At 40.6% G+C, this 54,978-nt stretch overlaps 1 protein-coding gene across 4 annotated transcripts; it reads left to right on the plus strand.

The window, feature by feature from the left end:
* Nucleotides 1-203: 203 nt before the first annotated feature.
* On the plus strand, nucleotides 204-53,244 carry pik3cd (phosphatidylinositol-4,5-bisphosphate 3-kinase, catalytic subunit delta). Of its 4 annotated transcripts, none has more exons than XM_035740622.2 (23): nucleotides 204-316; nucleotides 4,138-4,312; nucleotides 5,661-5,889; nucleotides 6,327-6,559; nucleotides 7,304-7,483; nucleotides 8,129-8,284; nucleotides 8,872-8,961; nucleotides 10,243-10,464; nucleotides 22,791-22,887; nucleotides 24,569-24,699; nucleotides 24,921-24,971; nucleotides 25,282-25,449; nucleotides 26,237-26,358; nucleotides 27,196-27,339; nucleotides 30,182-30,281; nucleotides 33,429-33,607; nucleotides 33,869-33,978; nucleotides 34,512-34,590; nucleotides 37,641-37,808; nucleotides 41,187-41,313; nucleotides 48,238-48,383; nucleotides 49,289-49,421; nucleotides 49,925-53,244. In XM_035740622.2, the coding sequence occupies exons 2-23, from the start codon at nucleotides 4,172-4,174 to the stop codon at nucleotides 50,060-50,062; spliced, it is 3,144 nt and encodes a 1,047-aa protein (XP_035596515.1). In that variant the 5' UTR covers nucleotides 204-316; nucleotides 4,138-4,171; the 3' UTR covers nucleotides 50,063-53,244. The 4 variants fall into 4 exon arrangements, with proteins under 4 accessions (XP_035596515.1, XP_035596514.1, XP_035596517.1 ...); XM_035740621.2 differs by lacking the exon at nucleotides 204-316 and adding an exon at nucleotides 2,608-3,070; XM_035740624.2 differs by lacking the exon at nucleotides 204-316 and adding an exon at nucleotides 2,608-3,070 and having other exon boundaries at nucleotides 8,875-8,961.
* The last annotated feature ends 1,734 nt before the right edge of the window (nucleotides 53,245-54,978 follow it).

Raw genomic sequence — 54,978 nt, forward strand, 5'->3', positions numbered from 1 at the left:
GATATTATGACTCATACTGAGGTACTCTATAGACCCCTTTTGCACCAACTTTTACAATTTGATTGGATTTTGTCATGCATTGTCTTGCACTATGGTGACTAGTCAGTGATGGTGGATGGGTAAGGGCTATGGGGTCTGTAACTTTATATTGCCTGCAGTTTCTCTTCTGGACACTAACTTCCTGTTTTCACCAGCTGGTTGTAAGTGCACTCTTGTTACACATTGGTGTGTTTTTAGACTCTGATCCAAGTCCTCCCGCTGTTCACATTGATTGTAAAATGCTATACCTAAGCCCCTCAATCTAATGGTTTCCAAGGTAAGATAATATAGCACCCCTATTAAGGTGTGTGCATTTTGGATTCACTTATATATTTTTGGAATTCTTAGTACTGTTCATGTTTTCGTCTAATATTTGTTTATTCTAATTTGGTATCTTATTTCATTATGCTATATTGTCAGAAATGTTTTAATTTACACCATATCATCCTACATGTTTATATACGTTAAACTTCAATCTTTTCTTGACAGTGGTCTTGGGAATGTCTAAATAAGGAAGAGATTCTTATGGGCATTTCAGATCACGCAGTTCACTGACTTGAGTCTGACGGTTTCCATTTTCTACAATAGTACTATTGTTGGAGCCAAATTCCCTTACTTTCTGTCTCATGATAAATGTTTGTTTTGCCTAATTAGAATCATGAAATGTTGACTAATCAAATATAAATATGAATATTGAATTATGGAGTATGGTTGATGAAATCATGATATTGGTTTTCTATTATGGTTATCATGGGAAAGCAATATGGAGCCACACCTGGGCACACCCCTTTTTCCCATGTTCCCCTTCACTATACACTGAGTGTACAAAACATTAAGAACACCTTCCTAATATTGAGTTGCACCCCCTCATTTTGCCCTCAATTCATTGGGGCATGGACTCTACATAGTGTTGAAAGCATTCCACATGGATGCTGGACCATGTTGACTCCAATGCTTCCCACAGTTGTCAAGTTGGCTGGATGTCCTGTTGAGCATGAAAAACCCAGCAGCTTTGCAGTTCTTGACACACACCAGTGAGCCTGGCAACTACTACAATACCCTGTTCAGAGGCATCTAAATCTTTTGTCTTGCCCATTCACTCTCTGAATGGCACACATAAACAATCCATGTCTCAAGGCTTACAAAATCTTCTTTAACCTGTTTCCTCCACATCATCTACACTGATTGAAGTGGATTTAATAAGGGATCATAGCTTTCACCTGGTCAGTCTGTGTCATGGAAAGAGCAGGTCTTTTATAATGTTTTGTACACTCAGTGTACGTATTTAGTGGTTTGGCATTATGGCTCAGCTAGGGCTCAGGTATGGCGGTACCATACAGTTTTGAACTAAGTACGCTGCTACTATACCCTTTTGTTTTCCTTTGAATCCGATCTCTTTTTGCTTTGATCATGGATAGATTCTAACCTTTGAAATGACCTGTGTTTGGAAACGGGGAGCCTTTTTAGCTTGTATTTACAGTAGCGGAGAGTTGAAATCCTTTTTTATGGTTGCTTTGGAAGCACTTCTGATCGCAGAATCACATACCTGTAGCCTCAAGGCAAGTTTTGAATTGTATTACGAATGGCCTTTTAACTATTCTGGTTTAAGTTTCGCTTTCCATGGGAATGGAGTCATTGTATGCTAAGTCAGTGTGGATTTAGTGGTAGTTTGTGTGTGTGCATGCGTGTATCTGGGGTTTAGTAGGCCCCTGGTGAATGTTGCTTATTCATCATTTTACTGTTTCTACTATTTCTGTGTATCTTGTGGGTTTTCCTTCACTGAAAGCAGGAAACTGTTGGCTCTGTTAACGGTTAGAGAGAGAAGTTTACTGGAATTGTACCACATGATGAAAAATGGATATCCGTGTTTTTCTGAATGGCTAAAGTCATTGAACCCTTTCCTAATTTTGTGCCGAACTGATCTAGTTGGTGGTTTAGTTGTAACATGAATGGTAAGTGCACAGTGCACATCTATTTGGCAGTTTCACCCTAGAACAACTGATCTTCATTGAATAGAGACATAAGGCATTTAGATGCTGGGTATCCTCTTTAGGAAGTAATTATTGCGTTTTTTCCCCTTGTCCTTATTTGGAATTTTGAAAATCGATTGTGTTGGTTGCTTGGGGACTGCATGATGTTGGATCTGATCTGTATCAGCTTTGTCTAGTGTGAGGAGACAATGTACTGTATACGGTTTGTTGATGGGAAACTACACTCAGGCTACAATCCCTGTTTGATTAAGCCTACACCACACTGAATCAATCTACATTTTGGTATGAATTGTAGCAAATTTTACTTTATCAGTGGCCAATCTTTAAGGAAGCATTTTGTGAGGAGGGTTGTGGTATATGGAGTCCGTTAAAACAGATTTGTGTTTAGAGAAGGCTTGAGTTTAATCTGACATGGCTTTTTATGTGGATGAATGCATTATTTATTGATTGATAGATGTTTAACACATTTTGGTTTGAAGTCGTTGCCTCACAGTTGTGTTGCAAATGCTTTGTCCTGATAGGCTATGCAGGAATATTATTTCACACACACACTTCCTAGTCTAAACAAACTTTGTAGACGTTCCCTTGGCGTGTTCGGCGATGATGAGGCAAAGCGCATTGTCGTGCAGTGAGCGCACTTCGCTGTTCCTTTAGAATAGACTGACTACGCACTGAAGGAGCTCCTCTTGCCTAGGAGCCTTTCAGATATAAAGCAAATTGCGAAAATTATCTTGTGTCTTGTGTGGGAGAACAGTGATACGACGGAGAACCATAAGAATCATTTTTGGGGCACGCTATTTAGCAATGGATGAAAAGCATTGCCAGCGCTGGTAGAAGATGAAGAGATGAGCAACTGGCTTGTAGCAGATAAAGTGACTGAACCATAATACAGTAGCTATGTTGACTTATCTTTTGTGTGAAACATACATTTGTTTTATGTATTGCACAGTCTGACAACGTTTTTGGGGCATGGGACCTTATTTTAATTTTCGTTATTAGACCATTTTGATGCACGACCATTTGAACTCCTGTAGTTACAGGTATTTTGCTCTTCAATCTTGCTGATGTTTTGTGCTATAGGCTAGTATTTTACTCAATGTCCATTGTTGTAGGGGTACATTACTTTCACAGTTAGCCTACGTATAGTTCTACGTAAAAGAACGGATAAAATGTTTAACAGAATGTCAGCCTCTGTCTTGGCTGTACGTAAGCACTGCAGGCTGCACTCAAGTAGGTTTAATCATTTCATTAGCACAGAATTGATACATTTTTTGAATAGATACACAATTCAGAAATTGAAAAACACATTCAAATTATGTTTTTGAAATGTCTCCATAACCCCCAATGTTCTGCTAGTTTGGTATAATCATTTACTGCCATTGTGAGTCTTTCTATGCCCCACTGGTGACTGGCACTATTCGATTCTGAGACAGGGCTGAATGCTTGAAGGGATCTGGTTCATCGTAGTAGGCCTTCACCAATACTTAATATTCAGTAGGCTACCATGTCTTTAAAATAAACATAATATTTTTCATATTCTAATAATAATTGTATTTTTTAATCATATTTCCAGCCATGAAGCTGTTGCCCCCCATTTTAAATGCCTAGAAACATAAGCCTTCCTGTGATATCAAACGTGAGATACAATGTATAAAGTTGGCCTACACATAAGCCTACAAGTGAGCCTACAAAGCTAGCAGCATGTCTACTAAGACCATAACAGGGTTGGAGTCAATTCTATTACATTTCACGAAGTAAACAGAAATTCCAGCCGACCATTCAGACATCATAGCAGACGCAGCACACAACGGGTTATCCACGTAACGGGTCAATTATATTTATGTTCAGTCTATTCAGGAAGTGAAGAAAGTCAAATGTTCATTGCTTTGCAATTGGAATTCAATTTTACTTCCATATTAGACGGAATTTAAATGGAATTGACCCTAACCCTTGCTATGGTGTTAGTAGACATGCTGCTAACTTCGTAGGCTCACAAGTATACCTATGGTAGCTACATACATAACACGTTATATTGAGCATTAATTAAGGTTGCTGCGTTGTCTTTGTGTCCTGAATGGCCGGCTGGGTTTCCTTTCCCGTGATACAGCAGTGGAGCTGACAGTAAATGAGAGACCGTCACGATGCCCCCGGGGGAGTATGGGATGCTGGGCGAGTGGGAGAAGGAGGGGGACCATGACATCATGATGGACTTCCTGCTGCCCACCGGGATCTTCCTGAAATTCCCTGTGTCTCGCAATGACACCATCGGGGCCATCAAAAAAGTAAGTCCTCGTTTCCCGGTCTGTGGCTGCATGACCCACGTTTAGCTGACTGTGTAAATGTGCACATGTATCAAGAGATACCTGTATGTTGTCATATTTTTCGGTACCTTACAGATATTGTTAATTTGCTTGAACATGGAAACAAATCATATGGAATCGATAAAAATTACACGTGCAAATGACAAGAAATCGATAAAAATGCTTGTGCAAAAGGTTTGGGTCATACAGTATATTCTCATATATTGAAATTGTTCTATGTTTGTTCTCTGTTCCAAGGCAGCACCCTGTATTGCATTTACTGTTGATTGACTTGAGTATTATTCTGTGGAGAGTCCGATGGAGTTGAGCCAGCTCAGTGCAGTAAAACAGGTCTGATTCCTTTAGTACCAAAATGGAACTGGTATTTTAGTGCCAAATTGTACTTAATACCGCATTCTCAATGAATCTCAAAGAAACAGTCAAGGAAATATTTAGTAAATATTGGGTGACTTTGAGATTCTACTTGTAATGAAAAGCGGTATATAAAATAAATATATTTACTATTATTAATATTATGGTTAGTCTTATTTTGAAGTAAAACCAGGTATAGCCAGGTCATTATAATAAAACGTTGTTCTCAATAACCTACCTCTTTAGATAAATGTTGGATTAATAAATTAACTTCACTACCTATTGAATTGTAGCTTGTTATGGAAGGGCATGTTTGAATGTGATGGTACAGCAGTAGAGAGAGTTAATGTCTCATCTCTCTAATACAAATCTGTCTGACAATTTGCTGTAGCAGTCAAAAATGCCCTCAAATCTATTGCATTTGCCTGTTTCTATGCCAACAGTCTTGCCTCTTCATACTGTTTGATTTATATGTGTTAAATAAAGCTACTGTTGGCAGCTTTCTTCAGAGATTTTGCTTCCCTTTGAGTGGTTTTATTTACAGGCATTTAGACTTCCCCCTGTAAATTACTCAATTGGGTGATCACTTGTTTTGTAATTTTGATTAATTTAAGATGGAGATTTAAAAACCCTGGCGGCGTGACCACTTTTGTTGTTTGAATCCCCGATTGCCCCTTTAAAACATGCAATACTTCATTTATAACACCTGATTTGAATGCAGTACCAGTAGTGTTGTAGATGTTCCTGTTCATTTTAAATGGTGTTGTTTCTTGCTCTAGTGTGTGCAGTCAGCTTCCTCTTTCTCATGGTGTGATCAGTTGATTTGTGTGTTTGGGTATGGTCAGCTACTCTGTGTATTTTCCAGTCAGAATGTGACTGGGTGTGTAAATGGTCAGTATTGCTCATATTGGTTATGAACCCTGTGTGTGCGTGTGCTTGTGTGTGTTTGTTTGTATAGATGGTGTGGAGGAACGCTAGCAGCGAGCCCCTGTATGGAGCGCTGAGCGACGCGGACGCTTACGTGTTCACCTGCATCAACTCGACGGCAGAGCGTGAGGAGCTAGAAGACGAGACCCGTCGTCTGTGTGATGTCCGGCTCTTCATGTCTGTCCTGAGGCTGGTGGCCCGGGAGGGTGACCGTGTGGAGAAGCTCACCAACACCCAGATCAGCCTGCTGATTGGCAAAGGTCTACATCACCTCTTTCCCTAAGTAGTCATAGGTTAAGTAGTGTGTATTTTCTCTCCACAATCTAGTCCACACAGCCACGAGAGAATAGCAATTATGAAATCTACGTTTGAAGGCCAGTCTTCGATGTATGAACTAATGAAAATTACTTTTCTGGTCTATGAGTGCCGTGAGTGTGGGTCATCGAGATAAATGATTTACTACGTTAGCTACGAATGCTTTGGGAAACCCACCTAGGCCTGTTAGATCTTGGGTAGAGGTAGCATAAAGTTTGTGGAAAACATCTTAGGACTAGCTTTTTGAAAATGACACTTAACAAACATAGATGTGAATTGGCATAATTGGTTATTAGCTCATTGTCACTGAATCACCAAATGCACTGTATCCTGCTCGTTTCCAACACCAGACCTTGTGTCCACTCCTGTTCATGTCTCTCAGGTCTGCACGAATTTGACTCCCAGAAGAACCATGAAGTGAATGAGTTCCGGGTAAAGATGCGGTCCTTCTGTGAAGAGAAGGCCCAGGACCGCCAGCGGTTGCCATGGTACCAGTGGATGGAGTACAGCTTCTCGTGTGATCTAGAGCCATGTGTTTCCCTGGCAGAGCCTGGGGGCATCAAGACAAAAGGCACTAAGAAGATCTTTGTCAATGTCAAGTTTGAGGCCAGCGATGTAAGTGCCTTGTTCCTCTGGCCTTTTTTACTCTTATTCTCAATGTTTGTCCTAGTAAATCAATCAGTTACTTTTTGTGAATTTGGGAAGGGACATGGGATATTGTGATTGGATTGGGATGTGAATATTCACCTTCTGTCAGCAATGATATCTTTGACTGGAAAATTCAGAATTTCTACCAATGCATAGACCAAGTTAAGATCTGGAGGATGACTTTAGGTATAAAAAAATATAAAAAACGTACACACTTTGGAAATTCCCTTCCCCTCCCACACACCACAAACACCACTCACTGTTACTTTACAAGTCTTCAAAACAACAGTTCGGAATCACTATGAATGTAGAAAGAAAAAAGAAACAGTTGAAACAGAAAATCATTAAGATGTGACATTTTTGCACAAAAACGGCCATAGTGACGATGGAAAGAAGACAGTTTGACATTATAGCTACGACATGATATACTTACCAAGCCTACTGTCTAAAGTATTATTTTATAGAGTAGCCTTCATACCAAACGTAACTACAAAATGTACTGTAAAAACAGCACTCATAAAGGACTTAGCTTGAAAAGAAAGCTTTTAGTTTTCTTTTTTTATCAAGCTACTGCCTTTTCAAACTGCCTATCATCTGAAGCTATGGAAGACCATCGTTCAAGAATTACCAGATCAATATTTTTTCAAGTGACGTTGAAATTCTGATTGTAATGAAAACCGTTATATAAAATGAATCTATTATTTTCTGTAGGAAAGCTTTATGCTTCAGCAGGAGCCCCAGGACCTGCCGGTGATCTTAATGCGGAGTGCCCTAAAGAAGAAGGCCACTGTGTTTCGCTCAGTGCGACAGGAGAAGCCAGAGGACTACACTTTACAGGTCAATGGGAGATGGGAATTCATATACGGGAAATACCCCCTGTGCCAGTTCAAAGTGAGTAAACACAATAATACAAGCTTACTTCACTTTGAGTTTACCCATTTTCTCCATTGATGTTAACTGTTTATTCAATATGTTGTGCCTGGTATGTTAAGTCTGAGTTGGTCTGTATTTGTTTCTTATTTTGTCTACATGTTGCCTCTGTCTGCTCTGTGAATGTGATCTATTTTGTCTGTGTATGCTAGGTATGTAATGAGAGCCTTTGGCTCTCTGGTCTCTAGTGGAATGACTCAATGTTTCGGTGGCAGGAGACTCCGTTGTTGGTTTTGAAACTCCTGCTACCTTCAGACCAACGATGACTCATATCACTAGCAGCCCTCAGAAGGGAACTGCATTGCACATAATTCAGCTGCATTATTAAGCTTCAGTAAATAACAGCCTCCAGTTCTTGAACATGAGTTCACCAGTGAATATCTGGACAGAGTAGGGTGGAGTCACCCCTAGATGCTGGCCTGGCATTTTGCCCAACAATTGAATTAGGATGGAGGGAGGGGTAGCTGATCCTAGATCTGTACCTCAGGGAAACTTCGCCCCGGAGTAATCTGGACCCTGGGAAATATGTGTGGGTGATCTGTGTGGTTGACATCCAACCCTTCTTCTTACTCTCTTCCCTTCTTCCTTTCTCTACTCCTTCCTCAGTACATCTTCTCCTGTTTGAGAGGGGGTCAAACCCCCCACCTGACCATGGTTCATCACTCCACCGTTGTCAAATACCAGGAGGAGCAGGGCTGCCTGGGCAGCCAGCTGTCCAAGAGTCGCTCCTTGTCTAAGCCCCCCCCTCTACCCGTGAAGAAGGTGAGTGGTCAGCCACTTGGGACCACAGTCATTTTTTATTAACAGAATGTCAACCTTTTTTGTACCTCTTACAGTTGTTCCTCAGCCAGTGTTATGGACTTTGACATGCCCAAAACATGCTGGGGGGGGGGTCTCCCTGAAATCATTAACTTTTTACACTTTTACGTGCATGAACTTTGCTGATTTGAACTCGCTGAGTTTTCTTGTTGTTAGTGGTTTTTACTGTCTGCTTTAGTTGTATGATCTTCAGTGTAGCTTTGAAATGGTAGCACCTATCTCTCCCAATTATCACACACAATGCTGCTAAATGACAATACATTTGTGTGTGTAGTTTTGTATTGGTTAAAACTCTACTTCCCATAATTGATACCAACACAGAAAAGATGAACCAGGTTAGCCTTGTATCAGCTTCAGCTTTTGGAAGCTTTAGTTCCTCTTCTCTTCTCATGTTTTGTTGTTGTTGTTGAAGGTAAAACAAATTCACATTTTGGGCCTTGCATGTCACGCTGACATGAATAATTCACACAAAGCAGGAAACAATTTCAATGTTAATCTAAGCACATGTCCTATTTCTTTCTTACTATCAGCAGAACACGTCGTCTTTGTGGTCCATTGAGGAGCCTTTCCACATTCACTTGCTACAAGGCTACCGAGTCAACGCAGATGAAGGAATGAAGGTTGGTGTGGTTTCATGTGGGCTTTCGCGCTCTGACTGTTGCTCAATGAAGTGCAGCTTCGAGTTGTTTACCAATATCTCACTTTAGGGTGTACAAAGGAGAGGTGAAATGTAAACGATGGGGGTCATATGACCCTTACCGCACATTTCCCATAATTCATCAGAGGCAGTTGGTTAAAACTCTACAAAACAGGAAGTGGGGAGGGCCTATCTGGCTTTCACGTTACACTCTGGTGCCTAGATTCTTAGAAAAGGACAGGCTTTGCGCTCTCGCTCGCCACTTTAACTTTTTTTGTTGATAGGAGAGATGGTTGTCGTTACTATTGCAGATAGGGAATGTTGATGTCTCTGACCTATCTTGAAATTTGTTGAGGTTCTCCTCTCTCTAATTACTCTACATAGAATTGTGATACTGTACTGTTGATATTGCATTGAATAACTGGGCAATATTATGTAGAAATGGACAATGCTGCAAATGATTTAATATACATGTCACATGTCATTATAGAAAGGTTGTTTAACTTGGATCCTGTGAATTGGATGTAAAAGAACAACCAAGAAAAACACATGGGGAATTGGCTTAATGTTTTGTCTGTGTGTGTTTGATTCAGCTTTTTTCTTACTGTTACTGTTTAGATTGGTTGTTGTGTAAGTGCACTTCCGGACTCTTACCTCAGAGCCGAGCATGACTCACAGTAAATTATTTGTCCTGTCACATTGTTGGCAGGCAGAAATTTGCCAAGATACCCTAGGGGGAAATATCCACTCATACACTGTGCGTCCCAAATTGCACCCTATTCTCTATGTAGTACACTACTTTTGACCAGAACTCAATGGGACCTGGTCAAATGTAGTGCCATATGTAGAGAATAGGGTGTCATTTGGGTCATACGCACACAGTACTTTTCTAATCTGGCTACAACCCAGCCTGGTTTGAATATATCCAGGGTAGGCAATACACTGAAGCCTTGAGGAATTGACTGCTTGATATTGAATTAATCACATTGGAAAAATAGACTCCACTGTTCATTCATGATTTTTCATTTACTGTAGCCATTTATTGTTCTTATGAAGGCAGTATGCATTGCTCATGAAAGAACAGATTCAGACACCGTACCATACCTTACCAAAAGCAATTTTATTTGCTTTGTGGAAAACAAAAAACAGATCAGTGAACACAAGGATGTCCAACTCAGTCTCTCATGTGGGTTCTTATTATTTGTGTGTGCGTGTGCGTGTACGTGTGTGTGCATGCGTTTATGCACGTGTTTGTGTCTCCCAGCTGGTCGTCCAGGCAGGTCTGTTCCACGGCAGTGAGCTGCTGTGTAAGGTAGTGACCAGCGGTGAGGTTAACGTGTGCTCCGAGCCCTTGTGGGACCAGAAGCTGGTGTTTGACATCAGCGTGAGCGACCTGCCTCGTATGAGCCGCCTGTGCTTTGCTCTCTACGCCGTCATCGAGAAGGCCAAGAAGCCCCGCTCCACCAAAAAGAAGAACAAGAAAGCTGTAAGTCTGCAGCTGTAAGAGCTGTTACACCTTGATCACAACGACAGTGTCATTGCTCAAAATAGTACGCAGCATCATCTGGATATGTGTGCAACAAAAGTTAACCATTCACCTTCTGTTACCATTTCTATCAACAAGCCGTCTACGCATACAGTTTGACGCATATGTTCGACAAATCCAATGTATGCACCACACAGAACGCACTCCAACTGCCTCTGCAACGCAATGCAGCAAGGCAAATGCAGCATTCCATTGGAAATTAATATGCTTCTGGTGTGCCAAAATGCAATGTCGATGTATAAGAGCTCAAGTTTAAAAATATATATTTTGAATGAATTTGACAAGACAGGAGAGAGTTAAAAAAGAGAGTTAAAAATGTAGATGAGGATACAGTAAGTGGCATAACGGGGGTTTCGTACCACTGCTGCCAGGGGTATATGTGGTCTGGGGGAGGCAGCTCTTAAAGCAGAGTTTTGTTTCGGCACTGTAGCTGTTAAAGTGATGGTCTAGAGCTGTTGTATAATTTCAGTCCCCGAAAATGTCTATTTTGTAAGTGCGTAACCCTTTACTCTTGTACCTGTATACGTTTTGAAAATTGCAGGATTTGGGCACTGATAAGTGCCTAAATTGGAACTCAGTGACTGTACACTAACATAATATAAATGAAGTCAGAGCTCAGGCTCTGTGCTTCACATCGCTTTATGGGTTTTGACTGACAGACGTTCTGTTCTGGAGCACCGCACGCGACAAGAAGTTGCCCCCATCCCTCCTGCAACTTTTGCACATTTTTGTTCGCTGAGTGAGGGAAATGCCGTAAACTAGGGGGACTATGTATTTTGAAAGATGAAAAGCTGATAATTATAATAAATATCGCTATGATGTCATACATGCAAGCCAAACACCCATTAGTCTGAATGTGCACTTCAATTTTCCATATCATAAAACTCATGTCATGTACAGTGTCAATGTTTATGATCACTATGTTCGATGTACAGTTACAAGATGACATGGTGTTATACCCTGGATTGTTCTGAACAGAATGAGCCTGTTTGTCTACTGTGAAGAAAATGTGCCATGGAACACGCACCTGAATACACGCATACAAACTCCTTACTATGCGCACTGAAATTAGGATGTGTTTCTCTGAATTGCGCTGTGGAAGACTAAGACTGTAAGATCATATTTTATATAGTGCCTTCAGAAAGTATTCAAACCCCTTGACTATCCACATTTTATTGTGTTACAGCCTGAATTCAACATTTCTTACATTTTGATTTTGTGTCACTGTCCTACACACAATACCCCATCATGTCAAAGTGGAATTTTTACAAATGAATTAAAAATGAAAAGCATTGAGTCAAAAAGTATTCAACACCTTTGTTATGACAAGCCTAAATATGTTCAGGAATAAAAATGTGTTTAACAAGTCACATAATAAGTTGCATGGACTCATGCTGTGTGCAATAATAGTGTTTAACATGATTTTTGAATCACTACCTCATCTCTGTACCCCACACATACAATGATCTGTAAGGTCCCTCAGCCGAGCAGTGAATTTCAAACGACAAAGACCAGGGAGGTTTTCCAATGCTCGCAAAGAAGGGCACATATTGGTAGAAAAAAATAGACATTGAATATCCCTTTGAGCATTGTGAAGTTATGAATTACAATTTGGATGGTTTATTAATGCGCTCAGTCATTACAAAGATAACGGCGTCCTTCCCAACTCAGTTGCCGGAGAGGAAGGAAACCGCTCAAGGATTTTACCATGAGGTCAATGGTGACTTTAAAACAGTTACAGAGTTTAATGGCTGTGATAGCAGAAATCTGAGGATGGATCAACAACATTGTAGTTACTCTACAATACTAACTTAGATGACAAAGTGAAAAGAAGGAAGCCTGTACAGAATACAAATATTCCAAAACATCCATCTTGTTTGCGATAAGGCACTAAAGTAAAACTGCAAAAAATGTGGCAAATTAATTTTATGTCCTGAATACAAAGCCTTATGTTTGGGGCAAATCCAACACATAACTGAGTACCACTCTTCATATTTTCAAGCATGGTGGTGGCTGCATCATGTTTTGATGGCAGTCTAACAAGGAGCAACAATCAATTTGTTGATTTTTAAAAGAATAATGGGCAAATGTTGTACAATCCAGATGTGCAAAGCTCTTAGTCTTACCCATAAAGACTCACAGCTGTAATAACTACCAGAGGTGATACTAACATCTATTGACTCGGGGTGTGAAAACGTATGTAAATTACATATTTCTGTATTTCTTTTTCAATACATTTGCAAACATTTCTAAAAACATGTTTTCACTTTGTCATTATGGGGTATTGTGTGTAGATGGGTGAGAATTTTTTTTATTCAATCGATTTTGAATTCAGGCTGTAACACAACAAAATATGGAATAAGTCAAAGGATATGAATACTTTCTGAAGGCACTGTAATTTAGCTTGTCATATTGGCAGTAGAGCAAGCTTTGAAATGATGCCCACCTGAACCAGATTGCAATTTATAATGGATTGTTTAAACAACAACAGCAATTGTGTGAGTGCGAGGATGCAGGGTTGTGTTCAAAACAATTACAAGTGTGCTTGCTCTAGTTCCTCAACGGCACAGCTAGTAGAGCTCAAAAAGCACCTTATAGTTGAAAAGTCTTCTTTGAGTCGTAAGTGCATTGAAATGGCTTATGCTTATGCATATACTTTTCATATTTCTTCTGTAAGAAATATTTCACCCTATCCATACAGGCCAATTCCCACGAGTGTTAAGGGTTAAGATCCCGGACTGCACCTTTAAGAAAACTGACTGAGAATTCAGTATAATGGGGGGGGGGGACACGACAGTTTTAGTTGAAGAACATATGTCACTGTACATGAAATCCCTATCTGAATTCGGAGGAAATGTTGGCACGTAAAACTGCTTTACAGTGAGCTCCAAAAGTATTGGGACAGTGACACATCTTTTGTTGTTTTGGCTCTGTACTCTAGCACTTTGGATTTGAAATTATACAATGAGTAAAAGTTAGAGGCATAAATATTATACTCCCCCAAAAATGCTACCCTCCCCTGTTATTGTAATGGTGAGAGGTTGGCATGTCTTGGGGTATGATATTTGTACGTCTAACTTGGGGGGGTACCTGCTATTTTTGCAGCTACAACCATGTTGCTATTTCAACGTGCTCTGACACACTTTGTGTTTCTGTGGTTGCATGGGTGTTTGTGTGGGTGAGTGTCAGTGTGTGTATTTGTTTGCCTGAACAAAACATGTTTCTTTGTGTGTGTGTGTGTGTGTGTGTGTGTGTGTGTGTGTGTGTGTGTGTGTGTGTGTGTGTGTGTGTGTGTGTGTGTGTGTGTGTGTGTGTGTGTGTGTGTGTGTGTGTGTGTGTGTGTGTGTGTGTGTAGGAGGCGGTGTATGTTTTGCTGTTGTCGGATTGTGCAAGCATTTTATTCGCTTCTACTCTTATCTGCTACACTATCACTCCAAGGAAGGAAGAGTAGAGCGTCAATTTCAAGGAATTATAAATGAAGTTTCTAAGCCAACCCACAGATATTTGTTGTATGTACCTCTTCTCTTAGGTACTTCCACTTTCATTGCAAAGACAACTTCCTTAAAGTGGAACTGACAGTGTGTTAACTACTTTACAGATATAAAACAATGAAACAATCATATCAGTACAAAAATACCAAACTTTCTAAGAGATTTTAAAACTAGATTATATTTGACTGAAAATTCCATCACGTACAGTAAGGCATTGTTGGCAGAATAGATGGATGCAGTTCAATGCATGGTTAATATAATTCATCAATACATTTCTTGGTAATCCAAAATATATTGTTATCAGGTGGTAAATCACAGCTTGTCATCTCTTGGTACATTGTTTGCTGCCTCCACCCATTCGGGATTCACTGTTTCAGTTTCAATGACTCAATATTTTGGACAAGCATGCATTGGCAGGCAAGCTGCAGAAGGACGAGCAGGCTACTATTCCTCATTGTTTATCAGTGCAATTCTGACGGCCAACTAGCTTAAAAAGTTTGAGAGCGTTTAACTAATATTCCCTCATTAGATTTCAGCTAATATAGCTCTGGCTAGCATGTAGTTGTTCATCTTGTTGTTGATGTGAGAGGATACATTTTCATGGTTGTTTGGTCAATAGGACTGTAAAATTCCCAAATGTACAGTTACACGAAGTTGACTCTTCCTTTAAACAGCTTGGAAAGTTCCAGAAAATTATGTCATGGCTTCAGAAGCTTCTGATAGGCTAATTAACATCATAAGTCAAAATTATGTCATGGCTTTAGAAGCTTCTGATAGGCTAATTAACATCATAAGTCAAAATTATGTCATGGCTTTAGAAGCTTCTGATAGGCTAATTAACATCATAAGTCAAAATTATGTCATGGCTTTAGAAGCTTCTGATAGGCTAATTAACATCATAAGTCAGTTGGAGGTGTACCTGTGGATGTATTTCAAGGCCTACCTTCAAACTCACTGCCTCTTTGCTTGACATCATAGGAAAATCAAGAAAATCAAGAAAAAATAAAAGACCTCAGAAAAACAATTGTAGACCTCCACAAGTCTGGTTCATCCTTGGGAGCAATTTCCGAATGCCTGAAGGTACCACGTTCATCTGTACAAACAATAGTACGCAAGTATAAACACCATGGATCCACGCAGCCGTCATACCGCTCAGGAAGGAGACTCATTCTGTCTCCTACAGATGAACATACTTTGGTGCGAAAAGTGCAAATCAATCCCAGAACAACAGCAAAGGACCTTGTGAAGATGCTGTAGGAAACGGGTACAAAGTATCTATATCCACAGTAAAACGAGTCCTATATCGACATAACCTGAAAGGCCGCTCAGCAAGGAAGAAGCCACTGCTCCAAAACCGCCATAAAAAAAGCCAGACTATGGTTTGCAACTGCACATGGGGACAAAGATCGTACTTTTTGGAGAAATGTCCTCTGGTTTGATGAAACAAAATTAGAACTGTTTGGCCACAATGACCATCGTTATGTTTGGAGGAAATAAGGTTAGCGTTGCAAGCCGAAGAACACCAGCACGGGGGTGGCAGCATCATGTTGTGGGGGTGCTTTGCTACAGGAGGAACTGGTGCACTTCACAAAATAGATGGCATCATGAGGAAAGAAAATTATGTGGATATATTGAAGCAACATCTCAAGACATCAGTCAGGAAGTTAAAGCTTGGTCGCAAATTAGTCTTCCAAATGGACGATGACCCCAAGCATACTTCCAAAGTTGTGGAAAAATGGCTTAAGGACAACAAAGTCAAGGTTTTGGAGTGGCCATCACAAAGCCCTGACCTCAATCCCATAGAAAATGCGTGGGAAGAACTGAAAAAGCGTGTGTGAGCAAGGAGGCCTACAAACCTGACTCAGTTACAACCACTCTGTCAGGAGGAATGGGCCAAAATTCACCCAACTTATTGTTTGTTGGAAGCTTGTGGAAAGCTACGCAAAACGTTTGACCCAAGTTAAACAATTTAAAGGCAATGCTACCAAATAGTAATTGAGTGTATGCAAACTTCTGACCCACTGGGAATGTGATGAAAGAAATAAAAGCTTAAATAAATAATTCTCTCTACTATTATTCTGACATTTCACATTCTTAAAATAAAGTGGTGATTCTAACTGGCCTAAAACAGGGAATTACGACTAGGATTAAATGTCAGGAATTGTGAAAATGAGTTTAAATGTATTTGTCTAAGGGTGGATGTAAACTTACGACTTCAACTGTAAGTATTTGTGAGTCGTTTCAGGAAACAAGGTGTATGTCGCACGTCACTACTTCATAGGAGCGTTTTTTGGCAGAAATGCCTGCTGGAACATGTGACCTTTCATGTGTCTTTATAGCAAACGTGTATGCCATCTGTAAATACAAATAAAGTTGTTAAATTATGAGCCTAGTTGGTTTAGCCACGGAAACTAAGCAATGTGCCATGGAGCACACTTCTGTCTATAATATGAGCTGGTCAGTATGTGTAGGTAATCCTTTATAACGCAGCTTTTTTGAAAGATATCACATAGTAGAACTACATAAGTGTTGCTCTCCACTTTCTGGAGGATCGAGTTTTTAAATCAGTGGAATTAGAGTATGGTAGCTCAGGAGATTAGCTAAGGAAAATTCTGGCGTTTGATTGCAAATATGCAGACGGAGTAGAAAAGAGAACACACAAAAGGCTGTTCTATAAAACACCTGTCTCTGGATTACATTTTCAAACTAAGGGCAACCATGGCACCCGTAACAGAGAGGGAGAAGCGTCCATCCATGTATGAGGAAGAGAGTCTAGCTAGCTACATTTTCAGATATTACATGTTTCTAATTTTGTCAGAAAGTAATTTATTTCAAGTTAAAGTGTACTGATGCTAACGTTGCGTGTGATTTGTGTAGTAATATTATCCGTATCTCAGAGCCATTTGCATTGCTTGTTATAGCCTAATGTTAGCTAGCTAATTTTGATCCTGGTTGGTTGGTTAGCTACCTGCAGATTCATGCAGGGTAGTAATGTTATAAATTGGGATTATGGTTAATTGTTTAGCTTGCTAGCTGTCTAAACAAAAGACTCCACTATGCAAGTAACTACTTCACTGCGACAAGTGTCAATAGACAGTAAATTCGCTCTGGCTATCTATTCCGATTTCAGAGCACTCTCGTCTGAGTGTGCCAGAGCGCAGAATAACTGATGAATTTACGAATGCTCAACCCCCATTGAATATGGCCGGTGTCAGTAAACTTAGGCAAAAAAACGTCATTAAAGTGTTGCCATTCAGCACAGTTGCAGTCACCAACGATCTGGATAACATAAAAACAGCCTAACCAGCTCTGCTAAGGCGAGTAAAATGGTCAGTGAGCTGTTCTCTCATTTGGGACTGGAAGTACTGCTGCTGTTAGTTCAGAATGCTCGGATTAACCCTACTTTTAGGCCAGAGCGTCCAGTGTGCGCTCTGAACGCTCCGAGAGCGAGACGCTCTGAATGTACTAAAGGCCAATCTTTCTAGTAGGCTTTCCAGTAGGTACCAAAACATTCAAGGGCCATTTTCTCATAAGTAAGGTTATAAGTTCATCAACTTTCAAAGCAGAATTACATTCCCATTGTTCCTCAGCTGTAGTGTATGATACAGTGAGGGAAAAAAGTATTTGATCCCCTGCTAATTTTGTACGTTTGCCCACTGACAAAGAAATGATCCGTCTATAATTGTAATGGTAGGTTTATTTGAACAATGAGAGACAGAATAACAACAAAAAAATCCAGAAAACTCACGTCAAAAATGTTATAAATTGATTTGCATTTTAATGAGGGAAATAAGTATTTGACCCCCTCTCAATCAGAAAGATTTCTGTCTCCCATGTTTCTTTTATTCAGGTAACGAGCTGAGATTAGGAGCACACTCTTAAAGGGAGTGCTCCTAATCTCAGTTTGTTACCTGTATAAAAGACACCTGGCCACAAAAGCAATCAATCAATCAGATTCCAAACTCTCCACCATGGCCAAGACCAAAGAGCTCTCCAAGGATGTCAGGGACAAGATTGTAGACCTACACAAGGCTGGAATGGGCTACAAGACCATCGCTAAGCAGCTTGGTGAGAAGGTGACAACAGTTGGTGCGATTATTCGCAAATGGAAGAAACACAAAAGAACTGTCAATCTCCCTCGGCCTAGGGCTCCATGCAAGATCTCACCTCGTGGAGTTGCAATGATCATGAGAACAGTGAGGAATCAGCCCAAAACTACACGGGAGGATCTTGTCAATGATCTCAAGGCAGCTGGGACCATAGTTACCAAGAAAACAATTGGTAACACACTACACCGTGAAGGACTGAAATCCTGCAGCGCCCGCAAGATCCCCCTGCTCAAGAAAGCACATTTACATGCCTGTCTGAAGTTTGCCAATGAACATCTGAATGATTCAGAGGACAACTTGGGGAAAGTGTTGTGGTCAGATGAGACCAACATGGAGCTCTTTGACATCAACTCAACTCGCCCTGTTTGGAGGAGGAGGAATGCTGCCTATGACCCCAAGAACACCATCCTCACCTACAACCAGCACAGGTGTAACACATGCTTTGGGGGTGTTTTTCTGCTAAGGGGACAGGACAACTTCACCGCATCAAAGGGTTGATGGACGGGGCCATGTACCGTCAAATCTTGGGTGAGAACCTCCTTCCCTCAGCCAGGGCATTAAAAATGGGTTGTGGATGGGTATTCCAGCATGACAATGACCCAAAACACATGGCCAAGGCAACAAAGGAGTGGCTCAAGAAGAAGCACAATAAGGTTCTGGAGTGGCCTAGCCAGTCTCCAGACCTTAATCCCACAGAAAATATGTGGAGGGAACTGAAGGTTCGAGTTGCCAAACGTCAGCCTCAACCTTAATGACTTGGAGAAGATCTGCAAAGAGGAGTGGGACAAAAACCCTCCTGAGATGTGTGCAAACCTGGTGGCCAACTACAAGAAACGTCTGTCTTCTGTGATTGTCAACAAGGGTTTTGCCACCAAGTACTAAGTCATGTTTTGCAGAGGGGCCAAATACTTATTTCCCTCATTAAAATGCAAATCAATTTATAACATTTTTGACATTCGTTTTTCTGGATATTTTTGTTGTTATTCTGTCTCTCACTGTTCAAATAAACCTACCATTAAAATTATAGACTGATCATTTCTTTGTCTGTGGGCAAATGTACAAAATCAGCAGGGATCAAATACGTTTTTCCCTCACTGTATACCAGTTTCTAGCTTTAAGTATCTACTTTTAACCGATGTAAAAAAAAAAAAACATAATTTCAAATTTTGCGACATAAGACCGAATCGAGTCAGTCGGTCACATTTGCAAAAATCCATTCAGGTGTATTTTGTGGCATATGGCGAATGCGTGCTAATGATGTAAAATCGTGCTGAACTTGCTTACTGCCTGTAAACACACTGTCCAGTTGAAAGTGAATGATGGCAGGCTTATAGGCATATTTTCATAAAGAGCTACTGTAGCTCTGATTGGCTATGGCGTAGACTCCGGTCCTAGGCCAGGCAGATGTTTTTATTTACTGCAGTTTCTATTAATAGTCCAAATGCACGGCCGGGTTCCCACTCTATATTGCTGTATTATTTTCACAAATGCCTTACTTTACGTCATTCTCAAACATTCTATGAATTGATGAAAACGTGAAAATTACCATGTCTAAGTGCTCACTTGTCAGAAAATGTAAAAATGTATTTCTTCCTAGGGGTATATATGAACAGATGTTAGTCAAATGTAATGTTGCTAAAAGGCTGTCAGTTCCAATTTAAATGGCTATTACACTGTTTCACATTACATTTAGAGCTGTGGATACTTTAAATGGAGGTGTATGTTACGTTCACCAGCAAGAAAACCAAAAATGTCACTCAAACAGAAGGGGGAACTAACGAAGAGTCACTGATCAACAACTAAAGCGAAAACAGGTGGGGTTTTAGGAGGGATTCTGAAAGACACTCATGGGGGCATCCAATGAAAGTTGGCTAGCGAGAACAACTGGAACCTAAAAGACACCCACCATGAGTGCCCATTAAATTTGCCCAAGAAGAGGCAAACGGGTTAAGCGGGCATTGTGTCAAGAAGCAGTGCAACTTGGTTGGGTTGTATTTCGGAGAACGCACGGCTCTCGACCTTCGCCTCTCCCAAGTCCGTACGGGATTTGCAGCGATGAGACAAGACTGTAACTACCAATTGGATACCATGAAATTGGGGAGAAAAAAACACACCCAACAAGCAAACCAAAAAAGTGGAGCAAAATTAAATCAGGGAAATCAGATAAAGGAATGTTTTTCTATAAATGAAATAGGGAACGCCAACTAAAGGTGTTGACCCTCCACATCTCTCAAGACAACTGGAGCACTGGGCCAGCCACTCTGAAATACAGGATTTGCAGCGATGAGACAAGACTGTAACTACCAATTGGATACCACGAAATTGGGGAGAAAAAAACACACCCCACAAGCAAACCAAAAAGAGCTCAATTAAATCACCTTCCCAATAACAAGACTGCAACCAGCACAGGTGTAGCACAGGTGTTATGACCAATGAGGTGACACCAATCAGTGCCCCTATGTGCTAATGAGCTATACACGCTAAAGTCCAACCTCAAAACATAAATGGAAAAACCAAAGCATGTAACAATGTATATCTGCTTAGAAACATTACCCAAATGTTTGTTCACTTATCTTTTCATCCTTCCGACCCCATTGTCAGTTTATTTGAAAATGTACCTACTAAGCAGTTTGCATGTGTCATATGGCTGTTATAAGGACATACAGAAAAAAGTAATGTCTGTGTTCTGTGTAGTTTTTTTTGTTTCGATCAAGTCAAGGATATCTCTTATGTTCCCCTTTTCTGCGAAATGCCATAATAGTTTCACTTCTGGACATGAACACACAGTTAACACCACCTCTTTGAATCCCCATGCCATTGGTTACTATGGACTTGTTTGCCATTGCTTCCAGGAAGTGGAACGTGTATGTAGTTGTTGTGTATAATACTGTACACTGAGGCCTGGGCTCAATTTCCCCTTCTTAACGTGGCTCTTGTCACAGTCCTGGGTGTATTCATTAGTGCACACCGTAGAAAAAACCTTTCGCAATTGAAAATGTTTTGCTACAAAAACAAGGCTACTCCCTCCCCGTTTTGCCCTGTTGCTTCCTAGTGAATACACCCTGGTTTAAAAGAGGCATGGTGCGAGGCCACATGTGTGCTGTGGGGAGCTAGGCCTCAGCGACTCCACTTCTGCTTTCTGGGCCACTTCTCCCTTCCGTCACCCAGAGGAGAAGTCCTCTCAGCAGGCCAGACAGCGGGCCTACATCCCTTATAGCACCCTATTTCCTGAATAATGCATACTTTTGATCAGGGTCCATAGGGCCATGTTCAAATGTAGTGCACTGTGCCAGTTGGAACACACAACAGGAAGCGAGAAGTTATTTTGGCTAGCCATGGCCACTCACATCGGCTTATTTTAATTTAGCTTGTTTTTTTAGCAAGTTCACAGCAAGTGCACTATATTGGTTTTCCCGCCTTAGCTTGAGAAGCGCTTTCCCCTGACCATTTACCACAAGTCATTCTCATTAAACCTTGTGCCAGGAAGGGAGATTTGGACATTTATGATTCATTACAATCATTCAATACTTACAATACAATGACAACTCAATTAACCTTTATTTTATAACTCTAATATCAAGTGTTTAACAGTTTCTGAGGTGAATTGAAATCCTTGTAATGGCCAATTAGATATTGTGTCTTGTATTGTTTTATGTATAATGTATATTGAAATGCATTTCAAGCTATTTAATGTAACCATAGAGGCCTACAACACAAATGGCTTGCGAGACATAATGATATCAGTTATTATACGAACGAAGACCTGTTCGTTAACCACAGTGGAAACTCTTTCGCAAAGTGACTGTGCTTTTTGGTGGTGCAAGAATAAGTCTGTTGTTCATTGCACCATTGCCATTCTCAGTCATTCTTTTCAAGACTGGAGGCTCCATTTAATCAATCTGGAAGTTTCCAGTTTATGGCAACACATCATTCCTCCCATGCAGCCAGGTATCCAGTTTGAATTGAATATCAAGTTGTATTTATTTTTATTTCACAACGTGTGTTATTGATTGAAAGAATCCAAACTTCAACTTAGTGACCCTGTGGGCCACATACTGATTTTGATTGAATGAAGCCCAAGATGTACTTACACACATTTGGGTTCTTCTAAACAGATGTAAACGAAAACAGGTTAGAAAGTTTGAATTTGTAAATAGTGTGCTAATGACGATCAACCTTGGTCGTGTTCAGTAGGGCACACCGTAGCAAAACGTTTCGCGACGAGAAAAACAATATTGTTCTTATTGGACTAGTTATGGTAGTACCTCCCGTTCCACTTTTTTTTCCTCCTTTACTGAACATGACCATGGTGTTTCTCCCATAGAATTAGAATGGACGTTCCCATTCAAGTCATGATGCTATAATGGATGGACTGGGGCCATTTTGAGGGTCCCAATTGGAGCAAAGCGAGGTTGAAGATATCCAGGTTAAGACAACATCCAACGTCATTCACATGCGGAAGCATTAAAAAATAAACAGATTCATGGTCCCATAGTTTTCGAATTCTTCCGCATGAATGCAAAGAGTTATGGGATATTAGAATCCTTAATGTCTTAAATTTTGTTATCCTTAACCTAGGCGCAAAGCAGAAAGTCAAAGCATGGAAGTTCGGCATTCAATCTGTGCTTTATTAACAGTCACCTCATTATGTGGTTTCTTCCACCAGGACTGTCCACTAGCCTGGGTAAACACCATGGTGTTTGACTATAAGGATCAGCTGAAGACTGGGGAGTTCCTTCTCTCCACCTGGCCTTCAGTCCCTGGTACAGTAGAAACACACACACACACACACGCACACACGCGCACACACACACACACACACACACACACACACACACACACACACACACACACACACACACACACACACACACACACACACACACAAACTAGTTGTTTTATGAACTGCAAAATGTACACCATTGTTCCGATACAATTTTAATCATTGTACTATTTACCTACAGTTGTTTAAAATGTCATTAAATGGGTAGTAATAATACATGTAAAAAGCAGCAACAACATTTTTTACATGTGAATTACAACAAATTTGCTACTTTTTTAAATATATATATATATATATATGGGATAAGGAGTGACATTTAAATGCTGCAAAAATAAAGATTTAAAAATATTTTTTTACGTCTTAAAAAAAATGTAGTTACTGATATACTAAAAAAGGAGTGAGGCTGGTCAAAATCTGTTTCACATTTACACTTTACCACTACATTTACTGAAAATATGCATGTAAGGGTTTTATAGTGCCATCGACTGGTTATGTTTGACGTAGCCACTATTCCTTTGCAAAGTGGTTGTGATGATTTTGGAAATATCAAATGTGCTTCGGAGTGGACGTTTCTTGTAGTGTCCTTAAGCCGCTCAATCAGTATCATGTTGATGAATCAAATAACAGTTAAATCGTTTTTAGTTTTGTTGGGTTTGGGGTGGGGTGGGGACAAATTTGACATTTTCTTGGTCATCTGTTGATTACATTTTTTGCTTTTCGCAAACTCATTAGCGACAGGGATTGTTAAAATATCGTCATACTTTTGAGTGAATCAGATTTTTGGTTCATGAAATGTTTCAATGTTTGTTCAAACATACAAAAGGGAAGAAAATCAGATATGTTGGAGGTCATATGTCCTTTAGGCAAATTTTTTGCCATATGCTGAGAAACACTTTTGTACAGACTTTCGAAGCTCTACGTCAAACAAATTGGTGGGGCTGCGCTTTTGACATTGAAGTGCTCATCATATCATCACCTATGGGCCATTCAGTTTGGGATTTGGCCCCATAATAACTCCATTTGTGTTATATGTGTGTTCTATTTATTTTACAATCTGGCCTTTAGATATTTGCCCCATGCAATGACAAAAAATACAAGGCTTCCAACCACTAAGGCTTGGAGCATTAAATAGGAAATCAGCAGTTGGTACATCCATTTAGCAGTTGTTACATCCATTTAGCAGTTGGTACATCCATTTAGCAGTTGTTACATCCATTTAGCAGTTGGTACATCCATTTAGCAGTTGGTACATCCATTTAGCAGTTGTTACATCCATTTAGCAGTTGGTACATCCATTTAGCAGTTGGTACATCCATTTAGCAGTTGTTACATCCATTTAGCAGTTGGTACATCCATTTAGCAGTTGTTACATCCATTTAGCAGTTGGTACATCCATTTAGCAGTTGTTACATCCTAATTATTGATATGTTCCTAGAATCCCAATTATTTTGTAAACAAAGTAAATGCAATGTTATTATCATGGATGGACAGTCATTGCATTCATAGCTCTGTCTGTGAATTTGAGAATGGTTACATTTCTCCAGCCCCATCCCACAGTGGTGGGGAGAATGCTGTATTGTTTCTACTGCTGATTGCAGCTTTAACACATTGATTTAGCTAATAGCTGAATATGTTTATTTCGGTTTAATTTGGCCTCCCAGATGATAAAGGCGATCTCTTGAATCCAATGGGCACAGTGGAGAAAAATCCCAACGTTGATAGTGCAGCAGGACTCCTCATTCACTTCCCCAATATCCGACCTCACCCTCTCTACTACCCCCATTTCGACAAGGTACACCTTATATTGCACACACGTTTCAATAGTTGACGTTGTACATTTGTAGCCAACCTCGTACATTTGTAACCATTACACTTGTAACCATCTTGTACTGTACATGTAAAAAAAATCTATATTAGATCTCACTATAGATTTTATGAAATTAGACATTAGAAATTGTATTTTTAGAACTATATTAAGATATCTACACATTTGTATGCTCCTCCTATTTTCAGTTGAGGGACCTAGAAAAAAATGGAGGGAAGGTTATAGCCACCAAGGTAGAGGTAAGGGACTCTCTATTGTTTGTTTGAAATGTATAAGATTACATTAAAGTAATCATTTGAAAACCACATTCAACTTTTAAAACGCATAAAACATTTATTATTTGTATTATCTTATTGTATGTTTGAACTTTGAATTCATTATCAATACCATTACGTATAAATTATGTTTCTCACAATTACCAGTGTTTTTTCCAATTACTTTTACATCAAAGTATAGATTCATTGCTAAGAAATTACCATTCTACTACCTACAGATCTACAGTATGTTCACTCAACCCCTTCCCTGTTGTCTTTGTATTGTGCTGCCCAGCATATGAAGCTAAAGGAAATAGTAGACAATAAGAACTACACAGAGTTCTTTGAGGATGAGAAAGAGCTTCTGTGGAAGCTACGCGGTGTGGTGCGGGAGCGCTACCCAGAGAGTCTGTCCAAACTTCTCCTCATCACAAAATGGAATAAGCACGAGGATGTAGCACAGGTAGGACACTTTCATCTCGCAAAGACAACTGAGGTGTGAGTTAATGCAATGCAAGTGAAATTATCATCTGCATCTTGACTTAAAAGGTAACTTGGGCCAACACGAGCCAGAACAGCATCACTGCACCTTGGCATAGATTATACAACTCTTGCAGGAATAGGACACCATTCTTCCACCATTTATTGATGGTGGTGGAAAATGCTGTCTCAGGCGCCGCTTGAGAATCTCCCATATGTGCTCAATTGATTTGAGAACTAGTGACTGAGACAGCCGTGGCATATTGTTTTCATGCTCATCAAACCATTCAGTGACCACTCGTGCCCTGTGGTTTGGGGCATTGTCATCCTATTGGGGCGTAGCCATGGTTACCAAAATAATAGCCTGCCCAGCATTCTTTTTACATGAAGGGATGTTAAGCATGAAGGGATGTTAATTACTTCATTAACTCAAGAACCACACCTGTGTTGAACAACCTGCTTTCAATATACTTTGTATCCCTCATCTACTAAAGTGTTTCCATTATTTTGGCAGTTACCAGTATGTTGTAACTTTTCTTTAAAAAATTCCATGAGAGGAACTTTGGTTGAACCAGAGATTTAGTTACCTTGCGATACATATGCAGTGCATCTGTTTTTGCAATTATTAAATATGTAATAATTTTCCATTATCATGTTAAAATTGATTCATGTCTTCAGTATGCATTAGCAATGCTCATGTATGCTGAAAATTAATTTAAAGTTCCAGTAGGTTCAATGTCAAAAAACCTGACCTGTGCCATTGTGTCCAGATGGTGACATTTCTGCAGAAATGGCCGGACCTCCCTGCTCTCCATGCCCTGGAGCTGCTGGACTACAGTTTCCCTGACCCAATGGTCCGCTCCTTCACCATCAGATGCCTAAGGAAGCTGAGGTATTGTAACCTTAGGCATAGTTTCCCAGACACAGATTAAAGATGCACTATGCAGAAATTGCTCTGCCATTTCCTGGTTTAAAAAAAATGTGAATAGGTTGCCTAATTTCAGTTTATGTGACAAAACAAACATAGTGAAGAGAATCTAAACTGCTGTGAAATATATTTTCCATAACCAAAAATTATTGTATTTTCATCTGTTTGAAGCTGGTGTACAAATCCACCAGTAAAATACACAAAAACTAAACGTAAGAAGTATAGAAATACCACACACAGAACAGATCTACCGCTTCTTACATTTGCTTTTAATGAGAATGACAGATCTATAACATACATTTTTATGTGAATTTGGTCGGGTCCCACAAAAAGTTACATATTGCAGCTTAAAGCCTAGTCCATGACTAAAAAGCATGTTCATTGGAGAATTCTCATTGAAAGTGCTTTTTATTCCAGGACTAAGCTCAATCCATGTTTGGGAAACCAGCCCTAGGTGACTAGAGAGCTATCCTTTGGCGTTCGCCATGGCCTCTTTTCTGCTTTTCATTTTGATAGGTACTCAAGCTCCAGAAAAAAAGTGACATGATTATATAGGGATGTATAGGTTTTTTTCTCCTGAAATATAAACAAGTGGTACAAATCAAAAATCAAAACAAGTGGTACCTCTTTAACGATGGTGAGAAAACAATGTTAAGAATTGGTTTTTAGAAGTGTCAACAAGTTCCAACCTTACTGGATGCCCGTCAATGACTTGGTTGCTCAGCTGGCAAAAAATGATTGTTTTCACAACATTGTGAAAATGTTGCTGTAAATGACTCTGTTTATTCTCCCTCCCAACAGAGATGAGGAGCTGCTCCAGTACTTGCTGCAGTTGGTTCAGGTTCTGAAGTATGAGTCTTACCTGGACTGTGACCTTGCTACTTTTCTACTAGAGAGAGCCCTCTCCAACAAGAGGATAGGTCACTTCCTCTTCTGGCATCTCAGGTGAGTGAGTGAGTGAGTGAGAGAACAACATATCCTAAAAACAGGACAGATCAATGTAAAATGGACAGTATGCAATGTAATCAGGCTACTCACAACTGCTGTCTATGAGTTAAATCCTGTGGGCTAAACTGTTATGATCAGTGGTTTCAAGTTTGTATCTGTCTATTTTTGACGAGCTGATCATAGCGAAAAAGAAAGCACCTCTGCATTTCCCGCTGTGTAAACACATTGCAAATAAAGTTGGCTTGCTGATATTCAGACCTTAAATAGCCAAATTGATTAGTCACAGGAAGTGTCAACCCCATTTTATTTTCATGTCACTAAGACACGTGATGCCCAACTTCCATCAACACGTCTCCAATGCCACTAGCATTAACAACCTTCCCTCGTCTGACATTCGGCAAATCAGATCATAACTCCATACTCCTGCTTCCTGTTTACATGCAGAAACTCAAACAGGAAGTACCCGTGAATCACTCTGTTGAGAAATGGTCACCAGAATCACAGATTATGCTACAGGACTGCTTTGCTAGCGCTGATTGGAATTTGTTTAGATACTCTGCCGTTAACATAGACGAGCTAACCACCTCCGTCACTGGCTTCATTAGAAAATGCATCGGCGACGTTGTCCCCACGGTGAGGGTTCGCTGCTTCCCCAATCAAAAGCCCTGGATTAACACGGAGGTTGGCGCTAAACTAAAAGACAGGGCTACCGCACACAGAGCTATAGTAGACAACCATGAGGCTACGGCCGAGGACAGGAATAAGTATGATAAGTCCCGCAATGACCTCCGCAGAGTCATCTAACGAGCAAAGGACAATATAGGAGTAAGTTGGAATCATATTACATAGCGAATGTGACAGGGGCTACAGTCCATAACGGTTTACAAAGGAACCCAGCCGTGATCTGCCCAACAATGCTTCTCTACCAGACGAACTCAATGCATTTATACATGATAACAACAACATCGTGCCAGGTGGGAGTGTCGTCACAGACTCAGAGGATTGGGTGATCTCACTCTCCAAGGCCGACGTGAAAAAGGTCTTTAATCATGTCAAGGCTGTGGGGCCCGACTGTATAGCAAGCAGGGTGCGTTCTCAGAGCATGCGCAGAATAACTGGCATGCATATTCACTGTAGTTTTCAACCTCTCATCGTCCCAGTCTGTAATCTCCACATGTTTTGAGATGACCAACATCATTCCTGTCCCCAAGAACATGTCATATTGACTACAACCCTGGAGCATTCACTTCTGTAATCATGAAGTGCTTTGAATGGTTGGTTATGGCACACATTAACTTCACCATCCCAGACACACCACTCCAATTTGCATACCGCCCCAAAAGATCCATAGATGATGCAATCTCAATTGCTCTCCACAGTGCCCTCACCCACCTAGATAAAAATACCTATGTGAGAATGCTGTTCATTGACTACAGCTCAGCGTTCAACACTATTGTCCCCTCCAAGCTCGTCACCAAGCTAAGGAGGACTCTGGGTCTGAACACATCCCTCTGCAACTAGATCCTGGACTTTCTGACGGGCCGACCCCAGGTGGTGAAGGTGGCAACATTACCTCCGCCACGCTGACCCTCAACACTGGGGCCCCACAGGGGTGTGTGCTTAGTGGCTCCAACACCATCATCAAGTTGGCTGACACTATGATGTTGGTAGGCCTGATCACCAGCGGTCCTACAGGGAGGAGGTCAGTGACTTGGCAGTATAGTGCCAGAGCAACAAACTCTCCCTCAACGTCAGTAAGACCAAGGAGCTGATGGTGGACTACAGGAAACGAAGGGGCGAGCACGCTCCCATCCACATTAACGAGGCTGCAGTGGAGCAGGTCGAGAACTTCAAGTTCCTCAGTGTCCAAATCACTAAAGACTTAAAATGGTCCTAACACACATGCACATCGTGAAGAAGGAGCGATAGCGCCTCTTCCCCTTCAGGAGGTTGAAAAAGTTTGTCATGGGTCCCTCAAATCCTCTAAACTTTATACAGCTGTAACATTGAGAGCATCTTGACTGGCTGCATCACTGCCTGGTATGGCAATAGTACCACACACACTCACACTGCTCACTCACACATAATATGCACATACATTTATGCACACGCACTCACATACAAGCTGCTGCTACTGTTTATCTTATATCCTGTTGCCAAGTCACCTTACACCTATACATATCTACGTCCATCACTCCAGTATCCATGCACATTGTAAATATAGTATTGGAATTGACCCTTTATATAGTATGCTTGCTTACTTACTTATTGTGTTCTTCATATTTATTTTTATCTCTCGTGTTTTTTAGTATTACATTGTTATTGATTATTGCATTGTAGGGTTTTGAGTTTGCAAGAAGGCATTTCACTGTACTTGTGCATGTGACAATACAACTTTAAACTTGAATCAGGACTAATAAAGCCAATGGCCTGTTTTACAAACGGTGGTCCGACATGGTAGGCTACACCCCAGTAAGCACCAACCGACACCAACGTCTTTTGGACGTCTTTTTTTGGTATTTTACAAACGGTAGGCCTACCACATAGATGGGCATTCATAAAATGAAATATCACTCGACACTGTAGGCTATACCTCAGTAAGCACGGACCGACACAGATGCCTTTTAGATGTCTATGTTTGGTTCAGATTTGGTCCAGTCTGGACCAGCCTTGGGGAGGTAGGATTTTTTTGTTGTTGTCTCGTCTACAACGGCCCGGACCAGCCGTGTGTGTGCACACCTGGCTGTGTGCACGATTGTGGAACAAGCACTTATAACTTTGTATATGAATTGAACACTGTTGGTAGAAGTTGTGACAGAAGCCTTTGTCCTCACTCCAGGTCAGAAATGCACGTATCCTCGGTCAGTCTGCGTTTCGGCCTGATTCTAGAGGCTTACTGCAGGGGCAACATCTATCACATCAAGAGCTTATGTAAACAGGTGAGCACACCTTGAGACTATATACTTGTTAATTCTTAGACATCTGGCCATGATATTTGACCATGTCTTTTGTACAATGGCCAGATTCCTTAGAAATAGCATGTGTAGAGGACTAGGGGAGACTGGGGACAATTGTAACATGTTTTGTATTTGACTTTATTGCTCAGAGACCACTCGAACTAGGCCACTAATGTTTTTATATGAGAAACGTACATCTGTCCGCTAATCATTCATACCATTTATAGGTCTGTATATAAGATGGTCTGATCCCAATATTGATTTTAATCCGAAAAGTCCGGATGTTACATTTGCCGCTGTGTCAACAGTAGGTGGGGTTAAATGTAACACCTAAAAAATAAACAAAATAAATTTACTTAACTTTGATAAAATTAATGTTTATGAATTATCATATTATAGACCTACTGTATGTAATAATTTTGCAAGAAATATAAGTATTTCTATGTACGTAACCAACATTTACAGTAACAGTGTGCATGGCCATTCGGTAGCTCTCAAAACATCTGAAATGTCTGATGGTGTCCAGAATATATCTGTTTACAACTTATTTGGCACTGTACAGGACCCCAAGGCTATTTAAAGTTAGTAATTGTATAGTTAATGTATAATTAATACAACCTTAAAGTTTTTAAAAAATTACAAAATAAAAAAATAAAAAATGTTGCTGCTTGGCTCAGGATCATTTTAACACTGTGTTACAATTACCCCCAACCCAGCAGCCATGACAAAACCTCATGTGCCTAGAAATAGACAACACATGTCAATCATGCCAATGTTTAGCCAACACATAGTGATGAAAATGTTGCTATTTTGAATTCTTGGACATTAATGCTCAGGACAGCATAAGAACAATACAACCGGTTGGGAAAAAAACTACATTCACCCCTAAAAAACAAACATTTGCTCATGATAGTGACATCTTTTTTTATTTTTTACATTTTACCCCCTTTTTCTCCCCAATTTCGTGGTATCCAATTGTTAGTAGTTACTATCTTGTCTCATCCCTACAACTCCCATACGGGCTCGGGAGAGACGAAGGTCGAAAGCCATGCGTCCCCCGAAACACAACCCAACCAAGCCGCACTGCTTCTTAACACAGCGCGCATCCAACCCGGAAGCCAGCCACACCAATGTGTCGGAGGAAACACCGTGCACCTGGTGACCTGGTTAGCGTGCACTGCGCCTGGCCCGCCACATGAGTCGCTAGTGCGTGATGAGACAAGGATATCCCTACCGGCCAAACCCTCCCCATGGACCTCCCGATCGCGGCCGGCTGCGACAGAGCGAACCCAGAGTCTCTGGTGGCACAGTTAGCACTGCTATGCAGTGCCATAGACCACTGTGCCACCCGGGAGGCCCAATAGTGAGATATTTTGCTGAAACTTTTCAAGCAATAACCTAAATGGGCATGTACGGTGTGAGTTTAATCTCTATCTTGTTTATGTTTGTAGAAAGTCAAGATGTTACAATTGCCCCTTGATACAATTGCATGGGATCCCCTACTGGTTTTCTTCCCATATGAAATGACCAACCAGTAGGTGCAAAAATGAAACAATACAGTTTTGAGTCGAGAACACAAAGAATGTGGTTAGCAAGTTTTGAGAATGACACAAATGTTTATTTCCACAAAGTTTGCTGCTTCAGTGGCTTTAGATGTTTTTGAAGTATAACTGAAGTATAATTACAAACATTTCATAAGTGTCAAAGGCTTTTATTGACAATTACATGAAGTTGATGCAAAGAGTCAATGTTTGCAGTGTTGACCCTTCTTTTTCAAGACCTCTGCAATCCGCCCTGATGGCAGCCCATTCTTGCATAATCAATGCTTGGAGATTGTCAGAATTTGTGGGGTTTTATTTGTCCACCCGTCTCTTGAGGATTGACCACACACTCTCAATGGGATTAATGTCTGGGGAGTTTCCTGGCCATGGACCCACAATATCGAAGTTTTGTTCTCCGAGCTACATTGTTATCACTTTTGCCTCATGGCAAGGTGCCACATCATGCTGGAAAAGGCATTGTTCGTCACCAAACTGTTCCTGGATGGTTGGGAGAAGTTGCTCTCGGAAGATGTATTGGTACCATTCTTTATTCATGGCTGTGTTCTTAGGCAAAATTGTGAGTGTGCCCACTCCCTTGGCTGATAAGCAACCCCTCACATGAATGGTCTCACGATGCTTTACTGTTGGCATGACACAGGACTGATGGTAGCGCTCACCATGTCTTCTTCAGACAAGCTTTTTTCAGGATGCCCCAAACAATCGGAAAGGGGATTCATCAGAGAAAATGACTTTACCCCAGTCCTCAGCAGTCCAATCACTGTACCTTTTGCAGAATATCAGTATGTCCCTGATGTTTTTCCTGGAGAGAAGTGGCTTCTTGCTGCCCTTCTTGACACCAGGCCATCCTCCAAAAGTCTTCGCTTCACTGTGCGTGCGTGCAGATGCACTCACACCTGCCTGCTGCCATTCCTAAGCAAGCTCTGTATTGGTGGTGCCCAGATTCCGCAGCTGAATCAACTTTAGGATGCGGTCCTAGCGCTTGCTGGACTTTCTTGTGCGCCCTGAAGCCTTCTTCACAACAATTGAACCGCTCTCCTTGACGTTCTTGATGATCCGATAAATGGTTGATTTACGTGCAATCTTACTGGCATATCCTTGCCTTTGAAGCTCTTTTTGTGCAAAGCAATGATGACGGCACGTGTTTCCTTGCAGGTAACCATGGTTGACAGAGGAAGAACAATGATTCCAAGCAACACCTCCTTTTGAAGCTTCCAGTCTGTTATTCGAACTCAATCAGCATGACAGAGTGATCTCCTTCCTTGTCCTCGTCAACTCTCACACCTGTTTTAACGAGAGAATCACTGACATGATGTCAGCTGGTCCTTTTGTGGGCTGAAATGCAGTGGAATTTTTTTTTGAGATTCGGTTCATTTGCATGGCAAAGAGGGACTTGGTAATTAATTGCAATTCATCTGATCACTCTGGAGTATATGCAAATTGCCATCATACAAATTGAGGCAGCAGACATTGTGAAAATTAATATTTGTGTCATTCTCAAAACTTTTTGCCATGACTGTACTATCCCAAAACTTTATCAATATTCCATCCTCCTTGTCTCTCGGTGCAGAACGAGGCTCTGAACAAGATGAAGGCTCTGAATGACTTTGTGAAGTCGGGCTGGCAGAAGACATCGCGCCAGCAGATGACAGACGACATGAAGCTGTGTATCAAACAGGAGGCCTACATGGAGGCCCTCTCATGTCTGCTGTCCCCGCTCAATCCCAGCATCATACTCTCAGAGATTTGGTGGGTACCTGACACACACAGATGCAGGCACGCACTCACAGACGCACACAAAGTTGCAGACCGACAGACACCCAGGAATGCACACACACATGGAAGCATCATGCACCTCCATGTTTAAGGACACTGATAGCCACATTCAGCATCTTTTAATTAATGATGTGTTAAAAATAATGTGTTGTGTATTTTATTCCCTACAAATGGGTAAAATTATATTATATAGGGTTCTTCTCCCAGTGTCAACAAATTTGCTTGATGTTGCAGTGCGGACAGATGCAAGTTCATGGACTCCAAGATGAAGCCCCTGTGGCTCATGTACAAGAACAAATGGGTGCAGGGGGACGCTGTGGGCATAATCTTCAAGAACGGAGATGGTGAGAAATCCAAATAACACGGGATTCCACATGATACATCATTTTTTTTAGGTTATATTTTGTATTTGCATTTTTTGGGGGGCACTGTAATGGTGACCGGTGGTGTTGGTTCTGTATGTCGCCTTAACTATTGTTATATTATATATACTGTATGTGTATGACTGTCCTCTTCGTGGGAGTGTGTTAGTCAACCGATTATTGGAGGACCAAAAAATACACACTTGTTCATAGATTAATCATTTGCGGTGTTATCCCCCACTCCATGGCCCATCGATTTGTGTGTATTGAGTTATGTCGCATTTATATTGGTCCAATGCGGGAATATTAGATACTGTCACTTGTAAATTAAAGTTATGTACTATTTCTCTTCAGACCGACCTTTAATCATGCTAATTTTGCGCAAATTCCATCGGGAGCATTGATCATAGTGGCCTAAATTGTATGTCTGGCCACCATGAGAAAATTCTGTGGAGTCTGCATCTGGGATATTCATCCCATGTACCTTTAGCCTGACATAACTTCTATCCTTTCAGATCTCCGACAAGACATGTTGACCCTCCAAATGATCCAGCTGATGGAAATCCTTTGGAAGAAAGAGGGACTAGATCTAAGGTATGTGTTAGCAGCAGGGGTTGGAACCAAAATTATTTTCCAATCGTTTCGTTCTGAACAAAACCATTATTTGTTTTGTTCCATTTCACTGTTCCGACCTGCAAAATAAAGTTCTAAACTGGTTCGAACCAAAAAACTGTTCTTTATCGTTCCTTTTTGTTCCTTTTTAAACCTCTAAAATCCTTTTTTATATATACACTGCTCAAAAAAATAAAGGGAACACTAAAATAACACATCCTAGATCTGAATGAATGAAATATTCTTATTAAATACTTTTTTCTTTACATAGTTGAATGTGCTGACAACAAAATCACACAAAAATTATCAATGGAAATCAAATTTATCAACCCATGGAGGTCTGGATTTGGAGTCACACTCAAAATTAAAGTGGAAAACCACACTACAGGGTGATCCAACTTTGATGTAATGTCCTTAAAACAAGTCAAAATGAGGCTCAGTAGTGTATGTGGCCTCCACGTACCTGTATGACCCCCTACAACGCCTGGGCATGCTCCTGATGAGGTGGCGGATGGTCTCCTGAGGGATCTCCTCCCAGACCTGGACTAAAGCATCCGCCAACTCCTGGACAGTCTGCGGTGCAATGTGGCGTTGGTGGATGGAGCGAGACATGATGTCCCAGATGTGCTCAATTGGATTCAGGTCTGGGGAACGGGCGGGCCAGTCCATAGCATCAATGCCTTCCTCTTGCAGGAACTGCTGACACACTCCAGCCACATGAGGTCTAGCATTGTCTTGCATTAGGAGGAACCCAGGGCCAACCGCACCAGCATATGGTCTCACAAGGGGTCTGAGGATCTCATCTCGGTACCTAATGGCAGTCAGGCTACATCTGGCGAGCACATGGAGGGCTGTGCGGCCCCCCAAAGAAATGCCACCCCACACCATGACTGACCCACCGCCAAACCAGTCATGCTGGAGGATGTTGCAGGCAGCAGAACGTTCTCCACAGCGTCTCCAGACTCTGTCACGTCTGCCACATGCTCAGTGTGAACCTGCTTTCATCTGTGAAGAGCACAGGGCACCAGTGGTGAATTTGCCAATCTTGGTGTTCTCTGGCAAATGCCAAACGTCCTGCACGCTGTTGGGCTGTAAGCACAACCCCCACCTGTGGACATCGGGGCCTCATACCACCCTCATGGAGTCTGTTTCTGACTGTTTGAGCAGACACGTGCACATTTGTGGCCTGCTGGAGGTCATTTTGCAGGGCTCTGGCAGTGCTCCTCCTGCATCCTCCTTGCACAAAGGCGGAGGGAGCGGTCCTGCTGCTGTGTTGCCCTCCTACGGTCTCCTCAACGTCTCCTGATGTACTGGCCTATCTCCTGGTAGCGCCTCCATGCTCTGGACACTACGTTGACAGACACAGCAAGCCTTCTTGCCACAGCTCCCATTGATGTGCCATCCTGGATGAGCTGCACTACCTGAGCCACTTGTGTGGGTTGTAGACTCCGTCTCATGCTACCACTAGAGTGAAAGCACCGCGAGCATTCAAAATTGACCAAAACATCAGCCAGGAAGCATAGGAACTGAGAAGTGGTCTGTGGTCCCCACCTGCAGAACCACTCCTTTATTGGGGGTGTCTTGCTAACTGCCTATAATTTCCACCTTTTGTCTATTCCATTTGCACAACAGCATGTGAAATTTATTGTCAATCAGTGTTGCTTCTGTAACAGTATAACTTTAGACCGTCCCCTCGCCCATACCCGGGCGCGAACCAGGGACCCTCTGCACACATCAACAACAGTCACCCACGAAGCATCATTACCCATCGCTCCACAAAAGCCGAGCAAGGGGAACCACTACTTCAAGGTCTCAGAGCAAGTGACGCAGAGCAAGGGGAACCACTTGAAACACTATTTAGCACAACATTGTGTTGTTTAAGTGTTCCCTTTATTTTTTTGAGCAGTGTATTATTATTATTATTATTTTAACATTTAGCTCAACATTAAATTACTTTGTGGATAGAAAAGCTTGCTATGGAGAGGGAAAGCTATAGCTCAGTGAATTATTTACCTTTGTGATGGAAAGACAAGCAAGAGTGAGTGGAGGAGGCGGCTTGGCTTGAAGCACTGGGCATCTTGTGATAACATGCATTATCTAAATTAGGCCCACAGAATTATACCTACAGAGGAGTGGCTTTTATGCAGGAACTTTTAATGACTTCATGGTTTATCGTTGGAGCTAGCTAGCTTGTGTGTGCAGAGCAGCACCAGAATTAAAAACACATCTTACCTTTTTGTAGTTAATAAAGCCAATGTGAAATGTGATAATTATAGTATCCCTAACTAGCATTGAAAAAGTTAATCCATTCTTCTCTAATAAAAAATCTCTCCCTATTTTCTGAATCATGCTTGTAATGTAAGTAGACTACAGCTTTGCTTCGGAAGGTGACGGGCAGGTAGCCTACACACATTCACTGGCAAAGATTTTCACCTGGCAGACAGACACTGGAAAAAGTTTCTGATTGACAGAGGAGAGGGCTTTGCATTGGTGCTTTATTGCGTTTGTTGTGGGACTGGAAAAAAATCCTGTAATGTAAAATAATGTTATTAACCGGTTCCCATGCTTTTAAAATAACGGTTCTGTTCCAGAACAGTATAGACCACTTTCGTTCATGGTTCTGATTTTGTTCCTTGAAAAACTGGATTATTTTTCTGTTTTTGGTTCTTTCATGAACTGGTATCAACCCCTGCTTAGCAGTGGACCTAGTTGTGGGTTCAGAGGTGGGTTCAGTGAACCACACTTACAGGATGAGTAACCTTGCTTGAGACCCATTGAATACCTGCATTAGCCCCGTAAGCTAATACCTAGGGTTTTGCTTGTGGTGCGCAGGAATCCTGGATTTGAATTCAGTAGGTGACATTGCAGTCAAACGGTCCTACAGACACACTGGGAACAGGTCCGGGGAAAATTGATATGATGGTTTTGTAACAATGTACTTAGGGCATACAGTTATACGTTATTAATTGGTATGAGCATATAATAGGCCTTATAATGTTTTATGAATTAACTTTTTCTACTGTCTCTGTAAGGATGATCCCCTACGGCTGCCTCTCCACCGGGAACAAGACAGGCCTCATTGAGGTGGTGAAAAACTCAGACACCATCGCCAACATCCAGCGCAACAACAGCAACAGTGCCGCGACTGCTGCCTTCAACAAAGACGCCCTGCTCAACTGGCTTAAATCCAAGAACCCAGAGTAAGTGTGACAGAGACACTGGTCTAGCAGTCATGTCTACGGTGACGGCATGGGTTTGTATGGAGCCTACTGCCCTTTGACACAACCTCTCTCTATGTTTTCCCACTGTCATCCACTGTCTCTATCTGTTCAATATACATTGAGTATACAAAACATTAAGAACACCTGCTCTCTCATTACAGACTGACCAGGTGAATCCAGGTGAAAGCTATGATCCCTTATTGATGTCACTTGTTACATCCACTTTAATCAGTGTAAATTAAGGGTAGGAGACAGGTTAAAGAAGGACTTTTAAGCCTTCCTACAATTGAGACATGAATTGTGTACCATTCAGAGGGTGAATGGGCAAGACAAAAGATTTAAGTGCCTTTGAACGGGGTATGGTAGTAGGTGCCAGGCGCACCGGTTTGTGTCAAGAACTGCAAAGCTGCTGGGTTTTTCACGCTCAACTGTTTCCCGTGTGTATCAAGAATTTGCCACCACCCAAAAGGGTATCCAGCCAACTTGACACAACTGTGGGAAGCTTGGAGGCAACATGGGCCAGCATCCCTGTAGAACGCTTTTAACACCTTTTAGTATCCATGCCCCGATGAATTGAGGCTGTTCTGAGGACAAAATATATACACTGAGTATACAAAACATTTGGAACACCTGCAATTTCCATTATATAGACTGACCAGGTGAAAGTGAAGCTTTTAGGGGGGCTTATTAGGAAGGTCTTCCTTATGTTTGGTATACTTAGTGTAATCTGAAAATATCTTCAACTACACTACCAGTCAAAAGTTTTAGAACAGCTACTTATTCAAGGGTTTTTCTTTATTTTTAATATGTTCTACATTGTAGAATAATAGTGAAGACATCAAAACTATGAAATAACACATATGGAATCATGTACTAACCAAAAAAGTGTTCATCTATTTTATATTTGAAATTATTCAAATAGCCACCCTTTGCCTTGATGACAGCTTTGCACACTCTTGGCATTATCTCAACCAGCTTAATGAGGCAGTCACCTGGAATGCATTTCAAATAACAGGTGTGCCTTGTTAAAAGTTCATTTGTGGAATGTCTTTCCTTCTTAATATGTTTGAGCCAATCAGTTGTGTTGTGACAAGGTATGCAGAAGATAGCCCTATTTGGTAAAAGACCAAGTCCATATTATGACAAAAACAGCTCAAATAAGCAAAGAGAAACGACAGTCTATCATTTTTTAAGACATGAAGGTCAGTCAATATGGAACATTTCAAGAACTTTGAAAGTGTCTTCATGTGCAGTTGCAAAAACTGTGATGAAAGTGGCTCTCATGAGGACCGCCACAGGAATGGAAGACCCAGAGTTACCTATGTTGCAGAGGATAAGTTCATTAGATTTAACAGCCTCAGAAATTGCATCCCAAATAAATGCTTCACAGAATTCAAGTAACAGACACATAACAACATCAACTGTTCAGAGGAGACTGTGTGAATCAGGCCTTCATGGTCCAATTGCTGCAAAGAAACCACTACTGAAGGACACCAATAAGAATAATAGACTTGCTTGGACCAAGAAACACGAGCAGTGGACATTTTTCCTTTGGTCGGGAGTCCAAATTGGAGATTTTTTGTTCCAACCGCCGTGTCTTTGTGAGACGCGGTGTGGATGAACGGATGATCTCTGCATGTGTATTTCCCACCGTAAAGCATGGAGGAGGTGTTATGGTGTGGGGGTGCTTTGCTGGTGACACTGTCTGTGATTTATTTACAACTCAAAGCACACTTAACAAGCATGGCTACCACAGCATTCTGCAAGATACGCCATCCAATCTGGTTTGGGTTTAGTGGGACTATCATTGACCCAACACACCTCCAGGCTGTGTAAGGGCTATTTAACCAAGAAGGACCGTGATGGAGTGCTGCATCAGATGACCTGGCCTCCACAACCCCCCTGACCTCAACCAAATTGAGATGGTTTGAGATGACTTGGACCGCAGAGTGAAGGAAAAGTGCTCAGCCTATGTGGGAATTCCTTCAAGACTTTTGGAAAAGCATTCCAGGTGAAGCTGGTTAAGAGAATGCAAAGAGTGTGCAAAGCTGTCATCAAGGCAATGGGTGGCTATTTGAAGAATCTCAAATATAAAATATTATATATTATAACACTTTTTTGGTTCCATATGTGTTATTTCATAGTTTCATTATTCTACAATGTAGAAAATAGTAAAAATTTAAGAAAAACCCTTGAATGATTAGGTGTTCTAAAACGTTTGACCGGTAGTGTATATCTTCGAAGAAACGAATTACAGATAGGGTAGCTCTCAAACATGCTAAACTGAACCTATGATTTGACCTTAGAGGTGAATTGCACCAGATCTGAGCTTATTAACTGTTTAAACATCTAAATCCAAGACAATCATACTGGCTAGTTGTGACAGCGTTTTTGCAGTTGCCTTTGATGCTGACTGGCGGGACCTCAATCCTTATCTCTCATAGACAGGCGCACGTAACATAGGATGGTATCGTAGCGTCTGTCAACAGGCTGTGGGAGGCGACGACTAACAAGGAACTTTTTTCCTAGTGCGCAGATGTTTGTCACTTATCATTTAGACCAATCACGATTTCGCAGGTGAATTCACGTGTATTCATCTTTTGAATTTCGGAAGGCAAGGGGACATTTGGCCAATTCTTTGGCTCACAGTTTCCATTTAGTGTCTTGTCTCATACATTTCCCCCAAGAAGCTAATCGAGCATCTGATGCAATTACGCAAAAAAATTACATTTCTGGCTTTGCAAGATTAATCTGGAGGCAAAAGAAACGCACACCTGTTTAGGCGAGGTGCTGGCTAGCGGAGTAGAACACTTGGAAAAGAAAAGGAGAGACGCACACTCTAGGAGCTCAGATGCAAAAATGTAATAACCTAATAACCAATGTTTCGACAGACAAGCTAAACCTTTAAATAATGTATAAACTATTGGCGTTATATAAGTAATGTTGGGTGGGTGCAGTACAAGGGCTGTCAAAACAGCTCCACATCATACATAAGTTGCAAAGTGTTAAAGCCTCTTGGTTAGAATGGAATGGGGAATAGCTGTAATAGTTTAACATAGTGAACCCAATAGATGTCTAGACAGGACTGTGTAACATGGCTGTCAATCATCTGTCACCCTCCGAATCTTCTCTGCAAATATTTAATAGAGCTGTGACAAAAACCTGCCTCATGCCTCAACTATATTGAGAGAAAGAGGGTCAAGTGTGTGCGTGCGTACCCCACTGTTTCCACTTGACTTGGGAATGTGAGAGAAAGGTAAAGAGATATAACATTCAATGGAGGAAGGGATAAAAGAAAGTGCGGAGAGAGCAAACTGATCCCATGTGGTCTCTCCTCTCTCTCATCTATTTTGTCAGCAGGGATAAACTTGACCAGGCCATTGAGGAGTTCACACTATCATGTGCTGGTTACTGTGTAGCCACTTACGTGTTGGGTATTGGAGATCGCCACAACGACAATATCATGATCAAGGAGACTGGGCAGGTGAGATGCACAGGATTTCCTTTTTTTCTATGTGTAGAAACTGATAATTTGTATAAGTCTGATTAGAGTGGGTATTCCTGGTAGGAATAGAACTCATTGTTTATACCTAAGAAACAAAAATGTTTAGCTTTTTTATCTTACACAATTAATTAATCATTCATAAAGTAAACTGATGAACACTTATTCTTAGACAGACGATGGAAATGCCAGTAAGTCAAAATAATCACACTTGACCTCTCAAAAACTATGATACTGACTCTACTACATGTGATTGGTGGATGGATCGATAGATGACAAAAGTATGTGGGCTCGTCAAACATCTCATTCCAATATCATGGGCATTAATATGGAGTTGGTCCGCCCTTTGCTGCTATAACAGCCTCTACCTCTTCTTGAAAGGCTTTCCACTACATGTTGGAACATTGCTGCGAGGACTTGCTTCCATTCAGCCACGAGCATTAGTGAGGTTGGGCACTAATGTTGGCCGATTAGGCCTGGCTCGCAGTCGGACTTCCAATTCGTCCCAAAGGTGTTCGATGGGGTTGAGGTCCGGGGCTCTGTGCAGGCCAGTCAAGTTGTTAAACACTGATCTCGAAAAAACATTTCTGTATGGACCTCGCTTTGTGTACAGGGGCATTGTCATGCTGAAACATGAAAGGTCCATCCCCAAACTGTTGCCACAAAGTTGGAAGCACAGAGTCGTCTATAACATGCTGTAGCATTAAGATTTCCCTTCACATGAACTAAGGGGCCTAGCCCGAACCATGAAAAATAAACCCAGACCATTATTCCACCAAACTTTACTGTTGGCACTATGCATTGGGGCCTTCTCTATGCATTGGGCCTTCTCCTGGCATCCTCTAAACCCAGATTCGTCCGTCGGACTGCCAGATGGTGACGCGCGATTCATCACTCCAGAGAACCTGTTTCAACTGCTCCAAAGTCCAATGGCGGCGGGCTTTACATCACTCCAGCCGATGCTTGGCCATGGAGACCCATTTCATTAAGCTCCCGACGAACAGTTATTGTGCTGACATTGCTTCCAGAGAAAGTTTGGAACTCTGTAGTGAGTGTTGCAAACGAAGACAGACGATTTTTACGTGCTAAGTGCTTCAGCACTCCGCGGTCCCTTTCTGTGAGCTTGTGTAGCCTACCACTTTGCGACTGAGCCGTTGTTGTTCCTATATGTTTATACTTCACAATAACAGCATTTACAGTTGACGAGGGCAGCATCGCAAGGGAAGACATTTGAAGAACAAACTCGTTGGAAAGGTGGCATCCTATGACGGTGCCACGTTGAAAGTCACTGAGCTCTTCAGTAAGGCCATTCTACTGCCAATGTTTGTCTATGGAGATTGCATGGCGGTGTGCTTGATTTTATACACCTGTCTGCAATGGGTGTGGCTGAAATAGCCAGATCCACTCATTTGAAGGGGTGTCCATATACTTTTGGATGGATAGATACATATGCGTAGTAGTTAGTTCTACCACAAAGTGACACGTCTTACTACACACAGAAATGCTAATTGTCTTGAAAACACAACCCTAGGCAACAGCAGTGACAATGGTCTGGGATCAATGACAGACTTTCTTAGTAACTTCAAAAAGGGAATCAATCACGAGGCAGACATGCCAGAATGTCGTCATTTAAAACCAGTGGTGGAAAAAGTACTAAAATGTCATACTTGAGTAAAAGTAAAGATACCTTAACAGAAAATGACTCAAGTGACTGTTACCCAGTAAAATACTACTTGAGTAAAAGTCCCAATGTATCTGGTTTTAAATGTACTCAAGTACAGTGGTAGTAAAGGTACTCAATTGTCCTACTTGCGTAAAGTACAAAGTAAAAGTAAATGCTATACATCAAATTCCTTATATTAAGCAAACCAGACAGCACGATTATTTTTTTTTTTTAAATGGACAGACAGGCACACTCCAACACAAAGTGTTATATTGATAGATGCCCTAATACTGTCCTGGTTGAGCATTATAAATGTAAAAAAGTACTTTTAGGTGTCAGGGAAAATGTATGGAGTAAAAGGTGCATTATTCTCTTAAGGAATATAGTGGAGTAAAAGTAAAAGATGTCTAAAATATAAATAGTAAAGTACAGATACCCCCAAAAAATGACTGAAGTAGTACTTTCAAGCATTTTTACTTACAGTTGAAGTCGGAAGTTTACATACACCTTAGCCAAATACATTTAAACTCAGTTTTTCCACAATTTCTGACATTTAATCCTAGTAAAAATGCCCTGTTTTAGATCAGTTACGATCACCACTTTATTTTAAGAATGTGAAATGTCAGTATAATAGTAAAGAGAATGATTTATTTCAGCTTTTATTTCTTTCATCACATTCCCAGTAGTCAGAAATGTAAATACACTCAATTAGTATTTGGTAGCATTGCCTTTAAATTGTTTAACTTGGGTCAGACGTTTCGCGTAGCCTTCCACAACCTTCCCACAATAAGTTGGGTGAATTTTGGCCCATTCCTCCTGACAGAGCTGGTGTAACTGAGTAAGGTTTGTAGGCCTCCTTGCTCGCACACGCTTTTTCAATTCTGGCCCACAAATTTTCTATAGGATTGAGGTCAGTGCTTTGTGATGACCACTCCAATACCTTGACTTCGTTGTCCTTAAGCCATTTTGCCACAACTTTGGAAGTATGCTTGGGGTCATTGTCCATTTGGAAGACCCATGTGCGATCAAGCTTGAACTTCCTGACTGATGTCTTGAGATGTTGCTTCAATATATCCACATAATTTTCCTACCTCATGATGCCATCTATTTTGTGAAGTGCACCAGTCCCTCCTGCAGCAAAGCACCCCACAACATGATGCTGCGACCTCCATGCTTGTGTTCTTCGGCTTACAAGCCTCCCCCTTTTTCCTCCAAACATAACGATGGTCATTATGGCCAAGCAGTTATATTTTTGTTTCATCAGACCAGAGGACATTTCTCCCAAAAAGTATGATCTTTGTCCCCATGTGCAGTTGCAGATCGTAGTCTGGCTTTTTTATGCCGTGCTTGGAGCAGTGACTTCTTCCTTGCTGAGCGGCCTTTCAGGTTATGTCGATATAGGACTTGTTTTACTGTGGATACTGTTGATTTTACTGTTTCCTCCAGCATCTTCACAAGGTCCTTTGCTGTTGTTCTGGGATTGAGTTGCATTTTTCGCACCAAAGTATGTTCATCTGTAGGAGACAGAATGCGTCTTCTTCCTGAGTGGTATGACGGCTGCGTGGGTCCATGGTGTTTATACTTGCGTACTATTGTTTGTACAGATGAACGTGGTACCTTCAGGCATTTGGAAATTGCTCCCAAGGATGAACCAGACATGTGGAGGTCTACAATTTTTTTAATCTAAGGTCTTGGCTGATTTCTTTTGATTTTCCCATGATGTCAAGCAAAGAGGCACTGAATGTAGGCATTGAAATACATCCACAGGTACACCTCCAATTGACTCAAATTATGTCAATTAGCCTATCAGAAGCTTCTAAAGCCATGACATAATTTTCTGGAATTTTCCAAATTGTTTAAAGGCACTGTCAACTTAGTGTATATAAACTTCTGGCCCACTGGAATTGTGATACAGTGAATTATAAGTGAAATAATCTGTCTGTAAACAATTGTTGGAAAAATGACTTGTGTCATGCACAAAGTAGATGTCCTAACCGACTTGCCAAAACTATAGTTTGTTAACAAGAAATGTGTGGAGTGGTTGGGAAAAAAAGTTAATGACTCCAACCTAAGTGTATGTAAACTTCCGACTTCAACTGTAAGTACTTCACACAACTGTTAAAAACAAAGTTTGAAAGCAAAACCTTTGCAGTGGTTTTAGTGAAGACAGATGATGCAAACTAGCCACTTTATAACAATTTATATAATTCATAATAATCTGTAAAGCATTTAAAAAATCTAATGAAATGTTATTTGTCACATGCACCAAAGACAACAGGTTTTTGTTAAATGCTTACTTACAAGCACTTAACCAACAACGCAGTTCAAGAAATAGAGTTAAGAAAATATTTACTAAATAAGCTAAAGTAAAAAATTCAATAAAAAAGTAACACAATAAAATAATTATACCAAGGCTATATATATATACTGGTACTGAGTCAATGTGCAGGGGTACAGGTTAGTCGTGTTAATTTGTACATGTAGTTAGGGAAAGTGACAATGCATAGATAATAAATAGAAAGTAGCATCAGTGTAAAATCAAAGGGTGGTAGGGGGTGTCAATGTAAATAGTCCAGGTGGCCATTTTGTTAATTGTTAAGCAGCCTTATAGTTTGGGGGTAGAAGCTGTTAAGGAGCCTAGACTTGCCGCTGTGGTACCGCTTGCTGTGCGGTAACAAAGAGAACAGTCTCTGGCTTGGGTGACTGGAGTCTTTGACAATCCTCTGACACCGCCTAGTGTAGAGGTCCTGGATGGCAGGAAGCTTGGCCCCAGTGATGTACTGGGCCCTACGCACTACCCTCTGTAGCACCTTACGTTTGGATGCCGAGCAGTTGCCATACCAGGCGGTGATGCAACCGATCAGGATGCTCTCAATGGTGCAGCTGTCGACCTTTTTGAGGATCTGGAGACCTACGCCAAGGGCTGTTGCGGTGACCACATTACCGTCACACCAGCGGTCACGAGTCATGAAGGCAGTCAAACTCCACATGACCGTTTAGTCACAGTAATTAGACTTCTCCAAGCTCTGATGGTGCTGCTGGTCATTAGTAGTCTACCAAACTTGCTTAACTGCCTGTCACTCAGCACTCTATTGTCCCTCTAATCACTCTGACATCAATGCAAATGTATATGAAAATCTAATCAAACACGTCATGAGAGCCCATTACGCAACATTTCTATAGGCAATGCAATTGCGGGAGAAAACAGAGTGATGGCCGCTAATAAAAAGACTAGAATCCCATCAGCTTTCTATAGGCTAGGCCTACTATATTTATTTCTCAACTTTCCTAATATTAAGCACATTGCTTATATTTACAACAGGAGTATAGCCTACCTGGCTGGCATGAAAATAAACCACGGGGAAAATTGTTCTCCATTCGCTATTTAAGTGCATAGATGACGGATTTTTCCCCCACTGCCCCTGTTTCGATACAGGTGCATGATAATGGTCCATTCTAAATCAAAACAAATTTCACACGTATATTATTTAGTATATGTAAAGACAAGATGAAATCAAGAATAGTCTGATTGGTGACAATATTAGCCTATCAATTGTGAATGATATATTATCACTTGTGAATGATGCCCTGCATAAGAAACTATGTCTTTTTAAAAAACTTTTTGGAATTATTGTCGCACACCTCACGTGGCCTAGCCCATAGGCCAATGTGTTTTAATGAGATTTGTATCACAACTAAAGTGGCCAATACTTCTTAAAATTAAGCACATTAATTTGTTTTATATGCCTAACTGGCATAGATAAGCAGCGCTGAGTTTCCAGTTTGGGGAAGATCATTTTCACCATAAAAATGCACCTTTATAATATTAGCATTACATGAATAATTGCATTTGCAGTGACTTTTGACAATGGTGTTTTCCGCTAATGGAACATTCACACTTATAGCTGACTACCATGTGCGCATTGCTGCGCTTGTAATTTGAAGAAATAGCCAAATAGTTTATCAACATTTTAAGTTCAACTTTCTGATCTGTTGCATCATCCACATTGCATAAAAAAACGTTTTTTTTATGCTAGTGGTTGTATTAATTTGGGATCTATCGCATCCCACAACTGTCCCAGAATGTTTGGAATATTTATTTATTGCACAGAATAGAATAGTTAGACTTTTGTGCTATGGGGATAGTAGATTGACATAGGACCGTGCTTTTGCTGTTCGTTAGGCAGCCATCTTGTTGGCTGATGAAAAGTAAATGTGGACAGTTCTTCCAATATCTTCTCTATGCACCTCGGAATTGAATTAGCACGTGCGGAGTTGGGCAATATGTCTCTTTACTTGTAGCATGTGAGAAAGATCTGATCACATGATGGAGTGCACACTCTCAACCAGCTTTACCCTGAATGCCTTTTCAACAGTCTTGAAGGAGTTCCTACATATGCTGAGCACTTGTTGGCTGCTTTTCCTTCACTCTGCGGTCCAACTCATTCCAAACCATCTCACTGGTACTTTCTGCTTTAGTTTTTGCTTGTAAGCAGGAATCAGGATAAAATTATGGTCAGATTTGCCAAATGGATGGCAAGTGAGAGCTTTGTATGCTTCTCTGTGTGTGGAGTAAATGTGGTCGAGAGTTTTTTTCCCTCTGGTTGCACAAGTTGGTAGAAATTCGGCAAAACGGATTTAAGTTTAAAGTCCCCGACCACTAGGATTGCCGCTTCTGGATGAGAATGTTCTTATTTTCTTATGGCCTTATTCAGCTCGTTGAGTGCGGTCTAGTGCCAGCATCCGTTTGTGGTGGTAAATAGACGTTTACAAAAAATATGGTAGATAGTGTGGTCTATAGTTTATCATGAGGTACTCTACCTCAGGCGAGCAATACCTCGAGACCTACTTAATATTAGAAATCGCGCACCAAATGTTATTGACAAATAGACACACACCAGACGTAGGTGTTCTGTCAATGCACAGACAACCCAGCCAACTGAATATTATCTGCGTCGTCGTTCAGCCACGACTCGGTGAAACAAGATATTACATTTTTTAATGTCCCGTTGGTAGGATAGTCTCAAGTGGAGATCATCCAGTTTATTTTCCATTTAATGGCTTGTTCATGAGTTATTCAATACTTGTGTTACCAACATATTTAATCTGATCCATTTTTAAGACCTCACTTGCCTGCAGCTACAATGGAAATCTCGAATAATGATGTTTCATAATAATGTTTGGATGGTGTGGAAAACGTCTGTTAATCTCCTGCTTGTCTTCACTCTTTTTTTCTCTTTTAGCTGTTCCACATTGACTTTGGGCACTTTCTGGGAAACTTCAAGAGCAAATTTGGGATCAACAGGGAACGTGTGCCTTTTATTCTGACGTACGACTTTGTCCACGTCATCCAACAAGGGAGGACCAACAACAGTGAGAAGTTTGAAAGGTAAAACATGAAATCTATCAATCTGTAACGGCTCTCTTCTATCTCCTCCTCTGACGAAGAGGTAGAACAAGGATCGGACCAAAATGCAGCGTGATGATGATTCATGATAAGGAAAAACTATACATACAGAAACTACAAAAATAACGAAATTAAATAACGAAAACCGAAACAGCCCTATCTGGTGCAAACACAAAGACAGGAACAATCACCCACGAAACACTCACAGAATATGGCTGCCTAAATATGGCTCCCAATCAGAGACAATGATAATCACCTGACTCTGATTGAGAACCGCCTCAGGCAGCCATAGACTACGTAGACACCCCACAAAACCCCAAGACAAAAAACACACCACAATAACCCATGTCACACCCTGGCCTGACCAAATAAATAAAGAAAACACAAAATACTAAGACCAAGGCGTGACACAATCCCCTATCATGTGTTCAATTCCCGCTGGGGCCAACCATACGAAAAATGTATGCACGCATGACAGTAAGGCTCTTTGGATAAAACAGTATGCTAAATGGCATATTTTGTGTTATATAGTATTATATAGTATATATTTTTCATATCCAACACTGTATTGTCTCTGTTAATATAGAGTTGTACCAAGATAAAAAATAAAACAGAAAGATACATAATGATGTTTTACGAATCTGTCACCGTATTCATATAATTCCATTTGTGGTTTTGTTTTTACTCCAAATCAGAGACTATAGGGGGCACATCCGATCATCTTAATGTATTTGTCAATCTCATATTATTGGTGATTTGTTAGCACCCAACTGTGAATCATTTTACTTATACCTGTACGTACTTATATAACCATGCATACTTATTTTACGGTGATCCTGAAGCTCCATTATAATGGTGTGGTACATCTCGTATTGTGCCACCAACAGGTTCAGAGAGTGCTGTGAGCAGGCCTATAAGATCTTGTGTCGCAATGGGACACTGTTTGTTAACCTGTTTGCCATGATGAAAGCAGCCGGACTGCCTGAGCTGAGCTCCTTCAAGGACATCCAGTACCTAAAGGTGAGAGGGGCGCCTCCTTTTATTGCCGGATATGTTGAACGGAGCATTATGTATACTGTAGTACATCACTCCTACACACACAATGATTTATGCTATTTTACACTTGTTAGTTCCTCTAGTTTTAACCACAGTAGTCAGATAACGTCTATGCAAGGTCCTACACCTGAGATCAGTGTCCTTTTCAAAATATGGTTGATTGATGATTTGGTGATGGTTACAAGGATACGTCTGCAGCTACTAATAATGGTGATGATGTTGATGACTAGTGCGATTGATGATAATGGTGATGATGATGTTGGTTGCAAGGACCTCAATGATGGTGATTATGATCATGTTGATGGTGGTGGTGGCAGGGACCTTGCTAACAATGATGATGATAATCTAATGATCATGATATTAATATTGATGATGATTACCAATATAGTAATGTGAGTTGTTTTAAATGGTAAAGGCACATCCGTCATCCTTCTGATATTTTTGTTCTTGTCTCACCCTTTTCTAAGGACTCATTGGCTTTGGGGAAATCGGAGGAAGAAGCGCTGAAGAATTTCAAAGTCAAATTTAACGAAGCTCTGAGAGAGAGCTGGAAGACCAAGGTGAACTGGATGATGCACTCTCTTGCCAAAGATAGCAGACTTTGAATAAAAGCCACTGCCCGGAGAAGCGTTCTGAACCTTAATACCCCAGATTTGTCGATCTGATCAGGGTTTTCAGCTTATGGAGCCAAAAGGAATGAAAATGCACTGAAGTCTTTGTCGTAAAATAAGAGCATTTGGCAATGTTTTACAGATGTTTACACCTGACTGGCAGTCATGGTTATGGTTTATGAACTGATGCAAAACTGCAAGTACTTGTTGAAAGTCACATTTCTTTGGGAGTAATTGCCATTGTTACTATATCATACAGACGGTACAGGGTTGAAAATAATTTGCACGTGGGCACGCCCCGTGTCAACCAGACCTATCACCACATGAATAGCGCCCTGAAAATGACAATCTCAAACCAAATTGGGAGCAAACAACATAATAATGATGCCTAATGAAACAATGTATGAACATTTTGTCAGGAGAGTAGTAAGAGAGAGGAGTTCAATGATATGTGAAATACTGTAATAGGAGATTGATTAAATGACTTGATAAGTTGTTTGCATTGATTATAGTTAAATGACCTGGCCAGAGAGAGGTACGTAGGACCTCAAGTGTTTCATGCGGTTTACATTCATTCTTTGATTTTTTATTTTTTTTAACTTTTGAATTAGATTATTTTCATTGAAATATACTGTATCCTCTGTTGTACAGTGAGCTCCAAAAGTATTGATACGTTGTTTTGCTGTTTTGGCTCTGTACTCCAGCACTTTGGATTTGAAATTACACAATGACTACGAGGTTAAAGCACATACTGTCAGCTTTAAATTGGGGGTATCTTCATCCATATCGGGTGAACCATTTAGAAATTACAGCACTTTTGTAAATAGTCCCCCCATTTTAGGGGACCCAAAAGTATTGGGACAAATTAACTTATTTTATTTTTATTTTTTTTATTTCACCATTATTTAACCAGATAGGCTAGTTGAGAACAAGTTCTCATTTGCAACTGCGACCTGGCCAAGATAAAGCATAGCAGTGTGAACAGACAACACAGAGTTACACATGGAGTAAACAATTAACAAGTCAATAACACAGTAGAAAAAAAAGGGGGAGTCTATATACAATGTGTGCAAAAGGCATGAGGAGGTAGGCGAATAATTCCAATTTTGCAGATTATGTGTATTTAAGTAATAAAAAGTCAAGTAGTCGGTCCCATATTCGTAGCGCGCTGTGACTACAAATTGGTTGGATGCATTTGCTGTTTGTTTTTGTTGTGTTTCAGATTATTTTGTGGCCCTATTAGAAATAAATGGGGAATAATGTATTTGGGGGTATGATACTTGTGCATCTGTAAATTTCTCACTCATCATTATTCATGATTCATTCAGAATTATCCGTAATCATGGTAGCAATCCACATTAATGTAAAAGTGTTTAGAAACATATTCTATTCTTATTTACAATAAAAGTGAGTCCAAAATTACTCTACATTATTTACCATCAATTTCTATTGGGCACAAAATAATCTGAAACACAACCAAAACAAACAGCAAGGGCCTCCAACAAATGTGCAGAGTCACAAGCTTGATGTTGTCATTGTGTGCTATGAATATGGGACCAAATACTTAACTTTTTACTACTTAAATACACAAGTGAATTTGTCCCAATACTTTTTGTCCCTTACAATTGGGGGACTATGTACAGAAAGTACTGTAATTTCTAAACAGTTAACCCAATATGGATGAAAATACCCTCAAATTAAAGCTGACAGTCTGCACTTTAACCGCATAGTCATTGTATCATTTCAAATCTAAAATGCTGGAGGACAGTTTGCACTTTAACCTCATAGTCATTGTATAATTTCAAATCCAAAGTGCTGGATGACAGTCTGCACTTTAACCATATAGTCATTGTATAATTTCAAATCCAAAGTGCTGGAGTACAGAGACAAAAACTAAACAATTTGTCACTGTCCCAATACTTTCGGTGCTCACTGTATTTAAAATCTTGAAAGTGTGTTAAAGGTTTTTGTACAAAGAATCAAGCTTTCTTTGTAAAGGTACTTTTTAGGTTTTGCCATAATGTTATGGAATACGGTCTTATTTGTCTATTGTGTATGGATGAGATTTTGCCATCTGGGATGTTTTATACCTTGTGGAATGAGATACCCCAGTCTGTTGTTTGTAACAGAGATGGAGTCAAGAGTATATTTCCTTCAACAACATTGCATTCCAGCCCTGCTCCTACATAAGTAAAGCAAGACGTTTTGCCAGCCAGGATTTTGAGTCACTGCTACTTGGCCATTTAACTCAGGAGTTGATATTCATACGGTCTTGTCAGAGACTATTACACGAGACCCAGACCCATACACTGGTGCCAGGACTCAAGCCCAAAACTTGGACAGTGATCCCCAGACCAAGTGATCTTGTGTGGTTCTTCAGACCAAGACCACAAGTTTGAGTCTATAATAAATTTGTAATAAGCCATAGCTCTTTATCTCAAGTGTCGCTCTTCAATGTCTCTATGTGGTGTCATTATACATAAGCTACCTGCTACATGCTGTAAAATGATGTAGGGTCGATTCTCATGATAGGTCAGTTGAATTGATCTACAATACCTTGAAGAAAATGCAGGGACAGTTCTGTATGTTTTAGCTTTCAGATATGCACTGTATGTTGTCCCCAGTGGCAGTCCTGACCTATGTGCCTATCTATGCCTTTTACTTTCATGCTTGAGAAAATTATTCTAGAAAATAATACTGTACATACCTAGCGGGCTTTATCTCTCTCATCTCAAAATGCTGTGTCAATGCTGTGTAGAGTGACTGATGTTCTGTGAAAACAAACCATGATATTACTGTATTAATGTACATTTGTCGTTGAATTATGCATTCTGTATCTATTCTCTCCTGATCAGAGTATACTGTGGACAGAATCCACTAATGATTGTTTTAACCATATGATGATGTGTGTGTGTGTGGGGAGGAAGCGTTGCTATTGAACACTGGTACCTATATTTAATTGATTTATCTTGTATGTCCATTATTGTCTGTTGTTGCAGATTGCAAACAAGGGTCAATTGTAAAACATAGGGCATTGCTGTGTGGAACACTGAAAAGCATGAATTGAAGAAGAGCTTTTATATGCATTCCATTGCTTAACCTGCTCAGTAATATCTGCACTGAATGTTAATATAGCCAGGTAAATTGATATTTTAATAAATTACTATGTTTTAGTATTTTTTTCATTAGTCCACAATCCCATCTCTTGTATTTTCATGTCAGCAGTCAACTTTTTCACTTTCAGTACAGAATAAAAACTGTGATTATGCGTTTATCTTGAAAACTTGACTGCTGACATGCCCCATTTGTGGGGGGGGGGTAGTAAAAAACAAGATTTTAAATATATTTTCACACTGAGGTTGGAATAATACTGGGAAAATTATGAAAATGCCCTTCTAGTTTGAAAAGACCACCTGAAATGTCAGCCTGTTATGGTGGGATGGCTTTTTGGCCTGCCTGGTGACATCACCAGGTTAATTAGTCCAAATGTCTCTGCCAATAACATCTAGTTTTCTGTTTTTACCACCCCATTCCCAGACAGTCCTAACAAAATTCTTGCTTGAGCAATTGCACTTTGCTAAGAAGCAATTTTTGTTTATTTTTTACTACTTTAATTGAAAACAATCACAGTAAGGTATTTAATTGTTACCCAGAAAGGATTTGATATTGAGATAAAAAAAGACGTCTGCATTGGACCTTTAACAGTGGAATAATGAAGAAATAACCAATAGTTTTTGAGTAAGGTGATCATTTAAGTCAGGGCTCTCCAGCCCTGTGCCTGGAGAGCTACCGTCCTATAGTTTTTTTCTCCAACCCTAATCTACCGCAACGGGTTGGATTGAATACCTACAGGAGTGTCGCTCTCCAGGAACAGGGTTGGAGAGAACTGCTTTAAGGGTGTTCCAGAATATCCATATTTCCAGAATAGTCATATATTTTTAAAGGCCAGTGTGGAGCAAGATGTCTTTGTTAGGCATATGTACCTTTTTGGTTTTCGCTATTGATAATCTTTATGTGCTGTGAAATACATGACCGTGTCTTTATTATTATTACGGCCATCATTATCATCAATATTATTGTCATCATTATCATTTCAAGCTTTATAAATTGATGGTGGACAGCCTCTGTGCTTTTCATTGCAGCATCTTTTTATGATCAAATATATTTGTATTTATGACCAGGGCTCTGAACATGTGCATAGACTTATTCTGAAAGAAATAGGAATTTGAGAACCATAGTTAATTTCCCATGAACCTTGTGCTCGCAAGTATACTGGATTGGCTGGAAATGTATCCCTGCTTTTGAACTACCTGAATCAATTATCTGAATGAGTAATACTATTAATCAATGTTTTACCATCATGAAGTTCAAGTGATAGACTCAAACATACTGTGTTATACCTATTCAAGTTAATGCGCTTTATGGCTCTTTCAACTCAACACAAATACACTGTAGACTTGAAGGAGGGAGGGCCTTTGTTTTTAATTTGGCATTTGCTAATTTGTTTAAACCGTGTGGAATCAAGTTTGTGAAATAAAAAGGGGACACTATACCCTGTGTAGACCAATTACTACTATTGACCTCTATAATAATCCTCATCCGTTCTTTAGAAATAAGCAGTCCTTAAAAATATCCACATCCCTATAGACGGGTTGGTTGTTTAACAAACAAAACCGTTGCGTGTACAACCATTGGGCAAAACCGACAGGGTTGGCTTTGATTGTTGACATGAAAACTATATTTTGTCTCCAAGGTTTATTGAAACCAGAAATACATTTGCACTTGTCTCTCCCATACATCGTTACCGTTGTTGGTTACCTAGTTTGCGAATTTTAGCCATATTAGCATAGACGTGACATCAATCAAAACGCATCAAAACAAGACATGGTATCAAATCAAGAACAAGATAT

Source organism: Oncorhynchus keta, chromosome 28 (assembly GCF_023373465.1).
Source record: "Oncorhynchus keta strain PuntledgeMale-10-30-2019 chromosome 28, Oket_V2, whole genome shotgun sequence".
Lineage (NCBI taxonomy): Eukaryota > Metazoa > Chordata > Actinopteri > Salmoniformes > Salmonidae > Oncorhynchus > Oncorhynchus keta.

Excerpts from the sequence above, each read along its gene's own strand:
- pik3cd (XM_035740622.2), top strand. The coding sequence starts at position 4,172 with ATGCCCCCGGGGGAGTATGGGATGCTGGGCGAGTGGGAGAAGGAGGGG. Across the intron at positions 5,890-6,326 it reads CAGCCTGCTGATTGGCAAAG|GTCTGCACGAATTTGACTCC; the intron begins GTCTACATCACC and ends CATGTCTCTCAG. Across the intron at positions 24,972-25,281 it reads TTATAGCCACCAAGGTAGAG|CATATGAAGCTAAAGGAAAT; the intron begins GTAAGGGACTCT and ends TGTGCTGCCCAG.